Source organism: Amblyomma americanum, chromosome 3 (assembly GCF_052857255.1).
Source record: "Amblyomma americanum isolate KBUSLIRL-KWMA chromosome 3, ASM5285725v1, whole genome shotgun sequence".
NCBI classification, from domain to species: Eukaryota; Metazoa; Arthropoda; class Arachnida; order Ixodida; family Ixodidae; genus Amblyomma; species Amblyomma americanum.
In genome coordinates, this window is record NC_135499.1 from 194758838 (window position 1) to 194829778 (window position 70941).

A 70941-nucleotide genomic window follows, 5' to 3' on the forward strand; every position below is an offset into this window, starting at 1 on the left:
TAAACAACATATTAAACTCACAGTCTTGCCCCCCTCCCCCAACTCTTGAGAGTCGCCCTGATGTTTTTTGCAAGGGGGAGGGGGCTGATGTTTTCGCTTATATTAGAATATATTTCGTCATTCCTGCGATCGAGACTCTTATTGAAAAGAAATCTGTTGACAAACCGTGTCTTAATGACAATGAAAATTTGTTTTGGGGGAAACGAAATGGCACAGTATCTGTCTTGCATACCGGCCGACACCTGAACCGTGCCGTAAAGGAAGGGATAAAGGAGGGAGTGAAGGAAGAAAGGAAGAAAGAGGTGCCTTAGTGGTGGGCTCCGGAATAATTTCGACCACCTGGGGATCTTTAACGTGCACTCACATCGCACAGCACATGGGCGCTTTAGCGTTTTGCCTCCATTGAAACAAGAAAGCATTTCTAGGCTATGTCGACGGGGTCATGTCACCAAAGTGTGTCACCAAAACGTGTCCGCAGCGATTGTGACGTTCTCAGAAAGGGTAGCATCAAACGAATGGTTGTGATTGATTGAGGACGATGTGAGGATGATGCGCTAAATATTTGATGCCAATAGGATGATTAGTTAACTAATTAGAGTCAATAATGTAAAAAACGTGAAATAGTGCAGACGTCGATATAGTGAGTAGATGGGAAAACAGACGTGAACGGGGAAAATAGTGGAAAAATAGGCAAATTGAAAATAAAGTTCGAAATGGATTGAAATGTCTTTGATGACAGATCAATAATCGAACAAAATGTATGATTTACAAAGAGAAACTAGTTAATTAATTAAAAGCAAACGTCAATGAACTCAGTGAGGGGCAAAAAGAGGCGACGAGTGTCGAGGAGGTGTCAATGCTTTCGCATTCCTCCAAAGCGAGTAGCCGCAGTGATCTGTAACGTTTTTTTTTTTTTTGCTTTCGAGTTGGCACAGAGCCTGTGCATCAGCTGTAATGCCACTCTGGCGCTGTAAATAAATAAATAAATAAATAAATAAATAAATAAATAAATAAATAAATAAATAAATAAATGAAAACAAATCTTGGTCGTACTCGAAAACGCGCCAGCCAGCCGTGGCATGAAGTGGCGTCGAACGCCTCTGCGTCGATGTCCACGCACGTCACGAACACGAGCGGACAGCTCACGCGCTCGGATTGCAACGTGCTTGGCCCCGTAAGCTGAGTAGCGGCCGGCGGGAGAGAGATCAGATGTACGCGACGCGGAGTCTGGGACGCAAGCATTGCGCAACGCGCGGTCGCTGCAAACAGCTGAGGTCACAATGTAGCGAAGAAAGACGCCAGCTGTCGTGCCCGAAGCGCGGGCAGCCGTGAGCTGGGAAACATGTTCGCATCTCCTGGAGACGTTCGGACGATTTGGGGGGCTCGAAAACTAAGGACGGCAGTTATGGTTTCAAGTCAACGTTGCGTTGCGACATAACGCGCCTAGGTTCACATGGATTGTAGTTCCTACTTTAAATCGATGCGGTTACAATGGTAATCTTGGTAATAATTACAAACTTGTCATGAGATGGTGAATTAATTCATTTCCCTCTCTACCACCCTCGTTTTCCTGGCACAGTTTCAGTTTCTGAGGAACAACTACACCCTGACTGTTTTTAAATTCCAGAACATTCCGGATACGTGAACTCGTGTATTGGAGAAGCGCAGGGTGTTCATATACAGGGAGGGGGAGTGCAGTGCTCTATGCCATGTTACAGTATGCACCATCGTTTCCTTGTGTTTCATAAAAGAACAGGCTAATTATTCCGGAGCCCTCCACTACGGAACCTCATTCTTCCTTTCTTCTTTCACTCCCTCCTTTATCCCTTCCCTTACGGCGCGGTTCAGGTGTCCAACGATATATGAGACAGATACTGCGTCATTTCCTTTCCCCAAAAACCAATTAATATTATTATTATTATTAAAAGAACAGCAAATACCGCCTTGAGACGCTTCAGTGACCGCAGTCACGTATTGTCCTCCTCTCTCTCTTTCTCTCTCTCATTGCTAGGAGAAGGGGGAACGAATGAAAGCTTCGGAACCAGTAGCGAGGAGCGGATGTTGTGGGGAGTAACATTAGTTCAGAAGTACGGTTGCTGCGGCCAATCTTCCGCCGGGATCGCCGGATTGTGAGGTGGGATCCGTCCTTTTACATTCTTTTCTGTTTTGAAGCTATCTCATGCAAACCTCCTTCCCTGAACGCAGTGCGAATGCCTCCATTTGTCTCCAACAGAGTTTACGATATTGGCTGGTTGGTTTTCAAGAAGGCAAGCAGGCGAGCGCACTAACCACTGAGCCACCGCGGCGAATTCTCCTCGTTGGGGTTGAAGAAGGGGGGAGGGGGACACTGTAAGCTCTATTCCCTTTCTCTGGCAAGGGCTGGCGCACATAACCGCAGCGATGGTTAGGAGCACACAGTATGTTATTCTTACACAGTGCTTAGGAGCACCCGACTCTTGTGAGAGGGAAATTGTGTGCCAATTTTTATACCACTATAGTGGTTAATCGATTCTGTAGCAGGTTCGAGCATATCTCCCGGCCAGGGGCTCAGCTTTCATGTCGGCCGGGCAAACATCTGGCGGAGGTGGCACCCGGGGTACAGCAACTGTCGTTCCCTCCGTTATTCCTGCACTTTGCACTTTTTCATGCATCGGCGCCACCGCACTGACCACAGTCTGATCGGTCACGTATGCCTGCACTGAACGGACATTTTTTTCTTGGCATCGGTGCAACACCTCGTAGGGCCGCACCTCGTATGCAGACGTCGTGTATATAGGTGTATATGACACGAAGCCAACAGCCACAGACACAAAGGAGCAAAGGGAATTTTTTATTTTTTTAATTTGTGGTGTTCATCAACCGAGATTATTAGCGAATATTTTATCACTTAAGGATAATTGATTAGAAAAGCAGAAGAAAAAACAACCACATGCCGCCGGTGGGAACCGAACCAACGACCTCCGAATTACGCGTCCGGTGCTCTCTCTCGCTCTCTGTCTCTCTCTCTCTCTCTCTCTCTCTCTCTCTCTCTCTCTATATATATATATATATATATATATATATATATATATATATATATGAGAATCAGAACATAAGTGTTGTAAGAGTTCGTTGGGAGAGAGGGAGAGAAAATTTTACTTTGCACCTCATGTGCGAGTCGGATCTCGAGAGGGTTGAGGCTGCAGCTCGACGCGTTAGGGGGGGGGGGGGGGGGGGTGTTAGGTGGGCCACCAGAAGCACCTATTGTGTTGGGCGAAGTGCAGCAGGATGAGCGACTCAGCTCTATAGCTCCCAGCAGTATACGAACTCGAGGCGGCGGGAGAATTCGCCAGGGTTTCACGATCATTCACGATCATGCCTTTGCGCGCCGGAACCCGACCGCGGCGGCTGCGTTTTTATGGAGGAAAAAAAAGGCGCCCGTGTGCTGTGCGATGTCAGTGCACGTTAAAGATCCCCAGGTGGTCGAAATTATGCCGGAGCCCTCCACTACGGCACCTCATTCTTCCTTTCTTCTTTCACTCCCTCTCTTATCCCTTCCCTTGCGGCGCGGTTCAGGTGTCCGACGATATATGAGACAGATACTGCGCCATTTCCTTTCCCCAAAAAACCAATTATTATTATTATTGCGCGCCGCTTCGAAATTCCCACTGGTGCCCCTGGTTTACCTTGTACCGCAATATGTGGGCGTGCCCTTTGCAGCAGGGGATTCAATGAAGGAGCCGTCGCAGCTTTTACCTGCTGATAAAAACCATCGTCATCATCATCAGACGCCTATAGGGTTCACCGCAGAACAAAGGCCGCTCATGATATCGCTCCATGCGGGCACATCAATCAAGCAAATTTCCCATGCTCTTCCCTCGGCACGGCTCTCGGCCATCCCCGATTGTCTCTCTGGCTATTTCCTTTGGCACACCGCTTGTCAGTGATGCGTATCAGAGATAACAATGAAAAGACGTACCGGAAATTGCAACTGCGGAGGGCCCGATGCGGATTGTTCCCTTAATGAACATATGTAGGGCGCAATCTTTTTCTGCAATATCTGCTTCCACCCAAGAGGCATTTTGATTTTTGTTTCCTCGAGTTCTATAGTATCATGCGCGTACGAACGAATCGTGTAATTTCTATGCGGGGTGATGACATTTCGGAATACTTCTGTGAAGAAAAGACGCATGCGCGGTACTTTGTTGGGGGCATTTGACCGTAGTTTTTTACTCAAGCATACATCGCCGCTATAAATTTTTACAAGTATGAACAAACGGGTTGCTTTTCTCGATGCATTTAAGGAAACCTCCGAAGGAGGAGAAGATTTCTATAAATGCAGCAAACAGTCACTAGTAATTATTGCCTTAATTAAAATTGCATTGGCCCGGACCAGGACGAAGTTTTCTTCAACTACGAAGTTTCTGAGAAAGCTGCACAGCTTTCCTCTGTAGCCGTGTTGCAAGTAAGGCATGTTGCTCGGCTAGTTGGTTTAGCATTTTTTTGAAGCTTGGAAAAAAAAAAAAAAACACCCGTCCGCTCCTTGTCTGTTTTGTTTTGTCTGTGTGAATTTATTGGCGCCAAGGTAGTTTTTTTTTCAAGCTTCAAAAATGCCGTATATTAACTCTCAGGTGAATCCTAATGAATAAATGGGTCATTATTTGTGTTTCTTTTTTTTTTATTGCTTATGTTTCCCTCCGGTATAGCATTACGTAGTTATCGCGTACACAATGCACAGTTCCACACATGAAGGTCGCATACTCGGAACGCTTCAGATATAACTGATAAAATTGCTACCGCGATAGCTACGAGTAAGCGGACAAATCTGCCACCTAAGCTTGCGTCACAGTAAAAGCAGATAAGATATTGAGCGCAATACAAGCGCCAAAGCAAGCGAATGGCCTGTGCGGAAAATAAAGGCGATAGAACAATGGAGAGGACAGACGAAAACAATGAGTTAACAGCGATCGTTTACAATGGCGTACAATCAAACGAACGGCGTCGGCGTGGGTACTTCATTAATGCACTGAGTGGGAACTTCATTAATGAACTGAGGCAAAAAGTGCAGTCATTATACACTGGCCACATTTTAAACTCTTATACTCCATGCATGCACGTGTGAAAGGAGGATATTTTTGCCGTTTTTGGAGTTTCTGTTCGACGGTCAGGGGTCAAGCGGGTTTCAGGGTCGTGGAATCGCGGTAAGGCTGCGTCAGCCTCATCTGATGCGTTTTTCTCCAAATTTTCATCAGAATGCGTGGCGTTAACAGAAAGTGTTAATAGAAAGCGTGGACACTTGCCCGAGGCTACCCGAGTTACTCGGTAGTAACTCGGGTGAACTAGGGTAGGTTCTTAGGAGCGTCGCGCCAGCTGCGCGAGTTGTTGTTCGGGTAGGGCAACATGGGCCGCACAATGGGTGGCTGTGACAGGAACAGCCACCTGCCAGTGCAATGACTGCGCTGGTAGTGGCATGAGGACTGGCCGCCATCTGTGAATGTTAAGTAGAGAATGTCCAATTCTGTATATATGGGCATTAACCGGCGGAGCTCCGAATTGTGTGCGGTTTGGTGGCCAACGTGAACTGAGTTACACAAAGCACAAACGCACCAACGGAAACAGCAGTAGCGCAAAATGCTTTCGCATTCATAGCACGTAAGCAGACGTAAGTGTCCCTGGCAGTTTTTTTTTTTATTGTGCTGACCTGCGTCGTCTTCTGATAATGGTGAACGTTTACATATAGGCAGCCTATTACAAATGACATGGCCCACTGCATTTGATCAGAGATAGTGACCCCCCAAAAAAGCGGCTTTGATATTTGTAGTTGCTATATTTTACCGCTTCTGTAACAGCCCACTCCGAAGAGAAAAAAAAGGTCACAGTTCGTACAGTGCATAAAGACACAGAACAAACAGTACCGCTGTGGAGAAGAACAGGCTGCGGTTTCCTTTACCGTTGGAGATAAGGTTCACCTCTTGCAGAGCTACATTCTCTACGAAGACCGCCAAGAAGCAGCCTGCCATCAAGGAAGAAATCATGGCCAGAGTCATAAAAGACATCCACTCGGCGCTCTCCTCCGTGGCCAGGCCGCACATGATGCCCAGCGGTGTCGTAGAAGCGTACAAGAGCGCGACTTTCAATGTCTTCCAAATGCCACACCCCGTCCGAAGACCCATAGTGCCCATTACCACGGCGACGACAGTCTGGCTGGTCACAGTCGAGAGGTACAAACTCGCAGCACCGTACATGGTGCCGCCGATATTGAAACCCTCGACAAAGAAATGAATGCTGGCCAGAAGTGCAAGCTTAATATAAATAACACTCGCCAGAGGTCTCACGTCGTACGTATACGCCCTGTTTCCCAAGACGTACCGTTCCACAGTCCGTCTGCACGCTACCTGCACTTGCACGTCCTTGCTGATGGAAAGGAAGACAGTGTTCATGACATGCGCGAACAGAACTCCCGCTGCAGTCATGTAGTCGGCGACGGGTATGTGAACGGTGACAGCGGATTTTTCGACCATTGCGTTTGCCAATGGTGCCATCCTGATGAACCAGTGGGCGAGGCCAGCTCCTGCGGCTGCGCTAATACAGTTGTTCAAGATGTCCGAAAGCCCACACTTGCTCACTCGAGGAGCGAGAGCTTTCATGAGTAACATCGGGCACAGATACGCAGCTAGGACGACGGCAAAGGCTACAGGCACTGCGAAAGGGCTTGCCAACATAATATACATTCTTGCTAAGTGCCAAGTATTTTTAACTTTTGCTTCTTCCTGGCTTCGAAGTACTCACGATACTCCGTCAAGCGCGCTCATCTGGTTCATCCAAGAGCAGCTTCTGAAAATCCCGCCAAAACAAGAAGACAGCTGATGTCATTGAACCTGTCATTTTCGTGCCCTCTAACGTGCCAATACTACAAATTAAAAGCCTAGTTTAAGGATTCAAAATACCTCATGGAAAAATAAAGCTGACTGGCGATGAATACTAGCATCCGTATGAGCGAAAACAACCGCTACTGGCGTGGCCATCGCTGGCGCGCAGAAACTTCCGGCTGGCGATTCAAAATGGCCGCCAGAAAGAGAACGCAAGAGGAGAAAAATTTAAAAACTCTTCGAGAACTCGCTGCATTACCCGCAAATAAGCAATGTTTCGACTGTCATCAGCGGGGGCCAACTTATATAAACATGACTATCGGATCATTTGTCTGTACGTCATGCAGCGGAATCCTGTAAGTGCTTTTTTCTTCTCGCCAACATCGCTCTCGAAGTATGCGTAGTTAGGGCTACACGTTCTGTCTGCCACTGTGTGCCCTTCATTCATTTTCTTTTGGAGTGAGTGTCCGCGTGCTCGGGAGGCGGCTGTAACGGGCCCTTAACCTGCACTAATTAGGGGTGTCGGTACCATGGGCGAGTCTGCCTTGTAGCAATGTAGGTGTGTCGTCCATTTGGCAAGCTATCCTCGCCGGATGATGTATTTGTGGTTGACTAATCACCCGGGATGTTACTGGGGTTTTAGTGTAGCTGTTAATGACATTTGTACATGTGACCTTCGGTCGTTTGGCGTAGGATCGGGCGGGCTCTTGAGCTTAGAAAGAGACCGGTCACGACGCGGGATGGGTGGTGTTCCGTGCTCAAAATTATCGGTTGGTATTGGCGCTGTCAGCGACCGGGAGGTCGAACCGATAATTTGTGAATTCCTAACCATGCGCTTCCCGTCGTGGTCACTGCTTTCCTCCGGGTTGTGTTTTTCATGTGCGTTCGGTTTTTGATGGCAGTGCTTTTTCTTCGTTATGGTATTGCCCCTGGAAAATGTTTTGAGATTGAGATTGTTACTTGGCCACGAAAGTGACTGATGTGAACAGAAAGCTGCGTCTGGAGTTTTTTTTTTTTTTTCGTATTCTCGCGAAATCCCTCAGCGAAACTGCTGCAAATGGGAAGCGTTTATGACTAAGACTTTCTTAGGTAAAATTGTCTGGCTGTGACCAACATGTCGAGGCTGTTGAGGTAAAATTCCTAGTTCGCTGAACAAAAGTATGAGACCAGCAGGAACTAACATTAGCCAAATGCCTTCACTTCGAATTTTTTTTGTGAGCCATCCCAGGTGATTAAAATTTTCACCTGGAATCATGCATCGCCATGAGTTACTGACTGATATCTTGAGAGCTGCTGGTGTAATTATATTGTCATGACGTTCACTAGGAAAATAGTTGCCCTGTAAAATTGCTTTGTTAATTTGCAATATAAAGAAAAAAATTGAAAAATCGTTGTTTCACTCGCATGTATTGTACAGCAAGCAAAATAGCAGCTCTGCTGCATTGTTCCTTTTGATTGCTGATTCTTCAAACTCATGAAAGTCCACACAGCGGAGACAGGCCATCTGTAAAGAGAGGGCCTTGCCCTGCTGTTTGAAGGTGACATTTCAGCTTGCCTCCAAACTGCTTGTGCTATCTTTAGATTCTATTAGTAATGCCAGAACCTTTTTGAAGGACCACCTTAGCTTTTCTTTCCTTTTTTTTTTGTAGAACATGTTCCCTTTTTTTAACTTTTCAAGCTTTTGGTTCACAACGCTTTCTTCTTGTGATTTATAAATTTATTATAAGACCTGTGACGTGTTTAAACAGAGAATGAATGCAAAGGAAATGAAGAAAGTGTCTCTGTGACTGTTGAACTGGCTGCCCATGCACGGGCACTGTGAGCTCTAGGGGAAGTAACTTTACTGCAAGTACTGCCAAAATAAATCATTGTGGCAGTTAAAAAAAACACTGCTTGTGCAGGAAAATGGCATGAATGTACTAAGCAATTGTGAGACAGTGTTGTGTTCAGAAGGTGTCTACAGAATGTGAACTTGCCTGGATTTAGCATAAACTGAAACGGGGCATCAGCCTGTACATGAGTTATCAATGCTTGCCACACTACTGAGTGACAGCACATGGATAGTTTATTTAAAAGCAGTGGTGAGGCATTTATGTTGAGAGGTTCTTCTGAAGTATTGTACTGTCCAATTAACTTTTTTGAGTCCCGTAGTGTGTAATAAGTAATAATGTGGATACTTGGGCTAGTTGGTATGTGGCTGTGTTGCAGAATGGCGTAGTAAATGTGGGTAAGGTAGACGGTACTGGCTTTCAGCTGTCTATCCACTTACTCATGAAGGACGTGTACTGGCCATGTTGAGCTATGCTGGTATAGCAACAGTCATTCCCCACCTGTTCTTCTGGCTTGCAAACAGTGAAAGAAAAGTAAAGTAAAAAAGGACCTTAAAAAGCGCTATGGAGTTGCTTGTTAAAGTGGTAATTGCAATTATAGGCCGTCACCTTTTCTGAACGCACACTACACAGTTCTGGTCCGACAGGCGTTTTGTATGTTTCTCAATTATGTGAGTGAATACGTACAGTTGAAATTCGGCGCTGTGTGGTGTCTGTTGTGTCTTTGGCCCTTGTTTATCGGGCTGTTCGTTCGGAATCTTGGCCTAATGCTGTATGCTGTCCAACTTGTGTGGCGTGCTGTGAATGCTTGTGAAGCGTAGGGCACCCTTCTTACCATTGGCTTCTGACCGCCACCATAGTGCTGTAGCAGGCGCATTGCAGCAAACTTCAACGCAGTTGTGCTATTGTAGTCCACACCTGTGAAGTAATAATGACCTTAACACCCCTTTTATGATGGTGCATGTGCATACCATGTTTCTTGGGCATAGACACAAAGTTCTCGCATGACTGTGTTTTTGTCTCGCATGACATTGGCACTGTAAGCTCGAAAATAAATTAGAGCGCAGTGTGACAACCATTTGCAAACCAATTGTATGCTATCAGCTTTGGTTTTGATCGGGAGAAGTTTGGCTGCACATCATCCATCACATATGAGGGCAAGCAGCCGCTTAGGTTCTGCATCATCAGTTTTTCACAGGCAGATGCAGAGATGTCTTGGTTTCTTGCTTTCTCAGTTACATGTTGCTTGATGTCCATTGCCATGCGAGTGGAAATGTCAAAGGTTGTCACCATCCAATATTGAAAATCATGTTAAATGACATTCCTCTCAAAGCTTTCGATTGAAACTTGCTGGATAGCATTTCTATATGCTGTGGAAATTGACCGCACCCTTTCTCGAGCACTGAAATTTGAAGTCTGAACCCTGTTTTAAAAAGAAAATAAAAGACAAAGTTGTTCTAGCAGCACAACTATCTGAGAGCACATAGTGTGGTAGAGAGGATTATTTTTGCTCTTCTGTCGTTCTCTTGACCGAAAAGGTCAACATTGAGGTTGACATCTGTGCTGTGCTTCACCGGGCTGCACCGCACAGCTGTTGGTGTTCAGTTTTTCTGCACTTATTTTTCCTTCTTCAGATGTCACAGTGCTCATTTCCTCTTTTCATTTCAGGCGAGGTTTAAACCCTCCACACCGAGTAAAATCCATCACCATGACAACTTTCACGCCTGAAGAAATAGAGCAAATAAAAAACAAAGGGAACGAGGTGAGCAAACCTATAGTAACTACCTGTGAAATAGTGTACATACTCAGTCATGTTTGTGTTTAGCCAAAAATGTTGTAATATTTTATGATAGCAAAGGAATGAATGACAGTGGTGGGGAATGAGTGGCAGTGGTGGGGAGTTGGGGAGGGGTGCACAGAAAGAAAGAATCTCGCATGCTCTTTCAAGAGACGAAATGATTGTATTGCTGGATCTGCCAAAGTGTTAGCTGAGGAGCCCATTTTTCTTTGGGTTCAGCCCGTAGCACGTTATTCTAACGTTGTCGTCCAGCGAAATTCCCCACTTCACAAACAACCACAGCACTTCATTGTCCTGCGATATCCCGCACTTTGCAAACAGCCGCACCACGACACCGCATGGAACAGTTGAAAATTTTTCCTCGCTGCAGCTGCCGCACCTGTATCTCCCACTCCAAAGTGTCGAACTTGCAGCTCAGTGCACAGTTGTTCGTTTCTTCAGCATACAGAATGACAGCCATCTTGAGTGTAGTTGTGAACAAGCGTTGAATGCTTACCGGCCCAGAGTACAAATGGCGATTGATGAGGCACTACATTTAAAACTGGTAAAACATGACCGGCAGTCAAGTGAAGTGCGTCCATAAGAGGCGTCGTCTCTCCCATCAGCTACCGACATCCCCGAAAGTGCTGCCGTTCCAAGTGACGGTTCTGGCGCAATTGGAACAGCAGCCCTTCCATCAACTTTCGACACTCCTATGAGCACAGAGTGTACAGTTAAAAAGTAAAAAAACAAAAAACTTCCAAACAAGTGTGCAAAATAGCGGAATGCTACTGGGCAGAGCCATAGAGCAAACATAAAATTTCAACCATGCTGTAGCATCACTGGTATCTGGTTGGTTTTTCTCACCTTTATTTATGGTGCGATGCTTTGATTTCGATTGCAAGTTGACCCTCCCCCCCCCTTGCACACACTTTGGGTTTTCAGATTAAAAAAAAAAATATGTTGGCTTACAATCGTGTATATACAGTAATGAGTATATATGGGCTGTGTAAATAAATGTTACTGGGCTACTAGTGTGTCGTTATCTGCTGCTTGTTTCTCTGGATTTTGCAGGGCTTTGTTGCTCTTGTGATTGTTTTGCACAGAATGCCCTGCGATGGTACTCTATCTACTTGAGCACCTCTTGGTGAGGAGAGAATACACAGAGATTGGGCTAAATTGCAGCACACATCAGCTTCTGCACTGTTCTTACGTTGACTGCATAAATTCTACATAATCCTCATCTCTTGGATTCTGGAAACTGAGCCTGTTCAGTTGCAGTGGACAAGCAAAAATGAGGACAACAGAAACAAAATCCCTGGAGCCAGTCCACGCAAGCATATCTCGTACAGCATTGCTTGCGCGCCAGATCTTGTAGCATAGTTTTGTTTTTGAGCCCTCATTTGCTTGCGCTCACGCTGCAGCGGCAGTGGAACAGCACCAGCAGCAACAAAATTCACGTCCTGTAAGCATGCAGCTGCCTACACTGGTGCAGTCAAGTGCTGATGGACTGTAGAGCAGTGTAGGGGCCCCTATTTTGGCCAGTGTACCGTCTCCATGACATGAGCTAAACGTAGCCCTGACATGAGCTAAACGTATGGTGTCAGAAATTCCTGCACAGAGTAAAGCACTGAGGCGCGATGCGACATATGCGATGTGCCAAGCTGGAATGCTGCCACAATTTCGATGGAATGGCCAAGTTGGTGCTGCATGGGCTCCTATAAGAGTTACAGCGAGACTTGCTCACAGCTTGGCAGCTGGGAAGACGCAGCACTTGGGAATGTAACAGTGGGGTTTTGCTGTGCAAACTAAGGTTCTTGCCTGTCTGACCTGAAGGTGCAGGCAAACGCCCTTGCATCAGCGACTGATTTTTCTCATCTGCATCTATGTATTGTGCAGTACTGCAAGTATGTGTGGCTGGGCTTGTACGACTCGCGCTGCCCAATGGAGCCGGACTCCAGGGATGAGCAGCGGACGCGGGACCTGATGATCGAGAAGTATGAACGCAAGCGCTGGTACGTGGACCCTGAAATAGCCCTGCAGAGAATGCACGCTGACCAGCAGCAGCAGGGAAGAGCAGCCGCACAACAACCACAGCCAGCGCCACCACCGCAGCAGCAGACCAACCATGTGCCGCATTCCAACTCTGCCGTCATGCCCGACACCAAGCCGCTGTCCAGTCTGCTTGGGAAGAACAGCCTCCCTCTAGTCATTCACAAGTCCCAGGTGGGTGAGCCTCTTGATTTCAGCGAGCAGTTTTTACTGTACTACGAGTGCAATTGAGAAAAACCATTCTATATTTGCCATTGACTGGGAGTTCTAGAACTGGATTCTGGAGTGCTTATTGGGTTCCCTGAGGCACATGTACCAGGTGTTTCAGAGGAGCCTGCCACTAATGTTTAAAAACAGGGTTTTTTATGTAAAGAGAAGCTTTTTGCGTCCTACTAATACCAGTGTCTGAAAACGTCAAGAAACGGGTAAATCATGTTAACAAGTTAAATGGTCGACCTAATTAAAAAAAAGTTTACTTTTTAACGATTACCGATAGAGCGCCTGATTGCAATTAGAAATTTGTAGCCGGCTTTTAGTAATAGCCATAACAGTTCTTAGAATTTTGAAAATGCAGTTACTGTTGCTGCTGTGGCTCAACAAATTTGGACCATATCTTGCGTTGTTTGAAAGCCGCGCGCCTGCAGAGAGCGCAAAGTGACATCCATCAAATCGCGACTCTCCCTGGCAATGTACCACGCGACAATCACTGCTCTGCCCGTGCTGTAACAGCGATTGTCACGCAGTGCGTTGCTATGGAGGGTCGCGAATTGATGGATGTCACTTTGCGCTCCTTGTAGGCACACAGTTTTATATTGGCATGAAAAAGGGCCCACGTTCGTTGAGCCACAGCGGTGAGGGTAACCACGTTTCCGAAATTCTAAAAAATGATATGGCTGTTACTAATTGATGGCTGAAAATCTATTGAAATCAGACACCTATCGGTAATAGTTAAATGTTAAATATTAGAATGTAGGCAATTATTTTGCTATTTGACATGATTAGCTGATTTTTTTTTTTTTTGTCTGCCAACGCTGGTATTACAATGTCTTGACTTGGAATGCTTCTATTTCCTCAAAAGCCTTATCTTTAAAACTTAATCTGGGCTTCTCTGAAACACCTTGTATATCCCCACATGTATCAGCCCTTCACCTTCTCTTTAACCACTTTATTCTGGGACTAATTGTAGTGTAGTTACTTATAACGCTGTTTCACGTAGCCAGTCATTATTAACAGCATTCAGACATCTTTTGAGGTGTTGTGCATCTGCATGCTCTTTTTTGCATGCATGTTATCTATGCAGGAAGGGACGGACGCCAAGACAGACTAGGTTCCTCAGCACCTTTTAAAGACCATTGGGGTTCCCAGGGACTGAAGAGATCGAGAACCCATGACTTAGACTTAACACTACATTCCCAAACATTTCATACTTGTAATTTTGCATATGTGAGGTATTTGCTGGAAGGCAGTTATCAAAGTAAACTTTGCTGTTCAGCCTCAGACAATGGGAACGCATGCTTCTTGCTATGGAGATTAACTTGTGGCCATTTCGATCATTTAGTAACATTGCCTCATTTTCTTTTTTTTGCAGCATATTAACCCTTAGTCTTCTGTGTATGTCGTGTTGTCACCTAATGCTCCATTTATAATGAGCTTGCTCAGTTTATTTCTCAATTTACAATTTTTATCTGAAAATTGGGACTTTGCTTTTCTACAAGGTATATAAACGGGAGTACAGGTTCCTTTGCACTGGGATAGGCCAAGAGAGAAAGGACCACTTCTGTGTGAAGCCTGGGGAATGGTATTGAAGCCTGTCATATCTCACTGTGTTTGGTATTGTTGTATCACTATGCAGTGGTGTGAGTTTAGCCTTACTCACGTCAAACTTTTTTTTTTTTTTCATCATCTCCTGTTTTTCAGCCCACAACACCTAGTTCTGCAACTTGGCCAACACCCATTTCATCAGCTGTTGCCACGACAACAAGCAGCCAACCCATGTTCAAGTCAAATGTCGACATCTTTGGTGCTTTCAATAGTGACCCATTCAGCCCGGCCTCGGTCAACTCTACACCCACAGGTTAGCTAAGCTGGCCGCTTCCTCATGTTATTTTCATTCTTGGTTGTCGTGGTCACAATTTGTTGCTGCTAGGCTGACGACATATGTGTGATCCGTGCCAAATGACCACAGCATTAACCCTGGATCTATGTTCTTTTTTTTTCCCTCCCTCTTTCTTGGTTCTATATAGCTCCAGCGAAACCTTCAGCATTTTCTGCAAATGGGAACTTTGCCAATTTTGACACAGTTTTTTCATCACCTGGTGAGTGCAGCATCTCCCATCCCTCTCTCGACTCTGTTCCCTTGTTGAGTCTGCATGCGCAAGTCATGGTTCACAGAAGAGATTGTTGGGTCTATGAGCTTTTTTTTTTGTATTATGATAAAGGTAAAGCACCATATTTGTCAGAATTTCTTGCAGCTACTACTTTACGAGAAGCTTTCTTCAGAGTTTATGACATGGCTGTTGTCCACTGCAGGCATTGTTTGTTGACGTACTGTATCTTAACTGACTAATACCGTAAAAGCCTACAGTGACCTTATGGAGCTTTTGAGTACAATACAGTAGAATCTCGTTACAACGAACTTTACGGGACCGCCAAATTTAAATCGTTATTTTGAAATACCGTAGTACTGAAAAACCATTATTTTCATGTCAGTAATGCATCACAAGAACTAAAATTACGTACCTTTGCAGCAGATTTACGTGTTGGTAAGTAAATAATAACCGATAACGCTGGGCACAGTTTAACTACAATTTATTGCTTGAAGAAGTCTGTTATCTTCTTTTGGCGAGTAGAGGACAAGCGCTGCAGGACGAACGCCTCCACATCCTCGACCTTCCTGTGCACGTCATCGGGGACATCTTTGCAGCGTCCGAGGAATGATCGTGTCTTCTCTAGAAAGACTAGGACATCCGAGCCGGAAACAATCTCTTCCTCTTCGTGCGCTGATCCAGTGTCGGCATCGTCTTCGTCGCTACTACAGTATTGTGCGCTTTTTTTCGCTGACACATTCAAAAATTTCCCCGCCTCAACCGCTGGCTCATTTGCGGTGAAACTGCACACAGAGCTTGCGTATTATGGTAACTTTTGTATCGTAGCAAGTTTGACAATGGTACTTACTTAGTTCAGGCGCACATGATGCGAAAACGTAAGCGTCTACGAGAGATCGGCGAGCCAAAACCCGCAGACGACGCTTTTTCGGTGAGAACCGGCAGTGGCGCCATCTGTTTTCGGCAGCGGAAAGCGTCACGACAAGGCCGCCGAGCCAAGCGTTGCAAACAATATTCTTTGAAAGGTAAAGCCTCGTTAATCAGTTGTTCTGATATTTTTTTTCCGCTCAATTAGCCGAAAATGTTGTAAGCGCTTCAGTTGAAGCAGACGCAAATGCCGAACGGCATATTCAAAGGGCCCGCGCTCCTTGCAACGCTTGCCTCGGCGGCCTAGTCGTGACGCTTTCCACTGCCGAAAACAGATGGCGCCACTACCGGTTCTCAGCGAAAAAGCGTCGTCTGCGGGTTTTGGCTCGCCGCTCTCTCGTAGATGCTTACGTTTTCGCATCATGTGCGCCTGAACTAAGTAAGTACCATTGTCAAACTTGCTACGATACAAAAGTTACCATAATACGCAAGCTCTGTGTGCAGTTTCACCGCAAACGAGCCAGCGGTTGAGGCGGGGAAATTTTTGAAAGTGTCAGCGATAAAAACGCACAATACTGTACATTCTTCTTGCTCACGCACTTGATTCACGATGTCTTCGGTGGTGAGCTCCGCGGATGTAGCCGCCACGCTGTCGCTATCCACATAATTCGAAAGTCGCTGTCCACGGTAGTTGCCCAGCCGCAGACGTTTTCTTGAGGGATCCAGCTGCGACTCTCGATGTAGTTTTATGATCTTGTCCCGATCTTTGAGCATCGTTGCCATTGTTGACGGTGTAATGTCAAGCTCCCTGCACAAGTCCGCTTGCTTTTTTCCAGCAGCTGCGACAGAATGTCCGCTTTTTCTTTAAGTGAAAACTGGCGTCGCTTCTTTTTAACGCAGGGGCCAGGAGAACTCATTGTCAGCAAAGCTAATGCACAACACAATCACAGCGCCGATAACTTTGCAGATCCTAACGTTCGCTGTCGACGTGGTGAGACTGCACTGAATAGGCTTAAGACTACTGCGCAGTATGTGGCCCAGTGCCTCCTTTACTTTGAGATGCCTGGCGTGTCAGCACCGAGCCCCCCCTTCATGCCCTCTCCGGTTTACGCGCGCCGCCGCCACAGAGCGGCGCTCTGTTCTGACACTATCCGGCCGGCGCCCTCGCACCCGCGCAGTCTTCACGGTAGCCCGTTCGGAAGGAGCACTGCTGTTTTGATCGTTGTTTTTCTCGGCGCCCCACGTGCTACTTTTATTGTATGTGTTTTGCCGCTTTAGTGCTCGATTTTATAACCGCAGAGGAAGCGTTAATCAACTAGTCATGCGGTACTGTTGCGTGCCGTTTTGCACGTCAAGCGAGAGAAAGAAGCAACCTGGGGTGTCATTCCACGAGATACCTGTGGACCTAACGCTGAGGGAACAATGGCTGAAAGTAATTTCGAGGAAGAACTGGCAGCCAAATGATACATCGAATTACTCAGCTGTCTGCAGCCTTCATTTTCTTGACGGAGAGTTTCGCGAAGATACCAAGAGGCGCATGCTGAAGCCAGGTACTGTGCCCAGCGTGTTTCCCCAATACCCCTCTTACCTCAGGCCAGCACCGTTGAAGCCGTGAAATGAGAGAAGCATTGCGAAAAGGAAACGAGAGTCTTCACCAGCAAAATCGGCGTCAAATTGCACGTCTGAAAATCGTGTTCATTCAGCGCAGAAAAATGTGCCGGAGACAACGTTGACTGTTGACTGTGATATTTCCGCGTCTGACACCGGCAGTGTCGCCTCTCAAGACTTCACGCAGCAATGCAGCACGTCCCTTGCCAATGAAAATTCTGCTGCGGGGCCCAATACAGCTAGTCCGGAGAGACTGCCATATCTCGTCCGCACTGCACGTTCCATGAGGTCATTTGGCACGCAGACCGACGAACGTGTTTCTTCAGCGGCTTTTTTGCAGCGCAAAAAATGGCGCGAGAAGGAAAAGGCATTGAAGGCTCAAAATGAGAGGCTGCTTTCAACGGTTGATACATACAAGAAAGAGCTTCAACAGTTGAAGAAGCATTGCCACGTTAGCAAGTTTCTTCACGTGGTGAAAGACTCGGAACTTGCGTGCACGAAGGCCAAAATCATTTTGGATCAAGTTATTAATTACAAGGCCAAAAAGCCTACATGGTCAGAAACGACTATTAGGCAGTGCACTATTTTGCGCCACCTCTCAGCAAAATCCTACGAGCATATGAGAACCAAAAAGCTGCTCTCTTTCCCATGCCGAAATACAGTGAGGAAATACCTGGGAAATTCCTCTGGGGAAGTTGGATTTAGTGATTTTGTCAAAAGAAGGCTGTGTGCTGAGGTGGAGTGTCTCCCAACACCCCAGTCAAAATTCTGCAGTCTCGTTGTGGATGAGATGCGCATCCGACAGAAACTTGAATACCACAAGCAACGCGATGTATTTCTTGGAGACATTGATCTGAGTTCCGACCTCAATCATGTTCTGCCAGCATCAGGAACGTGTCAGCTTGCAAATTCTCTTTTGTGCTTTTTGCTGTGTGGACTGCATGCAAGCTTCAAGATACCGGTAGGGTACTTTTTTACAAAGGGGTGTTCCGGAGAAATGCTTGCAAAAACAGTGCAGCATGTAATCAGAAAAACAGAAGAGGTTGGATTCAAAATTGTGCGCCTAGTAGCTGACAATCATAAAGTAAATGCCGCTGCAATGGAGCTGATGTCACTAGGTCAACTTCAAACCCAGATACGCCACCCAGCTGATCCTTCAAGACGCCTGTTTCTTGCCTTTGATCAGAGCCATATTATCAAGAATGTTCGCTCCCAGTTCCTGTCAAAACAAATGGGAGGTCAGCAAGAAATATCCTCTGTCTATCTAAAGGACCTGTATAGAATGCAGCAAGGCTCCTCGGTCTAGCCAGTTCGCTTTCTCACAAGAAAGCATGTGTACCCATCAAACATCGAGAAAATGGGAGTAAGGGCCGCAATTCAAATTTTTTCACCTCCTGTCACCGCTGGCCTGAGTTTCTTGAAAGACCAAGCAGGACACACTTGTGATGCCAAGTTTTCAAGTGTGGGACCTACGGTGGAGTTTATGACCAACATGTACAGGTGGTTCACTTTAATGGATGTCAGCAACTGCCAGCAGCATATTCACCAAAACAACCCCGACACTAGGCAGTTTTCGGATGCTGAAGATTCTCGACTTCACTGGCTACAGCTCGTCTTCCTTGAGTACATCGAAATCCTGAAGAAATCGAGCGCACCAGAGAACTTCCTGACCAAGGAGACTTATCATGCACTAGTTTTCACCACCGTCTCCAACGTGCAATGCATTCAGTTTCTTTTGAATGAATGTAACTTCATGTTTGTGCTGACAAGGAAGTTCTCAAGTGATCCCATAGAATCTCTGTTTGGTTTTCTCCGGCGGAGTGCGGGCTGCAACAATGTCATGGATGTCAGAAGTGTTGTTTGTGGACTGGAGAAGATCCTAAAGACTGGAATCGTTGCATCATCCGACACAAGCAATGTCAGCAGCTCCGCATCATTTTGCTCTGCACAGAGTGTAACTGAAAGTGAAGGAAGGGGCAACACAACAGCTTTCTGTGTGAACGCCAATCGGGCGCAACAAACACTGAAAGAAGTTTGCTTATCGTCGATGTCGTTTTTGCCGACACCAGATATGGCAGCCCTTGCACTTGTTGGAGGATACATATCTCGGGTAGTGAGCGAAAAAATTGCGTGTGAGAACTGTGTGGCTCTAGTTCGAAAAGCAAAAGGAAATGCTCCTATGGATGGGTTGATTTCCCACCAAGATAGAGGTGGCCTCCACTACCCGACACAAGAACTCATCAAAGTTCTTTATGGCCTCAAGAAATACGTGGAGATAATGTTAGCAGATAGAAAAGCTCTCTTGAGACCTCTGGAGCAATGCTTGCATCAAAGCGTGAATGTGATCACAGGCTTGCCTGTATTGAAATGTGAGAGCTGCAGTGATGAACTCAGGAAGGCTTTTGTACACCTCATATGTAAAAAATTCATCAAGCCACTCTTTTGCAACCATGCGTTAGATGTCACCGACAAAAATGCAGTTTCAAAACTCTACAAAAACAAGCCGTTGTCACGCAAAGTATTGAAGCTTTGAGGCGCGCTTGCATTACTGACTAAATAAAGAGTGTGATTTTTGCTTTACTTCATGTATTTTCTCATTTTATCTTCAAAACTTGGCTTAGCGCAGTGCTTTTCTATGAGAAACTCGGCAGACCATAGTGTCAGAAGCCAGCGCCATCTAGACAAAAGCCGGAAAAGCGCAGTGGCCCAGGGAGTACAATAGAGGCGCGGTCGACGTGCCAGGCATCTCAAAGTAAAGGAGGCGTTGATGTGACCACACGCTGGATGGATGATTATGGCCTTACCCTGTGTATCGGGCGGCAGCTTGCGCCGCCTAGCCTATATTCATTCAACGCGACACTCGCGTGATGGCGATACCGCTGGGGCTGTATCCGTTGCAACGAGTTCCCCAGCGCATAGCTGATGCTTTGGATGATGATGACAGGTGTCAGCTTCAGGGATTTGGTATGGAACTTCGACGTAACTTCGTAATAACGAAGCGTCTTGCGACGAATGCGAGATTAAATTACATACGTTATTCTGAAATATTCGGTAATTTGAAATTCGTAGTACTGAAAGTTTTTTACATTGAAAGTATAGGCATTTTGGCGGGGATTTAAAAAAAATTCGTAAATCTGAAAATTTCGTTAATCTGATGTTCGTAGTAACGAGATTTTACTGTATCCTGTAAAAAACAAAATGCATGCATCCAGCAGCATTTGGCACGTAACTTTGAGACATACAACTGTTTCAAGTGCTGCAGCAAAAGTTGATATTCTTGTCTGACAAAGGCCACAGCACCCAAAGCATGTGTACAGTCTGTAGCAAACAACTCGAGCAGTACACATGTCGAGATGGAGGCTAATGGACATCCTCAGGCTTTATTGTCTTTACCTTTCATTGGAGTGACTCCGACCAGTCGGCTGATTAGGCCTAGTGTGAGTCAAGTGATCGAAGGTCGCATTTAATTGCGATGCAGATATAATTGGGTGGTATAATTCACACACCCAGACATGGTGATTTCTGCGTAGGCGGTGCATCACATCTACCAGAATGTCTTCTTTGGACAAGAAACGTTGCCAGCACATTAAGTGTCGATTCACTCCGCAGTCACCCTGTTAAACTCGCACCTAACTCAGTAGTCTTGCAGTGTCCTGCAAGACGGCAGTGCTAGGCTCGCGTGGAGGATTTTTTCCTGCTTTCTGTCGCATACGTGTAATGCTCATCGTTCTTGTGTTGTGTGAGGAATATTTTTAACGCTCATGTACATTCGTGATGAAATCACGGCTGTGCGCATTTCCGCTCGTGTGCTTCTGGCGCCTGCATCTTCATTACAGCTGAGCACCCTGGCATGAGATGGAACCAGAGTCGGGTCCTTTGTGTGAACTGGCAGCAGCGGAAAAACGCGCCGCGGCTGCTGAGCTGAAGTGGCGGTCTCGCCAGAATACAGGCATTCATAAGCACAAAGCAGTGGCGCGTCTGGAGAGGTAGCATCATGATCCGACACTGAATGAGAAGAACTCTGAGTACTAGTGGCGGAAGCGCAAGGTGGAATCTGAACTGCCGTGACGTCAAGCAGAGGCGAAGCATGAAAGGCATGAGGCTGAAAAAGCAGAGCGTAAGGCACAGTTCTAGGCAGTGGCTAACATCATAGCAGCAAACCACACGAAACGGCGAGAGATTTAAGCCAACAAATTAAACTATCATTAATTTGCATTCTATGCTATCGCTGTCTGTGGTGGGCCGGTTGCTCAGTGGCACTCAAAATTTTTGATTTTGACATTTTTTAGTGTGAATCAAGTTTCTTGTCTTGAAATTTACAGGTAGTCTAGCATTTTCATTGGTAAATATCAATAAACGAGAACACTATTTATATCTTAATTTCTATAACGAAAACCTTGTCTTGAGGTGGTTCATTTTGGTTTTGCCAGAGCATGCAGCTGATGGACTGAAATATTAAAGGGGCTCTGAAAGGGGCTCTTAATAAAGTTGTGGTATTCCTGGGATGTTAAAGCACGCTGCTTCACGAATATTGTGCAGCAAGAATTTGTTAAAATTTGCTGTGTAGAACCTGAGTTATGTGTAGTCAGAATTTGAATTTCAGCTTCTTCGGGTCTTTCCCTCTCCTCGTCACTTTATCCCACATACTCTGGGCTCCCCTCCTCGAGGTTTGCAGCTCTCAAATCCAGACCAGTGGGAGGCCTCATTGTTCAGTTCTGACTAGGACACACAGATCCGGGTTGTGACAAGAGCCCTAGAACTCGCCGAAAGCCACGGGCTTATGGCCACTTGATGGGGCTATAACCCCACACCATCTCCTACTTTTGTTGACGAAAATAAAGTTTATCCTCCTCCTCCTGCACACTGGAAGGTTGGCGCTCCTCCGCTGGTTCCACCTCCAGCAGCAGAGCTTCCTGACCCGCCGAAGTTACGCGGCTTATTGGCCGCATGGTAGCTGCCTAACATCTGAAATAATCGAGCCAATAGCCACCTCTCAACTTGTATATGCAAGTGCGAGCGACGGAGGAAGGTGCGAGCATGAAAAATTCGCCGGAAAGGGCTCGCCAACTTTTGATTATGGGCCCTCTGCTGCGTGTAGAAGTTTATTATTTGGCTCAGGTTTTCATGACAGCACAGTGTAGTGATTGAGCGAGTCGATGTGCTCTCCTCGGAAGGTGTTTCAGAGCCCCTTTAACGTAGTCAGTAAGAGGAGCTTCACTCGGTTTCATACATCAGGTACAACACTGTCAAGGCTAGCGCGCTATTGTTTGCGTTGCCTACAACCACTATAGAAAGTAGTGCGTTTCTTGTGGTAGGCGAGAAACAGTAAATGCTTTGCCTGCAGGCTTTTTACATTATACATTTGTAACAAGCTGGAATAAACGTGCTCTTGTTGCTGAGGATGTGCTGTCCCTTTCTCGTGCCTTATTAGACCACTTGGCCAGAAAACAAGCGCGGAGCAACATGCCCCCTTTATTTTTTATACAGACTACTTCTGTACCTTCCACAGTGTTGCACCTCATGTGTGAAACTGAGTATAGTTGTGTTGCAATGCTTATGGTGTGGCACATTGTGATCTTTCAGGAAACCGAGAGCCAACATCTGCAGTGGCACCAACGGTAGTGACGAACAGCATCAACAGCAACCATGTTGGAGACACGAGTGGCGGCGGCTTTGTGGCCTCCTTCCCACCAATGTCCAGTTCGTTGGCTGTAACGAGCACGCCGTCAACTGTGACCCTGGCTGCGGCAGCCGGCGGAGGGGAGCCACAGACCAAGGTGCCTCCGGCAGATCGGTACGCAGCCCTGGCTGACCTGGACAACCTGTTCCATCAGGAGAGCCCACAGCCGCCGCCATCACTGCAGCAACCACAGCCACTGCCTGCCTTTGCTGCACAGGCCCCAGCATTTGCAGTGCCTCAAGGTGGGTTCACGCATCATGAAAAGAGGGCCATCGAACACAAAAATGCGTGTTCTGATATGTTAGCATTAGAAGCCCCATTTTGAGCACCTGCCGGTGTCGGCATTTTTAAGAAGAGCCATCTGCCATGGCTGGCAGGTTTGCGGAAAAGTGGAGATAGGGGAATGCCCTTCTCCACTTCTAGGGGAGTGGAGAGAGAAGCCACCTTTGCCATGGGAAGAACCCCCCACAAAAATTGTGATTAAACTAATAGTTTTGTAGAATTCCGACAAATGGGCAGTGTTGAATAAAAAACCTTGTAGCTACACAAATCGCTACATAGTGCACAAAGGCTTCTATTGCTAATGGATTGTAAACGTGTAATGCAATTAGCGCCCACCGAACATGAAAATTCAGTGTGCTCAAGCTGCCTCTATAGGCATGAAACAGTGGTATAGGTGTCGTGTGAGCAATCTCGGCAGTTCTCGAGCAGTCCTGATTCGATGCTTCTGACAGCACGTGAATGGCTTGGATCGAAATTAGAAAAAGGCTCGTTGCACTGTTCTCATCTCAAGAGCAGGCGACCCTAGGCCAATCATTTGCCAAATTTGCCACGATGTAAGTGGATCTTGTCAGCTTTTTCAAAGTCATTCGATAATTCGAACATTCTTCCTGGTCCCTTGAAATTCAAATTAACGAGCTTTTACTGTACTTCCCCTTTGTTGTCATGAAATTTCTACTTCTGGACTCCTCAGTCACATTCACTTGTGTTAAAGGGGTCCCTGGCACATTCATGGCTAGGGACAGGCAATTTGTAGAATATGTTGCTTGATAGAAGGCTTGCAAGTTGCATCAGTGTCATCATGGAAAAGATGTGCAGACAGCCAAACTGCTGAGCCACTTGGGTAATTGCCTCTCCCCTCTTGCTCACCTTATGCAGCAGCTGCTGCCACTCCCTCAAACCCGTTTGCGGCTGCTGCTCCAGTGTGGAACATGGCAGCCCCCGCACAGCCCAACAGCACAGCATCAGCCTTTGTGACACCAAACCCCTTTGAGGCTGTGGCCCCTACCGCGGGAGGCATCTTTGGAGGCCTGGACGGAATGGCTGGCGGCATGGGTGTGGCAGCGAGTGCATCCATGTTTGGGGGCTCCCCCAATGGATTTGCCCTGGCCGGCACTCCGCCACTGCTCCAGCAGAAAGGTGGCTACCTGGTGTGGGGCAGTGGTGGTCTGGCAGCAGCACCTGGGGGCATGGTTGCACCAGCAGCGGCTCCTACGCCTTGGCCTGCCGTGGGCAAGGCAGCAGGGCCCATGGCCGCAGATTGGTCGCAGATGGGATCTGCAGCGACGGCCAATCCTTTTCTGGTGAGAACAAGGTGCCTCAGCTCTGAGTGCCATAGTCAGCCTCAACAGCAGCCTGGAGCAATATTTTGCTACAGTTCTTTTCCCATATGGTAGAAGAGCAATTCTACCTCTTTGTAGTTGTGGCCTGTGATGTCATGAGTGACAGTGAAATGAGCAGCCAGTTGCCAGCTCCAGTATCAAATGCAGGGCTGCTGAACAAAGAAGCCAAAAGAATTGTGATAGTAATCATTACGAAATTTGACCTCTGGTTCCTGAACTTTTCTGTGCAGGTGCTTTACTCGTATTGTCGCAATGTCAAATTAGTTTAAAACAGTTCTGAATTGGCATGTACGTCTTGGTTGCGTATACAAAGTAATAGCCATGCTAGCTGCTGCTGTCTTTATTTTGCACAGCATGGGCTACTGCACATGTTGCTGCTAGTGAATGCTTCTCTTTGCTGTCTTACTCTCTTTTTGTATGTTCTTTGTTACCGTTGAGTGGTGCAATATCCTAAATTACAGAAGTGCTTGCAGTGCAGCAATGGCCTTATTGCTAAATGCTTTTCATTTCTACATTGCTCCTGCATTGCCCCTCATTCCTCTTCTCTCAGTGCTGGCTAGTCAGCTGCAATCTTTCCTTTGATTCTTAGTGTGTAATGCCAGTGCAGCTAAGAAAGGCATAGAGTCAACGAAGTCCCACATTTTAATGGCGATTGAGGAAACATTAAAATCTGGATCATATAAATCTCAGGGGGTCACGAAAAATAATCGTATGATCTGAAATGAATAAAATTCGTATGCAGAATTAGCGCAGATCTCTTTTTGGCTGATGGGGCTTACCTACGGTTGCTCACTGCCACTCGCTGCTCGTGGTGCAGACTGCACGACTGGCGATAACAGCGTCTGCGATGTACAGGCTCTGCTCTGCCGATCGCAACATCAGTGGTGTATGGGCAGCGAGTACTTGGTGCTCAAGGGTGGAGCCACTGCCCACACATTTTTATATCTGAAATTCTGCCCATTCACATAATGTACTCTGGCCAAAGCATTTTACAAATTTGTATCAACCGAAATTGTATCATCAAGATTCTACTGTAGCTTTGGCAGGGGCCTTAATGTCACGTGTTAGATGGAACACTCACTCAACAGCTGATGACAGGTCTGTTGAAGTGTATGACTTGGGGGGATTCTAGACTGCTCTATTGCAAGAGCAACAGTGCTTAATTTAACTTTTTTTTTCTTTTGGGCATTGAAACACTGTACGCATTTAAATTTAATTACCCAAAGAGAAGCCCACTTGTCGAAACGTTAGCTAAGCACCTTGAGGCTTCCCCTTTCCTTGTTCACTTTGTGTTCTCGAGCCACAATGGTATTGCATTATGCCAAGATTAAGTGTTTTCTCTTTTGTTTTTTGCTTTTCTAGACTTTTGAAGTGTGCATTTTGTCTTGCATGATTTTCGTTGTAATTCCTGAGCAGTCTCTTTGAGCAATGTGTGTTCATGTGTTGTGGAGAGGGGCAAGAAATGGACTGCCTTTAAATTTACCCTGCATGCTTCCACACTGTCCATTACAGAGTGGTCCCATGCCAAGGGCCAATTCCAGCAACCCGTTCCTCTGATAGCAGGCTTGTAACCTGAGCTGGAACCATCCATCTTGAAGAGGGACACTGACCAGGAACAACAAGCTACTAGGAAGAAGGAAAAGCGGCGCCGTCTCTCCTACTTTTTTTTTTTACACATAGTGCCCCCTTCTGTTGCCTAGGTTGCACATAGCTGTGTATCTTCTCGCTGGACAAAGTGGACTTGTTTCCGCGTTGGCGAGTAAGGATTATGCCTTCTCCAGCTGCTCTGCCTTGTGTTTATTCTACTTTTTGCTTTTTTTTAACAGAGTGCCACGCAGCAACTTCTTCTAGTCTAATTTTTTTGCCACACTGAGAGAGAAAGAGAGAAGCGCAGTCAGTGCACAAGATGCAGGTAGGAAGAGAGAGAGGAAAGTAAAGAAAGAAAAAAAAAAACGTCCAGAGCATTCTTCTTCCTCCCCTTTTTTTATCATTGTGGGCATCGAACATTGGAGAGAAGCATTATATAGTTGTGTCTAACCATAATTTTTTTTTTTGCCGCCTTATTGCTGTGTTATGTGTATGTTTGTTACACGTCTCCCTCTCCTGTTTCCTAGGACTTTACATAGTTGAAAGCTACTTGCTGCTGCTTTACGAGCATTTTGTTATGGAAGTTGTGAGGGAGTGGGGAGAGAAAGAGTGAATGGATTGTGCGAAGAAAAAAAGTCAAGTTGGTTGTGAACTGCAGTAGAAACTATTTTTCTTATGTTCACAGCCATGTGTAACTTCTGGAAGGCGTGACTTTACATGGGTGGGCAGTTTTCTTCATCGTGCTTCCTATATAGGCTGTCCATCTTGCCAAAGGCACAGAAATTGGATGGGTATATTAAATTACAGAAGCTCTCTTCAGCGACCACTGAAGTCATTCTCTTGCGTTCTTTTCTTCGTTTAGTACCTTGTGTGATATATTTCATATTGAATGTGGCATGCATGTCGCTGTTTACAGCCAGCCAAGCCAAAGTTTCATCAAAAGGCCTTTGCAGAAAGAGATTAGTTAACATTGGAATGCAAAGTTCTCAGAGGGGGATAGCCTGGCCCACCGACCTTTATTGCACGTCTTATGAGGGGCCTCGTGCAAGTGTGGTGCAAAACTGTACATTTTGCACGTCCAGACGCTTAGCCACCTTGAAGGATGCAAATGAACCCAGTGATCTAAGCTGTAGTAGCAGATGCCAGGCTTGTTGAAAGCTATTCAGAGCATCCGGTTTCTTCGTGTACATATTGGAGATTTGTTTTAAAAGATTCTGTATCATATCTGTTGAAGTACTGGAATCATGAGAATGCTTTATTGCAATTTTTTGTCTGCAATAAATAGCATAGCATGCTTTCATAGAAATGGACTCATGCTTGTTTTTCTTCTGCAAGAAGGAATGTGATGCTAATGTGTGCTTCATTTTGTCAGTCTTGTTTAGAGCTACAGCGCAGTCAGTATTGAATTACGTGCACAGATATTTTGGACACTAGTTTCGCAAAAGAATCTGGTGAATTGGGCATTCTGGAGAACCAAATTTCACCAGAAAAAAGTCACTTCTACTCCTAAATGCCAAAATGGCGGAGGAAAAGGTCATTAGTTCTATGAACATTCTGAAGCTTCACTTGACTCGTGTTTTCAGACTAGTGGCGATGAGTGATGATCGGCAGTCGATGGCTGCACTGCTGTCACCACGTCTGGGACGAACTCGCGGTATGGGACAGTGAGCGAGTTCACACTGATTGAAAAGGATGGTGGCTGGAGCACATGGGGCAGAGTCGAAAGCGAACCCTCTGCTGTGGGGACTGTGCTCCACCCGCCGTACGAAGGGCCCGAAGCAAGAGTGTGAAGAGTTAGTAGATAAAGGTGAGAAAGCAGCACTGCCCAACGCCAAGGGAAAACACTCCATCAGCCTTCGTATAGTCAAAAGTCAACCTCGGAACCTGTGATACGTTATTGCATACATTGTGGTGGCTAGCATGTAACATAGGTGTTTTGCCTAGACAAATATCTTGCCATCGAAACGCCAATTAATACCTGCACCGTGACAGAATAGTAAGGGCTGTGATGCATTTTCTGGCGGGTATGTGCTCCGTCTTCAATTTCTTCCGCTTGAAATCCCTGTGTAACCATATGCCTCCCACAAACATCCAGGCCGCGGAGAGACTGCACAGATGTGTTCCATGAACTTCGATTGCTATTTAATCCTTTCGCACGCCATTTTTTGGTTGCATTGAAGTGGAAAATTCTTCCACTTAATTACACATCGAAGTGGAAAATTTTCCCTCTTAATTACTTGTATATTCAGGCCTTAAAAGCAATTTGTTAGTTTTCCAGCGCAAAATATTGGCAATCGATTTTTTGCAGGAATGTGCAAAATTTCGTATAAAGTGCCTTAATTGTTGAAAATGGCAACATCTGAATTCCAATTATTAAGTGAACATCTGTAGGATTGTAGAAATGCCTCCATGGTGAATGACGTGCTACCCAGGCCACTGTTTCATGAAATATTAGGGAGTTCGCTACATTTATTTCTTTATACAAAATACCCCTAAAGGCCCTCAATTTTAGGGTATTACATAGGGGGGGGGGGGGAGGGGGGGGGTACAGGCAAGAATCAAAGGGAAAAAAAAGCCAAAAAATTCAAGAAACTACAAACAAAAAACAGGTAAAAGCATATGGATCGTTGGAATAAAAATACAAAACCGACATAATTAAACATTGAAGCATAAATGGCAAGAAACAAACATTAACAGAGTAAAGTTAATACAAGTTATACAATGTCTATCCACAACGGCATGAAAATAAAAACGAGAATCATCAATAACAGAAATGACAAAAATCTAATGCACTGGTAAGTTAATGTACTAAAAGATGTTACACAGAAGTAGTGGTAGATATTAATTTATAAAATTTCTCCGGATTAGTGATGGTAGCAACATCTGAAGGGAGAGCGTTCCAGTTGGTTATAGTGTGTGGAATGAATGAATGTGCATAGTTAGATGTACGGCATGACAAGCGCTTAACTTTAAACGGATGGCCGCGGCGGTCAAAAATGGAGGAAGGCAAAGAAAAAAAGTCATTATGAAGCGTTGAGAGATGATACAGTTTATGAAAAAGTGACAAGCCTGCCACTTTATGACGGAGATATAGATCTTGCAGATCAGCGCGTTTCTTCAAGGCTGTGATGCTGAAATGACATGAATAATCGGAGTACATGAAGCGAGCTGCGCAATTCTGCAATGATTCAATGTTATTTATTAAATATGCTTGATGAGGGTCCCAAATAGCCGAAGCATATTCAATTTTAGGTCGAATAAGAGTGGTGTAAGCACGTTATTGGAGGTGAGAGGGAGCATGATTTAAGTTATGTTTTAAGAGGCCTAACGACCGATTAGCAGATGCAAGAATAAGGTTAATGCGGTGGTTCCATGTTAGGTCTGAATGAACGTGAAGACCGAGGTATTTATACGTGGTTACCAACTTGACTGGAGTGTTATTTAAAGAATACGCTGTTTGAAATGGTGCCAAAAAATCAGCTTATTTGCAAAATAAGGGCTGCAAAATTCACCTGCAATAAAAATCACTGCTATGTGCAGCCCACTTTCAGAAAAAGAGAGTTTGCTTTGTACACAATTAACTTTTTCACAAGGCCGCTCTGCACATGTACGCCCCTTCTTTTCCAGCTCCATTGGTTGAAAGTGAAACCGCCTCGTCCTACTGCGCATGTGCACAGTTCATGTTAGTGATAGGCGTGTGCAACAGATGGCAGCAGCTGTCAAGCACACACTTGCCACTTTGCAGGCTCCTCGTGGAACCAGGTCGCACCTGCGTGTCCCACGTGCGTTTATTTCAGTCACAAATTTTTCTGCACTAAGCATCCCTCACCTCAGCGACTGAATCCCTCGAGGTGAGGGTGAGGTTGCCCTCATGAGGGTGCCCATGTTTGAAACCAAAAACTCCAAATATACCTAAATGTGTTCGAAACAAACAGGCCAAAGCCAAGTAGCTAAATATGCTCGAAAAGAGAGGCGAAGCCAAGTAGAGAAACATGCGAAACAGAAAATGCCAAGTTGCTATTTGTGCGTCGGCTACATTGGCTCGTCGTGTGCATAAAATGTATGTAAATATATGCTTGTGCCAGTGCTGGGGCGACTCGTTGCATGCGCCAGACAGGCATTACCTGCCGGAAATGCCACAAATTTCAACTAGCCTTCCTAATTTTTAATGTTTTACTATCCAACAAGACGGGCATCAAAATTCTTGGGCTTACAATTTCGTCTCGCGATTAACTTCTTGTTAAGGGAACAAGAGCTTCAACAACGGTAATTCTGTTTCGGCAGTCCAGCTTGTGGGTGCAGCTTCACTGCAGACATTGTGATAACCGTGCGCTCAAGGCAGTAATGAGATCATTTGCTATGGTTACCGGCGCACCGCCGCTCGCTGCGAAACCTTGGCAAGCTGCTGTGCTGTCGTGCTTTATGCTCACTGGACAGGAGTAAGTTAAAGAGACACCTAGGACAGTTTTGCCTGTATCGATGAAGTATAGCGTTCTAACCTTTGGTTCCAACTTATATGCGGTATACACTACGATATTTGTATGTCCACTCCTTGGTCTGGCGTGCCAATACAAAATAAAAGTGGGTAGCACTTGAAAAAAAAAAAATGATCTTGAGGAAAGAACAATGCAGTAACTGTCTCACTTGCCCTTCGACACCCCAGTGGCACCTTGACGGAAGTGATGAGAAGGGAGTGAAAGAAGAGGGAAAGAGGTGCCGTAGTGGTGGGTTCCAGAATTATTTTGACCACCTGGAGATCTTTAATGAGCATTGACATTGCACAGCAAACACGCGGCTTTTGTGTTTCATCTCCATTGAAAAGCGGCCAGGTACAAAGCCGCATACTCCTGCGCAGTAGCCTGCAGTAACTGTTCCATTTCTCAGTGGGCACCTCAACCACCCTGTGAGGGATGAGAACAAAATTAAAGAAAGAGGTGCTGTGATGGAGGGCGCAGAATAATTTAGACCACCTGGAATCAAAGTGCACTGACATATCACACAGCACACTGACGCTGTTTGCAGTAAGGTTGGTGGTTGATGGGGATCTAATGTCCCAAAGCAACTCGGGCTGTGAGGGACGCCGTAGTGAAGGGCTTAGGAAATTTTGACCACCTGGGGTTCTTTAACGTGCACCGACATCACACAGTACTCAGGCCTCTAGAATTTAGCCTTCACCGAAATTCGACCGCCGCGGCAGGGATTGAACCCGCATCTTTCAGGTCAGCAGCTGAGCGCCATAACCACTGAGCCACCGCAGCGGACTCCTGCAATAAGGGAGCCATTACTCAATGACATCTATGCACAGCTTTCCTTTGTAGCTGCATGGCTGCGCTTGGGTGGACGACTGAGTAATTACCCCCTTATTACAAATCACTCTACCTTGGAGGATTCCCCAAAACACTGGCCAACAATGGCACCTTTTGCATTTCGCCTACATCGAAATGTGACTGGGACTGAACCCGGGTCCCTCCGCCTCTCCTGGCTGGCCACTACCGAGTAGAGGAGGCAGCAGTTATGAGGAAAGGATGCGCTTGTCTGCCCTTTGGCTCAGCTGGCAGCTCTTTAATTTTTGTGAAAGTGGACTTCAGAGCGTCGCAGTGAGCAATGGCTGACACTACGCAAACAACTGCCAGCTGCCACACACTATCGGCCGAGCGTGTTCCAGAGATTAGATTTCCAGTGCAACACGCTACTGCCTACATGCTTCAAAGTCTGAATGACCTCACTCGACGGCACTGGCTTGGGCATGCATGCACTCAAGGCGGCACGCATTGCTCGACGTCCTAAGCTGCTTGTCAGTTCTTTCACCAACAAGCAAAAGGTCTTTTGAATAATTTCTATGGAATATCCTACTAAGTTGTGTGCTAAATTCGTTCCATGTTAACACAATAAACACTGCCACAACTCTGTGCACAGAGGTAGCTTAAATACACAATACTACACAATAAATTTATACTGCTCTCCGATTTTTGCCACCATTTAATGCAGTGGATGACATGGGTATCTTCGTTCAAAGTGCCACAGCAGCCATTTCACAAACCTCTGCTGAGTAAGAAGTATACAAGCAAAATGAGGTTTTATTCACACAATTTGTAGTCTTCTAAACAGGTCTGAGCTAGTGTACTACATAACCTAGACGACAATAGGCTCAGCTGGCAGGTACTCCCTCTTGGATATGTAGATCCTCTGGTTAGACAGTGCCACAACGTAGTAGTATTTTCCAAGGTAAACTGAAAAAGAAAAAAAGTCCATTGTAAGTGTTCACCAATGGTTTGACTGGCATAAAATTACGGGCAACTGACAATGTACAAGCACTCTCTTGTCAAATTTCAAAGCAAGTTATTTGTTACCAAAGCCCTAATGCCCTTCCATGCACTTGCTTTAGGCGTTCTTGCAGCAACATAATGTGGCTTTCATTTCATTGCCTCAAATACCTCCAATGGGGGTATTACATGAGAGAGGCATAATATAAAGTGAAAAAAAAAAAGCTGATTTCTATGTAGGATTAGCAGTAACACTCATGTGGAATGCAGGTTTGCAGGTTCACAGGCAAAAATATTATATACACCATATATTACATTGATAACGTCATATATTTACACAGTGCAGTAATTTTCATGCAAATAAAAGTGATAACTCCCCTGTACATTTGCTTTTTAGCTTTTTTAGTAAGACAGAATTCAAGAACGAAATTGAAGATGCCCCTTAAAGGAGGCCCACCAGCCAATGGCATTGCATGATTGTCATGATGTCCCAGTTAATCCCCTTAGCTACTAGTGTGACACTGCGGATGGCTGGCAGGTGCAGGGGATCAACCACAATGTCATGACAACCAGTCTATGCCATTGGATGGAGGGCGTCCTTTGAGCAGAAGTATCAGACTACAGACATGCAGTTATGGACAAAGCTTTACAAAGCGACGTCTGCTTTGCTGCACTCCCTTGCAATTAAATGGCAAATTCATTAATTGATAATGGTCCGAGTTTGCCTGGTTAATGAATAGCTGTTTGTGTACGTTGTCTCTTGTTCCATATCTGTGTGTTGTTTTCTGAAATGCTCATTTACTAAACCCGTTTTCTTTTAATGCTGGCTTAGTTGCACTTAAATCTTGCACAGATGTAGCATCTCAGTCTATTTTGCCTAACACAGCATATGATAATGCATGCATCGCTTGGATGTCACTGGTATTAAATGATGGGAGCCTGGTAGCAAGGCTACAACCGGAGCTAATCGGCGAGATATCAAAACAGGAGAAAATGTAGGCACCAAAATTGAAAGCCACCATGCAAGACGTTATCGAAAATGCTACATGATATGACAATAGGATGAATACTTGGAACGGAGCCTGATGAAAACCAGTCAGCGGTTACATAAAGACCGCTTAAAGATATCTCGCTTAATTATGCATGAGTTTAAAAACCAACCACCATATCCACCACTTCCAGTTCAATTGGCAGAATGTTAGCATTGGATCAGCTTGCCCTTTCATATTACATTTCAGCCTTAGCTGAAAGCCTAGACATACGCTGGCACTACAAACACCACCGATAACTGGCGGAGTTCTGCCACATGCCACTCATGTGGTCACTTGAGGCAAATGCTAGCTTGGTGTCTGAGAGGTTGACAATACATTTGCTACAAGTCAATATTGGCCTAGACATGTGGAGGTATGACAGACGCGAGTATAGCAAATCTCCTATTCTTTCCTTCGTTCGTCACAAATGATATAAGCATAATGCTATCCTAGCCAGTGTGCCCAGAATTGGATTAGGAATCCGTGCCCGAATGGACCTCAAGCACCTATTAGTACTTGAATGGGGAGTTCCCCAGGGTTCCATCTTGGGGCCCATGCTGTTTAATCTGGCCATGAGTAGTGCAGCAAGGAACCTCCAACGTGACACGGCAGCATGATTAACTACATAAGCTGATGACATCAGTACCTGGACTGAAGCAGCAGAAAACACTGATAAAGAAAGCATGCAGGTCGAATTACAGGCAGCTCTCCTCAGTCTGGAGACTACCCTTACCAAAATAGGCCTGCGATTTTCCCTTCAAAAAACGAAACTTATTAGCATAGATGGTAAGCATAAGACCGATCCCGACATACGCATCTCGCTCCATACTGGGCCACACACCACACAATCCCAGAACGGATAGATTAGTACTTGGTTTGCCTATCGCCAGCTGTAAGAGTCCCCAAAAGTGGGTGTGCAAATTACAACAGGCATGGCCGACCATGCTACACACAGCATGTTGCCTCTCTAACAAGTTCGGAAGAGCAAGACAACATGCTTGTCGCACCCTAGCTGTGGCTGTTGGCATGGGAAAGATGTCATATGGCACACCCATATATACACCCTCTCTCACCAACATTAAGAATCTCAAGCACCTTCACAAGTCTACACAACGAACCATCACTGGGCTCCCTAAGCACACCAACATGCTGCTGCCTTGTCACCACTGCAGGGCATCATCTGCGAGGCCAACATCCAACATCACATTCGCCTGGAAAATACCTTACAAGGTCAGCTCCTTCTGGCTTGGGACTTTCCTTACACGTTCCTTCCAGCACCTGCCTCCACAGTGAGCTGCTCATAATCTGGAGAGCCATTGCTGCCCACCCACACACTGGTATCAAGCCAGTCAAGAGTCTTCACTGATTCATACATGGCTTACTCCAAAATTCTTCGCCCTGCCTTGGAGGATGCCACGGCCATCCAACGCATCCTCCGCATCCGTGCACAGGCATGTGATCAGATCGAAATCATTTGGACACTTGAACATATGGGTGTGCCCAGGGGCAATACGGCGGCACATGCTGCTGCTGCTACCACAGGTGGGACGATCAATTTTTCATTACCCCACCTCTTAGGGCAAACCCGTACGACCTCCTAAGCTACACAACCTCCTCACTAGCTATCATGCACTATGCCTGTGCGTCTCTTTGTACTTCCAAGTCGTGTCCACAACAAAGAACTTAATCTGCTGGTCCTCTTTTTTTGTGCAAGACCTGCCTTACACATTCCCAAAAGGTCTTCATCAATAAGATTTATGCTGACTTATATACCCCCTATACTCTGGCGAAATAGCGACGGTCTGACATCACCGCGGTGACGTGCTCACACTGTGGGTTCTACTGCAGTGTGGAGCTTACCCATTTACTGTGGCAATGTACTGTGTCAAAACCAGAATGGCCATACGGTCCCTCCAGCATGCAGATTACCGTAATATAGCTCCTATTTGCTGCATATGGGAGCCAAAGCAGTCTGATCAAGGCAGTGTAGGGGTGCTACTAAAGTCCTTCTGATCGGGTCCAGCCATAGAAAAATGGACATTACACTGACTCTGACCTCGACATGTGAATAACATTCTATTCCCATTTCCCGCCAAAGTGGCCTTGTGCCTTCCTCTCAAATTAAAGCGCTTTTAATCAATCAATTATAAGACGAGACAAAAGTGGCAAGTCGCACATGGCGCTGCCAACTGGTAACCACCTCAAAGGCCAGTGCCAGCGACTTCTGTTCTTGTATCAAGTGTTCCTTACCTCCATACATGAGTGAGAATTGCATAAGCTCAACGCTTGCTTAGAAGATAAACACACTAGCAAACAACATCTGTCACTTTTCGCTCCTATTAAACAACGGAAAGGTCGCTTAATTATGTCCATGCCACGGCTGTGCCCATGCCACGGAAAATAAGATTGATAAGTTTGTTTGAACCGAAGCAAAGAGCTCACTTGACATGCGGTTAATGGAGTCACTGTTGTCTGCAGGCAGCAGGTCACGCTTGTCTGCACAGTATACCATTTTGCGGATGATCTCGCCAATGCGTTCTTCGTTCTCAAGCTCACCTCCCGACTGCATTCGAGAAAGCGAAAAATACGAATGTATATACAAAAAACGGTGGATAACATTCAACTCAAGGTAGATGCGTTTTAGTAACTAGACTACTAGACTTCCTGTACTTGGAAGAGTGGCATGCCTTACTATGAACCAATTAACTACGCTAGAACGACCATGTAACGAAACTTAATATTACGACCGGCTCGTGTTTAAATGTCACTGTTAAATAAAAAGGGAAGGAGTTTTGTATATCAATATAACGCCGAAAGCTGGATGGAAGCTTGTTTGATTTTGGTTGATTGATGCACGCCTGCCGATTAGAAACGCAGAACAGCAGAACTATCAACGAAAAGGCAGAAAAGGGGTGTGGAAGAGTAAACAACCGGCACACTCACGCTGACAACACCACCATCCACATTTAGCACCAAGAAGCCAACTTGGTCCGGAACCTTTTCCATCCACGACAACATCATTTCAATCTTATGCCGGGATGATGCGAAAACAAGACCTTAATTATTCAGCGACCTCAACAGAAAGGCTGTTGCGTAAATCGCCAAACCCGCACAAATCGCATTGACAACAACCGGAACCAGCATGACAGGAAGTGCTCCGTATCACCTCAAACAAAAAACAAACCGAAGCGATACAAGTTCTTAAATGTCCAAAGCAGAGAACTGACACTGCAAGTTTTAGTGCAATTTATTGCTTAAGTTGTGGTTATTGAAGCTGTTTGCCTGTTGCAGGGTTACAGTCATGGCTTCCGGTTCCGGTGTTCATGGAGGTGTGCTCTGTTTGGCATCGTTGGTGTGCGAGGAACCCGATGGCACAGTCAGGAAAGTGTTTCAGAAAGTTGAGTGATACTCCTTCTATCACGCAGAAGCCAGGGCGCACTGCGTGAAAGCGGGAGTGAACTTGTGGTTTGAACTGCGGGCGCTGGCCTGGGACGCGTGGCCCAACGAGAGGCCAAGTGATCTTCGCGCAACGGAAAGTGGCCGTGTACGCCCGCTGTTTACATCTCCCTGCGATGTGTGGAGATGCGTAAGTGGAGAACCACAAACGAAGCAGGATGGAACTGACTGACTACACGTTCGACACACGTATACGGAGGAGGCACATTCCTTTGCTAAGCCACCAGGTAAAACGATGTTCACATGTTTCCGTGTCTGTTTCGTGCTGCAGTTTACGTTTCTACTGGCTGTCGGGTGGCCTCTAGCGCGCCTCCAGCGCTTTCAAAATGTTGCTTCTTTTTTTTTGATCGTAGCTTTACCTCACTGGCCACTTGTAAGCGGGATATTTATGATTCCATGATGTCGGTTTTTGTGTGCGTGCGTTTTTTGTAAGTAACCATCTGTGTTTTTCTTTTCAGAGGCGACTAAGGCACTTGACCGCAGTATTTGCGCGTAACGTTGTCGCGCCTGAAATATCAGAGACGGAATATTTCGGCCTTTTTTACACTATTCACCTTACCAGAGATGATGCAGGTGAGTGGAGCAGCCCGCTTTCTAAGCTTCGTGCTCTTGTTTTTGTCATCGTTATTGCGAAACCTGATTCTTGTCGGTTGACCTGACAAATGTCGCGATGTTGTTTCTCCAGCAATTTACACAAGTGAAGTGTCCGAAAACAATTTGGTAAGCATTCGCAATTATACGTACGTGTATTATAATTTAAATAAAAAATGCTTCAGGTATTTGATCGCTGCAAGACAATGCTTTCTCTTTTTTTTTCCCTCTCTCTCACTCCTCTCTTGCAGAATCCGATGTGGCAGCAGCTGCAGATGTCGAAGTTCAATAGTCTCAGGAACAATTCTTCCAAATGTATCCTTCTGACAGGTCGATTCTATTCTGATGACTGTTTAATGGTATACTGACATTGCGCAAGCCACTGCTTATTGATTCTAAAGCATTATTCTTGGCACCCACTGCTTTTTTTGTGGTGCAGTAACATTTTGATGGCTGCTAGTTGGTAACGGTGGAACGGTGGAAGCACTCTGTGAATGTTCAATACTAAATTGAATTAATTATTTTAATGATAAAATTAATCATAAAATGTCCTGTTCTTCAGCAGCACTGCTTTTGATATACTTCACACTCTGCATTTCAATGCATGTTGCCCATGTTGCCCATGGCACATATTGCCTTTTGGCTGATTTAAGCTTTTAACATATTTGTATCTTATTAATTGCTCCTTACTATTGGTCAATTGCTGTCTTCTGCTCTGTCACATGTTCCCTAGTTGATGTAAATCTGTGTGCTAGTCTTTTGGCTTTTAATGCAATCTGAATTCAAGTGAACATTGAATGAATTTCTTGGAGCTGACTGTTGGATTAAGTTGATCACAAAAACACAAAGGATGCATGGTGTCAAATATTTCATTGAACCTCATTTTAGGCTGGTGGTTATCGAGGCACAAAATTCCGATTTTGTGTTCTCATCATGAAAATTTTGCTGATGTCTCATCAAGAGTGCTTTTTGTTCATGAACACTTTATATATTGCTGGAATTTAGTTGCTGCCAGCCTGGCACAGAAAGGAAGCTTCTGACCTATTGCTACATTTATGTGTTTGTAAACTCAGGCAAATGGCAGAAAGAAAATAACCGAAAATGGAGAAGCCAATTGCAGCTAGTAGGATACAACTCGTGAACGCAGTGGCGAATTCGGCTCATAGGAGGCTGTCTAACCAATGTCATCGACCTAGCGTCAAAACGTTGCGGTTGGCTACCTTGGACCTGCTAGTTAGACTTTGCAGGCGGTTAACAGTGGTAAAACAACTGAAAGCGATGTTTTTGGAGGAGCATTTGCTGCTTTGTTCTTGGGCTTCAGCTGACTATAGAATTGTACAAGTGAAATTTTATGGCTAGTAAATAGAAGTAACAAGTATGTGAAGGCAGTTTAGCCTTGTAGCTTTGAAAAGTCATCTTTCTTTTTTATTGAAACCCTCAATCTCAGATTTTGTTGATGTTTGTCTGTCTGATGCCTCTGGCAGGTGGCCCATCTGCCATAGTGGGCAGGTACAACCTGCCCATCAGGTTATGGACAACCTGACTACATGCTTTATACCCAACTATGCAAAACACTTTATGGCAAAACACTCTATGGCCGCCAGTGGGTTTTGAACCTGCAGCAACGTGAACAGATCAGCTTTGCTGGCCACTGCTTTAGACCATTACGTCACTGCTGCAGCCGAACATCCCACGTGTTTAAGTAACTGCCAATCTCTCGCGCTTTGCTTTGGATGCCATCGTCTTCATCAGCTTCCATCGTGCGCAATAGATCCAGAACGCACTGCTATCGCCTTGTCCTTTTAAAGAGTATGGACACCTAATTTTGGTGGCATGTTTTCTTCTTTGCAGTGATGTGTAATGCATTACTATACATGTATCATCAACATCAGCCTGACTACGCCCACTGCAGGGCAAAGGCCTCTCCCATGTCGCTCCAATTAACCCTGTCCTTTGCCAGCTGAGGCCGCCCTGTCCCCGCAAACTTCTTAATTGTGTCTGCCCATCTAACTTTCTGCCGCTGCCTGCTACACTTGCCTTCTCTTATAATGCACTCCATTACCCTTAAGGACCAGTGATTATCGTGTCCTGACAACCAGTGGTCCTTAAGGGTATCACCATGTGGTATCTGCCTATGACCGCTTAATAATTTGAAATCGAATTTGTGTGTCATGCTATTTCGGTTTCGGTTTCAACTGCTCTCTGATGTCATAGTTAAGTTCAGTCACGTGAGTCATGCAAAAATTGCTGCTTCTTCATTTGTTGTCATTCCAGCTATTGCAGCAGGCTGGATTTAGTGTTGTAATGAACTAAAACAATGAGGTGACAGGAGTGAGACAACCTGTCTGAACCTAGGTTTAAAGAACGCTATAAAATTAATGAAGCAGTGATTTTATCACAGTATTTTCATGCCTCGTGTGACCAAAATAGAACTTTTATGTCACAGCCACCGTCCAGCTGTTGAAACCGAAACAGCATGAGAGAGAAATTCGTTTATAAATTATTTAGCGGCCTTAGGGGAATACCACATGGTAATCTATGTATACTAATGCCTTACGCATCATTACAAAGAAGAAAACATGCATAAAAAAATTGGTGTCTGTACTCTAAGTCGATCTTCAAACTGAGACCGAAGTGAAAACCGAAGTGCAAGTACATCTAATTTGCATTTGGCCTAACCACGCTAAATTGTCCATTTTTTTTTGCCTTTTGCTTTGCATACTGTTCTACAAGTGTGTGCTTGGCATGTGTGCATTGCACCAAATTAACGCCCTGCTTTGATAAAATGAAAGAAAAAGCAATCTCTTTAATTGCATATAGTGTGGTCATAAAGGCTTTTGGGGTTACCTGGCAAGTTTTCATTACATTTACGATTGCAGGCAAGGGTGTAAAAAACATTTACATCTCCCCTAGTAAACCTCAGTTTACTGAAAATTCTTTCTGCCCTAATGAACTAATCACTTTTTTATGTGAATAGATGGATGTGTAGGCTCTACAAGCATTGTCCCTTTTCTTTTTCGGCGAGCGGTGTTTCTAGTCCATTTTATCAGTGGATAGCAGTGCCCCACCCGGTTTAGTCACATGATGCATGGCATCACATGACACCTAACGTCATGTATGCTCTCCCATTTGGAGGGAGAATATCTACACAGGGTGAGAAGGCACAGTCACAAGACACGACAGTTACGCCATTGCCTCTTGTTTGGCCTCTTGTTTGACAGTTTCCTCTTGTGTTGGACAAAGAAAACAGACACCAACAACAACAGTGAGAAACTGCTTTCATTGAGTTGTGTCTTATCCAGAAAAAGCAAGCGCTGGCAAATTATTTTTGATTCAGCTCTTTCAGGTTACAGCTTCCTTATTCACATACAGTTCACACTAGAAGGTGCAATGCATCACAGTGTTTGGACAGGCGGAAATCTTGTATTGAGCTGTCAGGGAAACTTCAGTGCCTTGGCAATTGACTGCTGTGAGTGAGGGAGCACAGAGGTAAGGAGCAATGTTGGTTTTATCAATGCCAGTTCATAGAAGAAGAGCTGGTTAAAAGGCATTTGGACTGGACATAATACAAATAAGATAACAGGATGTATGCATCATGTTATGTCTCATCCTGATGCATTAAACCAACATTACTTTCAATTAGCTAGCCAAACAGTAAGCCCTCTTAGTCAGAGAAGGCATTCTGTACTTTTGTTGGTTGAGGAGTGATCAAGTTCTTTGTGAAGGCAATGCCTAAAACCTTTGTCTGCTTTGGGTCTACTTTGCACATTGTGCTGCATTGCATAGTTTGCTTATGTGCCACTGATAGAAGTTTGTGGAAATCAGCTCACATGGTGCGACAGGTGCTTGCTATTTTGATTTCAGCATTAGCTTGTATAACCTTCTTTTTTGTGACTGCATAATCTGGGCTCCCTGTGCACATTGCTTCTTTGACTGGCTTTCACGCAACCCAGCATTGGTGGTGAGAGTCTGGCTGACAAAGAAGAATGACCCTTGCGCCACCTGTGTGATAGAATGGGACGTCAATCTTCATGGGCTGTCTTTTCTTGGAGAGCAGGTAGTTTTTGTGTTTTTAGCTATAGAGATTGCTTTAGTTCGAGGCCTTCTTAACTGTACTTTATGTGTATACTGCCAATCACATGATTGTCTCATTGGTTGAATGTGAGTAGGGTAAGATGCATTAGTCACAATGTGCTTGGTGCGGTAAGTGTAGTGACCAGAGGCGGTTTGAAGAAAGCTGCCAGGACTCACTGTGGCCTGGATAATGAGTGAAGATGCTTAATTAACAGCGGGGCTTCTATTTATGGGTTGAGGGTCACAGGATATGCACAGGTGATTAGAATGAGAAAATACCAATGAAGCACAGACATAATGGAGACAGTCCAAATTCACATCACGGTTCGAAACTGAAACCAGGCAACATAACAGTCAGCACTTGCACTGATACGACTTTTACCATGCAGATGACACTGCTTTTATATCAAGTAAAGGGCAATTAAGGCACATAGAGTACTTCCAATTATGCTGTAATGAGCCAGTAAAATATACAAGGAATGAGAGTTCCAGTTTTCTGAACGAATGAAAGAGGTCAACAGTCATTGACACCTCATAAAGCATATCTCAATGGACTCTTTGCAAAACTCTGAAAGTCAGCTTTTCTACATAGTGCAAACCTGTTCACCATGGCAGCCAAACCAATTTGGGGGCAGAAATAGGGTGCCACGCTAGAGACCTTGCAGTCACTAGAAGCTTTCTCCAGTATTGTCCAATTAATGCTGCACCCTTTTCTGCATGCTTCTTCTGCCCTTTGTTGCCACTGGGATAAAGGGATTAAGCTCCTCAGCCATTGCTTTGCAGGTACAATTCACCTTCCCTGCTGCAGGACGGCTGTGTCAAAGTACTGCTTGTTAGTGCCTGCACAGCGTAGTAAGGAATGCATTAGAAGTTTTTAGAGCTGCACTCAACTTCTCCCTCTAGGATATTGTATGATAAAGGGGTCTTTTCTGTGCAGGAAAACTGACTTACAGAGTTTTGCAAAGGGTCTATTACAGAGCTTTGTAGGTGATACAAGGTAGAAGGAAGATCGTCATGTAAATGTAGGTTGAAAAAGAATTCTACAGAATAGTACTGCAGCCTAGTCTATGTCACTGTCTGGATTCCAGCTCATACCCTTTGCATGCTGCAAGTGCTGTGTTGTACCATTGGGGACAAAAGAGCTGGATGTGAGTTCTTGGAAAAATGTTTATAATAGCTCCACCTCACTGCCCAGTCATGTGATATTGTTACCAGAGGAAGGAGCATTTAGGCCTTTAATACCTTTACACAATATCACGTGACTGGGTAGTGAGGTGGAACTACAATAAACGTTTTTCCAAGAACTCGCGTCCCGCAAACTTTTCCCCCCGATAGTACCTGTTAAGCTAATGTAACATGCGCATGCATCACTGCTGATGCTAACATGACTGAGCAGGCTTACTGATGAAGGATAACTAATTTGTACACAATCATTAGTCAGAGAAAGACTGAAAGGGAAAGAGCAAAGATTTTAATCAACTTGTTTAGAAATTCTGATGAACTGCTTATATGATGACAAGTGGTTAGGGATGGAGAGAGGTGTGCACTGAGAAAGAGGTGTACGAGATGAAAAATAATGGATGAAATAAAAAAAAATTCTACAGGCGTTATAAACTTTGAAAGTAAAGTATTCATGTTCTGATATACAAGTTTTAGTCTCAAGAAGGAAGATGTATTCAGATCTGGATTTGTACATAGGTATTGTCTGTAGTTTTGTAAATTGCTTTTGTGGTTTACCTCCATCTCGTGACTAAGGCAGTAGTTCCCAGTCCTCTATAAAACACTATGATAGTCAAGTTGACAATTTGCTATAAAAGTCAGCACAAAAAATTGAACATGGAGAGGAACAATGAACGACCTCTGGACTATCAACTAGCATTATATTAAAGAGCACATAAATGTATACCACTAGTAAATGGCTAAAAAATAAAGGAATAAAAATAAATAGCACCTTATCACCCGTACTCTCAAGGGCGAGTGAACGCCCACTCTCAAGAGGTGCCACCTTTTTCTGATGCTACATAACCAGAGCTTGCTGCACACACATGCTACCCTGATTCAGAATATCATATGGATCTGGTATCTCTCCAACAGTTTGTTTCTTACGTGCAAACAATACAGCTTTGGCACCCAGGACAGTTAGTGCCTACACTTCTGACAGTGGGCGGCTAAATGTGAAGTCTGATGTTTGTTTAAAGAAAGGAAGTGTTCTCTTAACTGCACATTCACGTAGTCACCAGTCTGTCCCATGTACACGCTACAGCAGGAAGGAAGGATGCTGCACGTTGCCTTTTCTGTGTTTTTCACATACTGGTCGGTGTGCTGAACCGAGCAGCCTTTCTTGCCTTTCATGTGTCCTTCAATAAAATGCCAGTTGATATTCCAGCAGTCGTTTTTTGTTTTCCTCTGTGTTCCATCCTTTCTGCTGGTTTTTAGTAACCCCATAGAAGCACTCAGTTTCGTTATAGTGTAACAGTTATTGCATTTTATTGTATCACCAAAAAGGAAAGTAAACTTAGAGCCCTATTCTAAAGCTTGCAAGAATATTCCACAGATTCTGCCATCTCTGATCAGCTGAGCAGTGACAGAAACTGTGACAAGGGTGTGAAATTGTAATAGCCAGCCTGGAGTAATAGCACTTTTGGGCCAGTTGGTGCATGGTCAGAATTTTAAAAGGTGCCAGCTGGGGAATTACCGTATGGTGCCTCTTGCTGTGCTAGCTTGAGTGGGCATATTTAATGGGGAGCTGCCATTCCCTCACCTGTACTGATAATTCTATCTCGACATTCTCTCTACTCTAGCCATGTTGTACTTTGGTGTACCAGTTCCTTTCGGGAGGATTGTGGATGGATAATGAATGAGGGGCATATCGATGCACACACGTACTGGTTCACACTCCCTCACTTACCATTTTTCCACTTGCGAAATGTGTGCTTAGTAGCAATCTTCTCTTCTATGATTTGATTGTCGGTTTGCGAGAATAGCAAGTATAATGTACTTGCATAAAACTCTAGGTCAGAGTGAGCTAAAAATACTTGTGTGGTTAATAAGGCAATAATTCTATTATTTTTAACTGTCGTAGAATCCCTCCTGAGTGGCTGTTCTATTTCTAGATCACTACAGTGGTGTACTTGTATTTTTCTTTGGTTTTGGACAGTTATGTTTTATACCAACTTCTTTTCCTTGACAGGTACCGAAGGATGGACGAAAGTTCCTCCCCAACACACTTCTTTTTGCTATGTCAGAAGGCATTTATGGAGCTGCTGACAGCATTGTGCAGGTATGGGACATGCTTCGCCCCCCCCCCCACCTATAAAAATTGAAACGAAGACATATTAAAGGCTTGCAATTGGTTGACTTTAAAGAGCTTTATTGTGTCGGAGTGCTGTTACATATTTAGATGTACTTGCAGTGTCCTTTGTCTGGTAGGGCGATGGGCCTAAACGAGTCATGCAAACTTCTCCTCCTGGACAAAGTCGGGGCAGGAGTGAAGGATACAAAGGCTTTATTCCTTTATTTCTTACTTTGAAGTTGTGTCATCACCAAGAGCACTTTATTGAGGCGATCTTATGTCGCCTACATAACTACTCGTGAACCAAGAAAATCCTTTGTGACTTTTGCAAAGTGATCACAGTAGACCATATTTTATTTTCATACAGAAAACTAGAAAAAACTAAGGAAAAAGCATTTCACACTATTTTACCACAAGCGCGTCCGTTTCCACCCCAGCTTCTTAGGAGAGAATGCAATAGTAGCCTTATCACGAGTAGTTACATTCCTTAAAGAAGAAAATCTCATCAGAAAAATGTAAATTTCTTTCAAGAACTAGTGCACAACTGTGAGGTCTCGTCAACCTTGTGTTTGGCGCATGCTAGCCTTAGCTGCTTATGCACCATAATACCCGGATAACGCACACGCACTTTTTGCCATGTTGGGTCGGGACATTGAGGCAATAACTATGTGAGCAAATTGTTTTAGTCCTGCTCTGTCCCTTTTAGTTCTGCAGTGCATTAAGGGCTGAACTCCCTATCTCAGTGGCTTTTCGCGTTCACGCATGGATTGCGAGTGATTTTTTTTTAAAATTTACTTTGGAGTGAGTTTCCCCCTTGTGGTTCAGTGATTATGCTGCTAGGCTACTGCCTAAAAGACATGAGTTCGATCCCAGCTGCAGCATCACATTTCGATGGAGGCAAAATGCTAGAGGGGCACATACTGCGCGATGTCAGTGCATGTTAAGAAACCTCAAGTGGTCGAAATTATCTGGAGTCCTCCACTGCGGTGTCCCTCACAGCCTGAGTTGCTTTGGGATGTTAAGCCCCATAAGCCCAAAAACTAAACTTTGGAGTGTAAAAAATTCAAGTTTTCTTTACCTATGCTTTTCAGCAAAAAAAAATATTCACTCTCACTGATTAATGTTGGAAAATACAAGTATACTTCATTGGTACTGGGTAGCATGGAATGGTTGGAATGGTGTTTTGGGACCATAGCTGGTTTGAATCATCATCATCATTCCGACTGCACCCACTGCAGGACAAACGCCTCTTCCATATCTCTCCAATTAACCTTGTCCTGTGCCAGCTGTGGCCACCCTACCCCACAAACTTCTTAGTCTTAATCTCATCCGCCCACCTAACCTTCTGCCACCCCCTGCTGCGCTTGCCTTCTCTTGGAACCCTGTCTGTTACCCTTAACGACCATCGGCAATCCTGCCTTCACATTACATGCCCTGCCCATGCCCATTTCTTCTTCTTGATTTCAATTAGCATGTCATTAACCTGCCTTTGTTCCCTGACCCACTCTGCACTTACAAGATGGTCATACTCGCAGTCATTAACATTAGATTCAGGTATGTTGTGAGCTAGCTATATTTACTATTATTACGTTGTAGAAAATGTATATGTGTACCCAGAAATTGTACAATGCAGATGTGTTGACTGCATGATCTTGTGGCATTGCTTCTTTATAGAGTATATCTTGTGCTCTTGATTGCTTTGAGCATCTCTTTTGGTGCAAGCTTTCTTACCAGGAGCAGGAATGGTACTTTATGATTGTGTGATGAATGGAATTTAGGTGCACATATTAGTCGCTGCCTCTCAATGCTGCTCATTTTGGCTGCTGCCATGTTATTTTCCTGGTCTTGCGAGGCGGTTGATGGATGATTTTGTTGTTTTGAAGGGCAGTTCTTTTGGGAAGTTAATTTTTCTTGTGTGATGAGGATGTTGTCTTATGCAGAGAAAGCACCATTAGTGCTGCTGGAGCTACTAGCATTGGTTTTGTTGACTACATATAGTGATAGAGCACACATTCACATTGTTATTGGAGGCACTAATGGCTGTGGTCACTCACTGCCATTTCCTATTTCATATTTCAGCAGGGACCAAAGGCTGATCATTCCGGACACAGTGTGTATGAAGTTCTTTATTCAGACCCAACAGTGATAAGGAATTCCTGTTCTGTGAACAGCTTAAAGCGGTGAGTAGCTCATGTGTGCAGCCATTCTTAAGTACAATTTCACTGAGAGCAGGGTTGGCAGTACTGAGCGTACCATCATAAACAAACGTTTGCAGGGCACATGACCTAGATTTGAGATGCCTAAGATGCAAGATCTGCCATATCTGCAGCATATTTTTCTGCTTTCTTCTTTAACCTTATTAAAATGTGCACATGTAAGTGGGCTCTCCCAATGAAACTTGCAGAGCTTTCTTGTGCTCATTTTTTGTTTCTTTTCTTTGGGCTTTAAATGCTCAGCGTTCATAGGGCCAACCTGTGGGGTTTTGATGTAGCCTCGAAAGTATAGAATGTTGTCCGGGCGGTGCAAAAGATGAAGAGGAAATACATACAGAAAACAGTGTTATCCAAGTTGCCCTGATAGCAGAAGAGAAATAATATCAGGGTGGTTGCTCAATGCTTTGTAGCTATGTTGCCATCTTACAAGACTCCAGACCGCTACACCAGTAGTGGTGCTAGCCGGAGTGGTTGCACTAGCTCTACCAGCCATTTAAATCATACCATTGCCATCATTCATATATCAGAGTATGCAATATAAAAAGCCTTTGCATGCACGCATATATGTGCACTGCTAATGTCATGCTGCCAAGAAAGAGGCCTTGATATGGAAGAGACGGCACAAAAGGAGAAGAGGAAGAAATATAATAAATTGGGATGACTAGTCTGAAAGTAACATTACAAGGCATAAAAATGATTACACAGGTCGTGTGCGCCGAAGGCAACGCTAGAATAAATGCATGACCCTTATATATGCTCAGATTTTTTGTCTTTTGCACATTAATGTGTACCCTACAGTTTCATCTTGGGTGCAACCCCTTAGAAACCCTCAGAATGCTGACGATTTGAGCCTCTTTGGGACGCACCAAAGAGACAACCACTTTTTTTGTAGTGCGAGGTTATGTATGCCACTACAGCAGACTTCTTAGTAGTCTCAGGTGTAGGGTGTCTCCTGCATCACTGGTTAAGTGCCTATATTTTGTTGCACTTCCTAACACTGGTTCAGTTGCACATTTGGATTTTTAATTTGTTTTCCACAAAGTATAGCAGCATGTTTACCAAACACAAAAAAAAACTCTAGATAAGATGAAGATAATGATATGTAACACTTCCGTAGATCAAGTTTGTGTGAGAAAGTGATGAGCAGTAATAACACGCAGAGAGGACAACTGTGTTTGTGAAAGGAAAGGAAAAATGAAGCATGTGGAAAATAAATGGAGAGAAAACATCAAGATTGCATGAACTTTCATGTGTTGTGCAAGGAAAGGAAAAAAGAAGAATGTGGAAAATAAATGGAGGGAAAACATCAAGATGGCACGAAATTTCATATGCACTGATCAGAGCAGGCTCAAAAATTATTTCGAAATAACGTTTGGTCTCTTTTTTTTTTTATGCCCGTGCTTATCATTTGCATGTTTGCCATATTTTTATGATTCATGTCCGGGGCAGATGAACTCACTTACTGGGTAGCAGTCTATTAAAGTGCACTGAGTGGTTATAAATTCTCTGTTGCCAACCAGAATGGTCTAGGGCATGGCAGAATAAAAGAGTGCAGCATCCATTAGCATTCAGAACTAAATATTTCCTGTGCTCGTTAATTGCAGGATGATGATGACTGAGCGAGCCATCAAGCAGACACAGGCATCAGTATCGCGTGTCCGCAGAGCCATTGAGAAGCGGCTTCAGCAGCGGCTGCAGCTTCACGAGTGTCTTGCCGAGCAGGAGAAGGTGCGGCTGCGCATCGGTCTTCTGAAGGAAGTCATTGAAGAGAGAACAAGGCACCTTGACAAAGAGCGGCTAGCCTGCCAGGCCAATGCTCAGCAGCTAGCCGACAAAGGTATCCTTACTTTATCTTTGTTTGTTTTTTTCTTTTTGCTAGTATGACGCCATGGGGCAGAACTTGAGTAATGGCATATATTTATGAAGCTTATACTTCTTTAATTTTCTCACTACATATTTTATATTCCTGTCTGTTGCCTGCAGTAAGGCAGTCCTGTTGGTGACGTTTTTTTTTATTTTACCCCCGCATCTGATTTACCATGTAAGCGCTATACTTGATATCCTTTCTGTTGTAAGTTTGCAGTTAAGGAACCTACAAGCAAAACGCAAGCTTATAATAAAATCATTTGGCAGCTACTTTTGCTCTCTCACTTCTGTTCAGAAGCCGTTCTGACTTATGAAGCAGTGATGTAGTTCATATACAAGCAGCATTAGTTCTGCTTGTGCTACACATAGCTAAATGCTTGTATAGCGACCTAGCACGGGATTGCTGGGGATGGCACTCTCTTGCAGTGCACAGCCTGCAACCTTGAAATAATTGAGGAATAAGGCAGTTTCACTGCAGTAAGCACTATATATATTGGTATAAATGCTTTCACTTGCACAGAGGCCATGCTCCTTTTTTTGTATAGCGTGCATGCCGATTGCTCTTCTTTGCTGTCTGATTACATCCACCTAATCACAGCATTGCTAAGCCCTAAATTGAACTCCACTAGTGTGATATGCAAGCCAAGCACATGATGCTTATGCAGCCAGCAGTATGCTTTGAGAAGAGGACATCACCTTGCCTTATGAACAGTGACTGTGGAAGGACCGTCAGCGAGATTTCTGCATGCAAAAGAACTCTCATTACACTTATGCATTCCCCTTTTGACATTGAACTCGTGTTGTTTGCTGTAGGTCTGAAAGTTTGGGAAAAACCACGCAGGGTGTTTACACGATCCCCTTTTATTTTACTTCCTGCCTCGTTTTGTACCTTGCTGATTTATTTAGACCTGAAGCATTTGTTTGCCTTACTATATTTTTGTTAGCTTTTTACTACATCACTTGTATCCTGCATTGTTAGTTCTTAAATTTTGTTTGTTGCTGTTCTTTTCACAGCATAAGTTTTTTTGGGAACTTGCTTCCATTTATCGCATATTTTTATACAGCTATTTTTGTGCTTGTTCTTCTCCCCAATGTAATACGCTTGCGCTGAGGGCCTTCACGGGTACTCTGAATAAATATGTCAGTAAAAATAAAGCAATGCCTTAGACTAAGAGAGCGCTTTTAAATTACTCATCACTTGTGAGAAGATTCTAAATAGCGATTCATAATTGGAGAGTTCCTGTGCTTTACTAACAAGGAGACAATGACGTCAACATTTTTGTGTATTCCTCTTTGAGTAAAGCCAAAATATGCCTGATTTTCCACGTAGAGCAACAGCTGGCAAGCATGGCAGCTGAACTTGTGGAGAAGCGGAATATGCTTGTGGAACGGCGCAGGCACTACTTCGAAGTTCGGGAGAGCCTCCTAAAGACTTCTTCACGACTGCTGTTCAGGCAGAAGGAGCTTATTACAGAGTTGGCCTTTATCTACCCTGTGGTGCCTGTAAGTGCTGCTTTCTCTCTCAAGGTACTAGGAGTGAACAAATGTGAATTGGGAAGTAAGTAGGGTAGCTTGCAAGGGTATGTCCAATGGAAATGAACAGGTTTTGAAACCAAGGAAAGTGTAGGGAATCTTTTTTTTTTTTTTGAGGACTAAAGTAATTGAGTAATCATAATGTTTTCTTTTCTTAAATTAATTGCTCAATTAGTTGCCACAAGAAAGCAAGCAATCATAGCAGTATACTTCTTTGTCCTCAAACTAGTCACAGGAATCATGTCATGCCTGTGGCTGTTCATCTTTGGCTTCAGTCTGGGGTTTGAAGTAAGTTGCAGGAAACTGAATCTGATGAGTAAGGTGTACAGGAAATGACTGTGGCTCTGTTTTTGATTGCTGTTGTGCGGGGGTGGTGTTTGTTGAGGGGGTTTGCCGTCAGAGGCGCTCACTTCCTGTGACCTTCGGTCTTCACGACTGTCATTGTCTAGGGAAATGGACTCTGTTTTCATCTCATGTGGCAACGTTGCACTGTGTGCACTGAGGCTGGCTAGCACAGAATTGCATCGTGGCATGGTTTGGGCATCTTCTGTGGCCATGGCACACATTTTGGTATTGCTAACATGACGTGTGGTGTGAACAATAGTATTTTGGACATAACAAAAGCATAACTAGGCTCACATACAACCTAATAGTATTATCTCTTGCAAGTGGTACGTCAGAAATGGTGAAAGTCTCATTTGTTTAAGCCGGTTTCTTTATGTTCATGGGTATTTTGCACTTTTTGATTATTCAAGCAATTTTTCATGTCCTGCTGAGTCTGAACAGCGATTTGGTGACGGCAGTAATAAGAGAAATGGTGCTGGTGGCCACCACTGCCAATCCGACCAGTATTGTACTACCTTGCAGAGTGCCAGAAATTGACTGTCTGGAGCAGACAATGTGGTTTGCATTTTCATGATGTTCTTAAGTGCGCAGTGCGAAGCATTGCATTGCAGATGAACTTTGGCATTAACACGCGAGGTGAATGAAACCAAACTGAATGTTAATCTCATAGCATAGTAGTTAGCTAGATTTGCTTTTTAATGTTCGCAGTTTTATTGAATGCCCCGTTTTTTAGCTTCCAGAGAAAAAAGGCTACACTATCTGCCTTGTTCATCTTCCAAACAGCGAGGACTTCAATGGTAAGCGTGCTTATTCAGTAACTTGTTCTTCTTACTGAAAAAAATAAATAAATAATAAACTTGCAGGTTTTGCCAAACCTATTGTGCTTCTTTGTAGAGATTGTCTGCATAAAATTACTTTTGGTATATTGAACTCTTACTAGCCCTAACGCACTACTGACAACAGCTGTGTTCCCAAATGAAGTTGACCTGGAGGTTGATTGAGCCAACAAAAGGCATCCTGGAACACCGGGCAACGTGGCTGAATATGCGTACCAGGGCTGAGACAGCAGCCATTTGGTTCTGCAACTTTTTTATTGTACACTGCAACACTACAACACTGCTGACAAAACAGGAAAACAGGGTTGTGCAATCGAAGTGTGAACCCGCAATTTTTTATTAGACTTGTATATCATGAGTGGTATGCATTTCTCAAGGCATGCTTTATCCAGTTTTATGATTATTTTTCCAATGAACTAGGTGCGACATCGTCCACAGAAAGAAATATTTAGAATGCAACACCTCATGGATAAGTTAAATAGTGTGATCTCATGCGGCAAATATTACATTGGCCAATTAGGAAGGTGTATAAAAAAAAGCAAAAAGCAAACATTCTAGGAATGATGGAGAGACTGCACACCCAGGAAATTCGGCAACACATCATGCTCCACACTAGTGTCATCCAATGTATTATGATACATACATATACCGGTATAATAGGATGTGACAGTGAAACGACAGAGAGAGAGATTGCAGAGGGATGCGCAATTTTCAAAGCAGGCTCTGAAAAGTGCTAGTGACTCTTCTATTGCATTAACAGAAACTGAATTAGAACTATTCAGAAGTGGAATAAAGTGATAAAGAGAGGTGCGGCTGCATGTGCTTTATCGGAAAAATACTAATAAAACTCGACAGAGCATGCTTTGAAAAATATATATCATGCATGAAACACGTGTCTAATAAACAGGTGTGAGTTTGCGCTTTATGCTCATCCGTCTTCTTTTTTCGTCAGTAGTGTTGTTACGCTCAGTAACCAGGAAGTGTACCAGTAGATTTTTTTTTTATAAATGGCTTGATGTGCTCTTTTTTTGGTGAAATGAACGGATTTATAGATTTAATGAAGTGCCATTGAATAATTGCCCTTCTCTTCTCTTTTAATATTAGTTCGATATGCTTGTTGGAGCCTCCTGATATGAAGTAAGCTTCTAAAAACGGACTGTTTTTGCAAGGAAACTTTTCTACATTAAGGAATTCTCTAAATACCTAAGAGTCTTTGATAAATTAAACTCTATCCTGCCATCTATTAGCAGCACTGGTTAACTGAGTTGGTAGTGACAGTCCTAGTCTGGCAAGTTGAGTCCCTAGGTCTGGGCAATTTTTCTTCAACCACAACGGTTTCAAAAAGCTGTGCAGCTTTTGTTCTAGCTGTACGGCAATGCTCAGGTGTACGCTAGTTAAAATTATTTTCTGTTTTTATCACATTATTGAGACCCTATACTTATCCAGTGTATGCTTAACTGAACAAAAGAATGAATGAAGGCAGCTTGTTGTGGTTTTTCACACACCTGTGGCTTTTTCTGTTTCCTAGATCGAGAAGACCAGATGATATCTGTTGCCCTTGGCTACATCACGCACACACTGCTGATGATGTCCCACTTCCTGGATGTGCCACTGCGTTATCCCCTTATTCACCTCGGGTCAATGTCCTCTGTGCGAGACAACCTCATAGAACACTTTTCGGACAAAGAGCGCGAGTGAGCTTCTTGTGTTATTCATTCCCGGTTGTATCGCATCCTTTCATATTGACTGCTAACTCTAGGATTTTGTAAATGTCGGGGCTTTGTTGCATTTTTAGTGAAATGCAGCTGGGCTCTCATAACTGTGCTTACCAAAGTAGAGAGAGGGGGGGAGACCATATTTGCACAATAAGTGCGCTTTATTTTTTCCTAACATTTTGCTATCATTTGGGGTGCATTTTATACATGGGGTAATGAATGTCATCAGAAAAGTTTGCATGTTTGCATGAAGGGAAGACAAGTTGGCCTGAGCCAATGTGGCATGGCTGATGAGTCCGGTTCTTTGAAGTTCTTGTCATAGTCCACACTGAACTTGGAAGTTTTTGATTAATGTGTGCTTTGCTTTGTCTCTTTTGTGAAAATTGCAGATTTCCACTATATATGAAAGGAAAGGAACGCATGATGTTCAACTACAGTGTCTACCTCCTCAATCGCAACATTGCCCAGGTATTGGATGTTGGTCGATGCCTGCTGTTAGCATTTAGCCGTGTGCAAAACTACATGATGCGGCTCATATAGTGGTGCCAAACGTTTAACAGTATTTGTTAATAGCAGTGAATTAAGCATGTGTGAAAGAACATTTGCTTAAAAATTTAAGATAGCGTAACAGGTGGCAATGGATGAAAGCATTGATCCTGCATTGAGCATATTTTAAACACCTCCTAGGTTGCAAAAGGCTGCTTCTTTAAGGTGTTTCTGGTGCATTGTTGACAAATGTAAAATTGGTCATGCAGTGCTGAGTTCACGCTTGGAGTAGCATTTCTCCAGAGCACAAGGTTGCGGCATATGTTCTGCAAAGAGAAACTTTGCTAGTGTCCTGAAGAGGACAGGGTTGTAAAGAATTGAGGTTTCTGTTCTGCTTACGTTTTGCCGAAGACCTCTTGTGTCTTGTTTGACATAACTTGTTATGGCTTTGCTTAGAATGGTGTTGTGGTAAATATTGATCTTTGCCTACGAACCAATCCTGGTAATGCAAGTCTGTCACATCACATTGCAGGTCGTCCATCAATCCTTTTTTTTGCTTTCTTTTGTTTTTGTTGGGCCCCCAGCAAGTGATGCTTTTTTGTTCTTGAACTTAGATTATTGAAATTGGACCACTTGAGAGCTGGTCTGCCATTTTAACAAGAGTTCCAAGCATGCAGTGTATATGTGAATTAGATTGGCTGCCCTTCTTGTTACACACGTGGTGCTGACCAAGTGTGTAACTTTTCTATCCAGCATTTTGTTCTCTGGTCAGCAATGTATCAACTTGCCAGTTGTAAAATTGCTTGCTGTAATCTATGTCCTCATGTTTGCCTAAATGTGTTGTTTTCTCCTTTACCTTTTTTGCTGAAGCTGAGGTGCCATTGCAACATGGCCACCAAAGACCTTCGGACTACCCTGCACAATCTTTATGGGCTCTATGAGTATTACAGCATAAAGCAGTGAGTAATGCCTTGTGTTGCGGTATTCTTTGTTTCACTTTTCATTTTGTTTTGAGAGACAGTCTAGTCATTTGTTGCTTACTGTCTTCCACCTGTTCTTGCTTCTGCTGTCTGTCTTAACTTTATCACTTTGTCAAGCGCCAGCTAATTGCTGGGTAAAGTTGCGTGGTCAAGGAAATTTGGTTCACATTCAGTTTGTTCATCATAGTTGAAGGTTTGCTTAGCTTTACGTTACCTTCTTCCAAATCTAAACGAAAATCTGAAGGCTTGCACTTGAATGCTGTTTTGGGCCCTTTTTTATGCAGTAAACATATGCAGTAAATTCTAGCAACATGCATGCTGCATTGAGTATAAAGGGACACTAAGGACAAATTCAAGTTGACCTGTATCAATAGACTGCAGCATTATAACAATAAAGAGACTACTCTCACCAGAAACGGAGCTTTTATAAGTTAGAAAATACCGAAAAATTAAGTGCTGGTGTCGCCATCTCTGGCCAGTTCTGCAAGTAAACTGAGTGCATCAACGATGAATTTGGGGGGTAGATCCCGGAGGCTGTGCTACACAGGCATTCATTTCAAAACAGTGGAAACTAGCTAGGTATATTTGGTGTAGACGCCACGAGTTTGAATGGAATAGTAAGAAAATTTTCTCAGACATAAATGTGTCTTTTGCTGTCGGAAAAACATTAACATACCCAGAAAAAGCCTGGGAATCAATTTTCGACTGGTAAAAATAACTCAATGGTCTTGTCCTCAATGTGCCTTTAAGCCCTACTGCAGCCAACAAAAATGTTGGTGCTGTTTGTGGCGGACATCGGTAGTTGCTACACTTAAACCTAGTAGAGCTATGTTTCTTTCTAAATCTTTGCTAGTCACTGTGCATGGCAAAGCTTCTAGCTCCGTACAGTGAGTTGATTTGCAGCCGCTTATTGCTTGTTTGCTTTCTTGTCCTTATTCAAAGGAACAACCAGCCCAGCAGTGCGCCAGTACCTGTGCCGGCTTCCTCTTTGCCTATGCCCATCAAAAACAACAACAACAATATTGGTTCTGGACTGGAACACCCATCATCAGAAGAGGTGCTCTCACCACCCACAATGAAAGGCCCTGACATGGAACAAATTTTCAAGTGCGAGGAAGAGCCAACGGTTGAGGAAGAGCTGAACACAGCTGCTGCCCCGCAGAAGCTGAGCAGCTCCCTGGACAAAGGGCTAGACAGCCTTCAGAGTGCAGGTGCTGAGTGTGAGGACAAGAGGAACGCTGTGCTTCCCATCAAATTCCCAAGCCTTCAGAGCAGCTACCGCCTCAGTGAGCCAAACCTGAGAGCGTTCGAGGCGCGCTCAACACTCAAGGAGAGGCAGGTGGTGGCCGACGATCTGCTACCAGTGCCGCCCATCGTGTATGATGCAACAGAAGAGAGTGGGTCACTTAACAGTGGTGACGGCATCGTGGAAGTGGCTGTGGACACGTTGTTCGATGCTGACCTCACAGCAAGGACGGAGCAGCTGGCTAGTGTAGTGCGCAGTTTTCGGACATACTCATCTGTGTCATCATCCAATGGACCAAGCCCCAAGCCTTAGGGTATCATTGCTGATTTAAAAATTAACTTGTTATAGTTTGAGTTGTGAAAGCCACTACTCCATAGAACTCGCATTTCATTTGGAGCAGTGCATTGTTTTTTTCTGTGCTGGTACAAAAGGAATACCAGACGCTGCTGTGGGCAGCTTTTTTTTTCTCTGTCTTCGTTTCCAGTTGAGTGCTTAGGCTATATGCAAATATTATGAGTGCACATAGCTACTTGTTATATATGCCTGCTCTATGACTTCTTTGTCAAGGAACTTTGAGGTGTAATCTGCCTTGCTTGCCTGCCTTCACATGAGCATAGATGCTGTAGCGGTTGCAAATGCAGGCACCCATTTCTTTTGATAATGAAAGGTCTCCCGTGCCCTGAGTCATACCAGTAGTGACACCAAATGTGCCTGTTATTTGCAGATATCAAGAGTATGGCCTGTTCACACTCATTGTAAATTCACATATAAAAATGCACTAGTTATAGTAAGTTTGAGGATTTGTGATATAAGCTTTCACTAGTATATTCTGAAGATGTTGTGTTATTTAGTTATGACTATGGACCCTTCTGCAAGATGTTTATTGGATCAGCGCTTGTTAATTTTGCACTAATTAGTGGGACATGTGCGGACACACTAGATTCAACTGTGATTCCATTGATGAAGTGTTTCTTGTGGACTGCCATGTTGTTGCTAGGTGTCGTGACAGTGCATGATGCAGTAACATTTGTTCGCTAATTACGGGCATTTGCCCCCATACGAGGTAGAGTTATTGTGATATTATATTTTTTCTTTAATTAGTGCTTCGGCACAGGAACATTGCAGGTGAACTGAAACAAAGTAATCGCTCATACTAGTCATAAAAATGAACATACTTGCATTCACTTTGGTTGCTTGTGAAGTTGAAATTAAAAGTGGACAAACTATGCAGCCTGTCTTTTTTTTTTACCCATGCCAGCAAAGGTGTGGCATTCAGCTGCCTCGAAATTTGCTATTATGGTACTTTACAACATTAATGTTTTGCAGCATGATAAAACCAAAGAACTGCCTTCTGTGACTGATCATCTTGGAATCATGGAAGCATAGAGGCAACAGACGCAAAAGAAAAAGAGCGATCCTACAGTCACAGAGCCTACAACAGGAGTTCTCATACTTTTTGGTCTCAAGGAACCCCAACAACCTTGAACATGTGCCAAGGACCTCCCGCTCCCCCACCCCGTTCCCCGGTCACAATTGGTCGGTGTTGCTTGTGAACGGACCTGTTGTGTTTTTTGTTTTATTCGCGTCTGTAAGATTTATTTGCTTTCTTGCTTTCCAGCGAGGGGTGCGAAATTTTTGCATAATTTGTGCACCCCCTTTTTAAAGGCCTATAGACACCAAATTTTTGCTTGCGTGTTTTCTTCTTTCTAATGATGCGATAGACATTCGTATACATGAGGCACCCTGTATATGTAGCACCATGGAGCACTCGCTAAATAATTTGTAATCAAATTTCTTCTTGGCGCTGTTTCAGTTTCGGTTTCATCGACCGAACAACAACTGTGACAGGCCATTTTTTTGTCATTCCAGATCTTGGAAGAGGCTGGATTAAATGTCGTGGTGAATTAAACTACATATCAGCGATTATACAGTTTTCTAGTCACGTGAGCAAGACGTCAACTTGATGTCGCAGTCGTCGTCCAGTCGACGAAACCGGAATAGCATGAGAGAGGAGAAATTCAGTAATAAATGATGTAGTGGTTATAGGCAAATACCACCCGGTAATCCATGTATTCTAATGTCTAACACATCGTTTGGCACAAGAAAATACGCAATAAAATTAGGTGTCTGTAGCCCTTTAATGAAAAAACGTGCGCGAATTACGCGAGTAAATACGGTAGTTTTTTTTTATTCAATGTCCATTTCTCACTAATGCTCAGACCTCTAACCCCAAGACAAGAAAGCAGAAAACGAGCCACAAGACAAATGTTGCCGCGCACTCTACTGACTGGGCTGCGCACAGAATCATGTGGCGCCTTAACGGCTTTCATTGGCTGTTTTCTTCTCCAGCGCTGTCATCAGCGCGGGGTCGCTGCTTCTTTTTTTTTCTAATTTCCACAGATACTGGCTTTGCGGCGCAAATGAGCTCGCCGGCCGCAAAACTTCGCCCTAGCGCCGCTGACGCCATCGAATCGGCAGGAAATATGCCCGATCAGACGCGCATGTTTTTTTTTTCTTCTCGGCGGTGCGGCCCAAAAAAGCCCCAGGTGGTCGAAATTTCCGGAGCCCTTCACTACGGCGTCCCTCATAGCCTGAGTCGCTTTGGGACGTTAACAACCAAACCAAACTTTCAGTCACCACGCGCACCAGTGCACGTAACATGCGCCGCCTTGTGCGCCATGCCCCTTCCTCACTTCCTTGCCGGCGTTCCAACATGCGTGCCTTGGTGCAGGTGTGTTTTGGCACACTACCAAGTTGGCCGGGCGAGCCACCGCCGCCCGCGCTCCCGTCAAAACAAGTGTGGCACCGTTACACCTGTGCAGCATCTTGACACGCTGCCAAGGTCTGTGCTGTGGACGACACCGACGTTGACAGCACGAAACTGAGGAACACGCGAAGGGGAGCTAACGCTCTTAAATGAATTTTAACAAACGGGGTCACTGCCGCGATGGCTCAGTGGTTAATTAGGGCGCTCGGCTACTGAGCCTGAGAGTACCCCCAGGTTCGAACCCGGCCGCGTTTCGATGGAGTCGAAACGCACAAAGCGTCCGTGTGCTGTGCGATGTCGGTGCACGTTGAAGATAGCCAGGTGGTCGAAATTATTCTGGAGCCCTCCACTACGACACCTCTTCCTTTCTTCTTTCGCTCCCTCCGTTTAGGGCGAGATGGTACTTCACCCGTTTAGAAATATTTGCGCGCACACGACACGACATAAAGATTTTATTGTGACTGCAAGAAACCAGCCGCGGGGGCTCAGTGGCTATAGGGCGCTCGGCTACTGATCCGGAGTTCCCGGGTTCGAACCCGACCGCGGCTGCTGCGTTTTTATGGAGGAAAAACGTGCGATGTCAGTGCACGTTAAAGATCCCGAAGCCCTCCACTACGGCACCTCTTTCTTCCCTTTCTTCTTTCACTCCCTCCTTTATCCCTTCCCTTACGGCGCGGTTCAGGTGGCCAACGATATATGAGACAGATACTGCGCCATTCCCTTTCTCCAAAAATCAATATTGTTATTGTGACTGCAAGAAATATATATTCTTTCGTAATCAGAATTATTATTCAGACATGACAAATACAAAAACTTCCGTCCACACGTGACACGTGAAAATCGAACGCGCTATATTGCCGTGAGTCTAGGTCAGGGCGCTGTGGGGCTCTCGCTCAAGCGGGGTGTCAGCTAGAGCAACCGAGCACTCTCGATCACGCGCGTGCTTCTGACTTGTCGCGCGTTTATAACAAACTATAACGAGACTTCAAAAGAGTACGAGCGCGGGGGTGAGCTGTAAACTCTTGGCAGAGACTGTAACGTACAGAAACGTCTCCAACGCGGAAGTTAGGGGTTCTAGTTGCCACGATTTATTCGACCTCGCACGGAGCGGGATCATGAGACGGAATCTGTGTTATATAAAATCACACATAAGTAGCAACGCAATAAAACCCAGCCGCCCAAGGAACCGTTGTACGGGAACACAACGGTGCTTCTTGTCGGGGAACGCGGCCGCGCCTTTCAAGTGTTCTTTCTCTCCTTCAACGTCCTCCTCTTTTTCGCCTCCGGCATTTGCTTTGTTACCGTGGAGGAAATGCAGTTAAAAAACCACTAAAGCCGCTTTGCCTCGTTGTCGAATCCAACAATATAATCTGAACGAAGGCCACAACGAAATGAACAGTTAGAGGCTTGAAGTGGCAGGGATATTTTTATCCATTTAATTCGTTTGTTCTTGGCCTTTCAAGCGGAAGCAAGTGGCGGTCGTCAAATTCGAGCTAAATTTTGTTGTTTTTGTGAGTACGACGTGAGGCAATAAAATGCTAATCGGTTTACAGCGAGCTTCCTCCCCACCTTTCCTTCTGCGGCAGGGCATTATTATTATTATTTATTTTTCTCTTGCCAACTCTACTCAATGTCCCCCCGTTTCCTCCGCCATTTCCAATTCATACAAAGGGTGCCTTGTTTACGGCGAACGCTTGGTAGAAAATAAATTGTGAGAAAAGAAAGAATGAAATCTGATTGCGACACTTCTTGCGCAGTAAGAGTAGCGAAGTGTCTCCAAGGTCTTTGCCTTTGTCGCCAAAGACAAAGATAGAAGAGAAAACTGAAATTAAAAAAAATAGCGGAGTTTACTGCAGAAACCCAGTAGTATGCTATATAAATCTCAGAAAGGAAATCTGGGTAGAATTCTGTAACTCCCTAAAATGTATCCGAACAAGGCCAAAACATGATCGACCTTAAGGTGCGCTCCAAAGCGAAATCGGCCACAAAAAAAAAAAAGACCTCTTCTTTCCATAGGTCACAAATACCCGGGCACGGACTTAGACTTTTTCACAACCACGCCCAAAAATACATAGCGCACCCCTCCCCGGCATGCCAAACCCCAAATGAGGGCCAACCAGGCTTCTTCCTGGACTCCCCCATAACACTTGCAGATGTTTATGCTGCAGCCCGTATGTCTACAAGAAACACTGGCCCGGAAGGAGACAAGATTACCATCGCCATAATCAGGATCCTAAGCACCGACCACCTGCAGGACCTAATCAAGTTACATCAAGGAAGAATTGTGGGAGAAGGGCCAGGTCCTGTCAGCTTGGAAACGTGCCGACATCATACCGAAGGCTGCAAAACCACCAGCCATAGAGAATTTCCGTCCCATATTCCTCACTTCTTGCCTGGGAAAGCTTATGAAAAATTAATCCACCTCAGGTTCCAAAATTACGTTTACCAAAATAACCTATTTTCTTCCTGCATGCTGGGCTTCCGCAAGGGACACTGCACGCAAGGTGCCTTTCTTCGAATTAGAGAAGAAGTCATGAACACCATCCCCAAACACGGCAAAAGCCTTCTCCTGGCACTAGACCTGAGAGGAGCATCCGACAGTATCGGCCACCAAACCATATGACGAGAATTCAACTATCTCAGATGCGGGGAGAAAATCTTAAGTAACAGTAAAGGCTTTCTCTTGGATCGCACAGGCACCGTAGGCACCGCACGCCCAACAAAGGCCCACCGCAGGACTCTGTATACTCTCTCCAGTGCTATTCAACACAGCAACGCTAAACAGCCAAAAAGCTCTCATATCGGCTTCACCTTCTACGCAGACGGCACCATCATAAGGACTACGCGGGAATCCTTGGCGCAGAAGGAAGAAGGTCTTCGTACAGCTATAGACGTGGTCGAGGAATTCGCCGAAGAGAGTGGTCTTCAACGCTCCCCAGAGAAATCCGAAGTTATCATATACACAACAATTCTGGACTAAACCATTTTTGAACGAGAAAAAGTTTATGAACGCAATTGTTTGCATATATTGTAAGATGTCTATACAACAATGAATATATCCGTAGATCTCCCGCCGACAAGATTGCATTTTTTTTTTGCTGTTAACGTTTTTGCTATCGTCAAAAGTGTCGCCCATTGGTTTTCTAGGGCAGACTTAACTGCTCTATGCGAGTGGTGGAAAAATTTTAAAGAAAAATTTTGTTGCAGATTGCAAGAATGGACCGTTGACTTCAATATTTCCACAACTGTAGATTACAATTTCCAATATTCAAAATTTTTATCCAGCAATGTTTGACATGGGCTAACAGGAAAAATTACAAGTCGCTGGGTGAAATTGAACTCTACCTGGGACACCAAAAAAATCTAGAAAAAAGTCTATAGTTTTGGGGCTGAGGTTAAAAAGCGACTTGAGAGCGGATTATACGATCAAGACCCTCAAAGCTACAGTCAACCAAACAGATTGACAAAAAACTTTAATTCGCAAGAGAATTTGAGGCACGCAGGCCTTCTGGGGCTCCACACGACCTCATGAACTCATGGTCTAAACGTTCATGTGATACTGGGCAGCCGCGATGGCTCGGTGGTTATACGGCGCTCGACTATACCGACTCGAAAAACGCGGGCTCGATCCCGGCCGCGGCGGTCGAATTTCGATGGAGGCGAAATTCTAGAGGCCCGTGTACTGTGCGATGACAGTGTACGTTAAAGAACTCCAGGTGGTCTAAATTTCCGGAGCCCTTCACTACGGCGCCCCTCATAGCCTGAGTCGCTTTGGGACGTTAAACCCTCATAAACCATAAACCATACTGGTCCATGATGTCGGCCCGGCTGATGGCGATCTTTAGCCTGGCCAGGTCCGTTGACCGCAGTGAGGCATCCCACTCCTCCCATGATTGAATAGAAGGGTAACCTGGCTTCGAAAGGCGATGGGGGAGAAAGACACCCTCCACGTAGTCCAAGCCCTAGTGGTAAGTAGGATTACCTACGTTCACCCCTATCAAGAGATTGGAATCGTTGATAGGAGGGCCATTGGCGCGGGTGCCACACCGCTGTCAGAATAAGGCACTCACTCGTCCTACTTTTCCATGTCTCGCTAAGTACTGTGTAACGCTTTCCTCTGGCTTCCCGACCTACCCGATCCTCAATCTTCGATGAGCTTACCTTGCGCTCACCCAAGCCGTGCACAACTGGTCAAGCCTGCACTGCAGCAGAACCTTCACCTGGAAACACCGGCATCTTACGTCAGCAGCCACTGTCAGCCTACCCGGCGCGGCATATATCGCCCGCCCGCAACGGCCTCTTTTGGGTACGACGCCGCCGCTGCCAGAATGGGGCACTCACCGTCCTACTTATCAAGGTCAGTCACTTGAATCGCTGTACGTGTATAAAAAACAGCAACTACTGCTTTGTAGCGTTGTCGTGTCCAGTGGAATTGTGCAATGCGACGAAAACTTACTTATTGTTGCTGTCTCACTTTCGCGCTTTTGTGTGGTGACACTGAAGAGAACCCGGGCCCTGATGATAATATTTCTATCTGTTCTTGAAGCTATGAAAAGACTTGATGCAGGACAGGCGGAAATACTGGGCGAATTGAGGGGCGTTGCAGAAAACCAAACAGCCACTGACAATGAAATCAATCTTCTAATGGACAGGGTGTCTACCCTTGAAGCCGCCATTAATTTTCCCAGCAACGACAGAGCCCATGTTCTAATAATAATGTTACGCCTGATGCAGTCCGTTATTTCAAGGTGTAAATACGCCAAGAACAGATCTAGGCGGTCAAAATTACTGCTATTCGGCATCAGTGACTGCCCTAAAAAAAGATTGACCAGACTCCGAACAAAAAAAAAAAAAATCTGCTCAGAACAGCTTGAAATTACATTTATGGGGTCTCAATTTGAGCAAACCCACCGTACACTCAAGTTTGCTTCCGACAAGAAACGTCCAAAAATAATCGCGAAATTTGCTCTTCTTAAAGCAAAGAAAACAATCTTAGCTTCTGCACGCAAACTAAAAGATTAAGGTTTTTCTATCGGCGACGATTTTATGCCGCCACACTGGCACGGAAATAAACTGATACAGTATGCGAAAACAGAGGACAAGAAGTTTAAGTTATCTATAGACAAAATGCGTATCGACGGCAAAACCTACACTTACGACAGTGAAAAAGATTCCGCAATAACAAGGAGCTAGCTAGCACTGGAAATCAGGCTCGCGTAGGCGTACATTTGCTGCAACAAGCGCATCGCTCTTGTGATTATCAGAAATTTATGCCAATATTCGCAGCTTGCTTCCGAAACGTGACCAGATATGTTTTTTTATTGATGATAACAATACTGATATTCTTATATTAACTGAAGCCTGGCTGCACCCAGAAATAAACACTAGTGAAATTCTACCTGACAGAAATACGTATTGCATATATCGTCATGACCGGTCAGAAAGGGGAGCTGGAGGCATTTTGATAGCTACTAAAAAATCCTTAAAATAATTTGTAGTATAGACACACTTTCACCTCTTGAAATTGTCTGGACGGCCTGTGTCTTGTCAACAAAGGTCCTTATAAGTTCCTGTTACTGACCGCCTGACCGTAGTCACTGCTTCGGTGACAATCTCCTCCATAGTATTGATGCTGATATCTTGCAATACCCATTTGACCTCATCTACCTTTTTGGAGATTTAACTTTTCAGATATTGATTGACCTTCTTTATCTACCGCCCACACCACATCCTGAGACTTCCTAAATATGACATTACCGTCCTACAAGTGGCCCGTATACCCTTGATCTAGCTTTCAGCAGCGCTCCTGATACCATCGGCGACATTGCATATTTCGACGACTTTAGCGACCACAAGTTAATGCAGTTAAAAGGCACTCCGGTCACGAAACTAAGATACGTAATTGCAACAAGGCCGGCCATTCTCAAATGAACGATGATCTCGATATCTTCTTTCGTAACATAATCCCGCTAAACTTTCTAGAACGGTTCAAGAGAACTGGGTTCTTTTCAGGGATCAGATCAGCGAATTGGTCGACTTGTAAGTTCCGTTAGTCCATGTGAGAAACAATAAGTCAAATTCTTGGTTTACTAAATCCCTTACAAAATGTGCAAATAAAAAGAAACTTTTATACAACAAAGCCTCATTGAGTTGCAATCAGTCCGATTGTGAGAAGCACAAGGGGTGTGTGAAATCATACTGCGCTGGCATATGCGTAGCTAAGGAAAAGTACTTTTTTAGCGATCTTCCTGCGTTGCTGAAATCAACGCCCAAAAAGCTTTTGGCAGGCGATTGCACCGCAGCGGGATAGTAATTACACTTCTTTACATGGGGACGCACACGTGCCCATCCCTGATAAATTCCCGTCTCACTTCAACAAATTTAAAAGTGTTGACAGAAATTCCCCTGACAGTTACAGGCCCATCTCGCTCACTTGCATATGTTGTAAATTGTTTCGTCTAATATTCGCCGTCATATTCAGTCTAATAACTTTTTCTTTTCTAACCAGCACGGCTTCAGAAAAACTTATTCGCGTGATACACAACCGCTCGAGCTCACAACTGAACTGAATTTTAATAGGGATACAAATGAACAAACTGATTGCACCTTTCTTGATTTTTCAAAGGCGTTTGATCGCGTAGCCCATTGCTTTATCATCTCCAAATTGTCAGCCCTTCGACTTGACTCCTTAAGATTATCATGGCTTCGTAACTTTCTCTCCCTTCGCGAGCAGTATACCTTTGTCAACAATTTCTCCTCGTCATCTGCTACCTCACGTGCTCTTCTAGGCAGTGTTCTTGGCCCTTTGTTATTCCTTATTTGTATTAATGTTCTGTCAACCAATATATAATCCTCTTTGTTCTCGTTCGCTGATGATTGCATAATTTACTGCGCAATAAAAACTTATGACCATGCCGTTCTTCAGCATGATCTTAATAATATTTATAAATGGTGTGAAAATCGGCTCATGACGCTTAACCCCTCCAAATGCAAAATAATGAGCTTCAGCCGTAAACGCGCCAATTCTAAGTTCTCTTACTTTTCAAACAATGTACCTGTGCCTCAAACTTTGTCATGCAGCTGTGCAGTTGCTATAGATATCTTCCAGTATTTTTACATAAGGCTATTCTACACCCTTGACTTCCCAATGCCTGCATTACTGTTGAGGTTTCGACTGAGTCAAATGCTTTCTCGTAATATATGAAGGCTATATATATATAGAGACTGGTTATGTTGTGCACATTTCTCTATTACCTGATTGATAGTGTGAATATGGTCTATTGTCGAGTATCCTTTACGAAAGCCTGCCTGATCATTTGGTTGATTGAAGTCTAAGGTTGTCCAGACTCTATTAGCGTTTACATTAGTAAATACCTTACAGGCGGCGGAAAGTATGCTGATCGGTCTGTAATTTTTAAAGTCCTTGACGTCTCCTTTCTTATGGACTAAGATTATCTTAGCGTTCTTCCAAGCTTCCGGTACGCTCGAGGTCATAAGGCATTGCGTATACGGGCGGCTAGTGTTGCAAGCACAATCGCCCCTCCGTCCTTCGGATCATCTGTTACCTGATCCTCAACAGCTGTTTTCCCTCTTTCCTTTGCTCCTAAGGCTTTCGTTACTTCCTCTTTCGTTACTGGCGGGACGTCCCATTGCTGTGTGATACTGCATATCTCATTTACGCCTTGATTACACTCTCTCCAAGGTCTGCACAGTAGCGTCACGTCACAGACATAAAGGCTAATAATAATAATTGGTTTTTTGGGGAAAGGAAATGGCGCAGTATCTGTCTCATATATCGTTGGACACCTAAACCGCGCCGTAAAGGAAGGGATAAGGGAGGGAGTGAAAGAAGAAAGGAAGAGAGAGGTGCCGTAGTGGAGGGCTCCGGAATAATTTCGACCACCTGGGGATCTTTAACGTGCACTGACATCGCACAGCACACGGGCGCCTTAGCGTTTTGCCTCCATAAAAACGCAGCCGCCGCGGTCGGGTTAGAACCCGGTAACTCCGGATCAGTAGTCGAGCGCCCTAACCACTGGGCCACCGCGGCGGGGTAGACATATAGGCTGCCGTAGCTCATTTGGTAGAGCACCCTACGCGACATACGAGATATCCAAAAGCGGCATGTGGTTGTTTTTCGTCAACTTTCTAACCAGTTATCTTTCATGTAAAAAATGATTACTGTACTAATATACAATTAATCAAAACCATAAGTAGGAAAAGAAAAAGAAACACGTTCCCCTATGCTTCTTTCTTGCTGTCGATGACCTTTGGCTTCCTTCATATGCATGTTTTAAAGAGCTACTCACGTCCCTTCTCTTGTCCCCTCGGGAAAAGTCCGCCGAAGTAGGCTTTGATGGCTGAGCTGGACTTGTCAGGAATTCGCGGTTTCCAGAGCTTGGTTCGACTGCGCTATCTCGCTAACGCAGAACAGGATCAAATTTGTTATTCGCGAGGACTTAATTTCGTGGGAGTACTAGGGCATACCATTGTTTCATCCACATCCCGGAAAATATATGGAGGAATTGCAAAGCAGTTGAAAGGCGGCATTACCATATTTATACACGCAGGTAGATAAAGAAAGCACCACATCGGAGGAAATGCAGAGCAAAGTGCAGCGCTCGTCCCGTTCCCTCATTACGTCCGTGTTGCATTTTTGCGCTCCTGTCTTCACTGAATGTGCATCAACATGACCAGCTACAAATACCTTTTTGTCAAGCAGGTGCCTTGCATGCGACTCTGTGCGACGAGGTCGGTACTTCTATTTTCTAAGTTCTTGCAAACTGGTTGGTTAGTTTACGGGGTTTACGTTCCAAAGCGACTCAGGCTATGAGGGACGCCGTAGTGGAGGGCTCCGGAAATTTCTACCACCAAGGGTTCTTTAACATGCGCTCATCGCAAAGTACACGGGCCTCTAGAATTTCGCCTCCATCGAAATTCCAGGGATCAAACCCGCGTCTTTTGGGTCAACTGTCGAGTGCCATTAACTACTGAGTCACCGCGGCGGCTTGTTCTTGCAAGTTGGTGAAAGGCGACAGGGCAGAAGAAAGTTACCACAAAACTCTTAGGGATAGACCAGCCAACAGGCAGAAAAAATGAACCGAAGATGAAGGACGGACTGCAAATTTGCGTGTGCGACCAGAAAATGTTACTTGACAATGCTGTTGGCATCACAGAAAAGTCTCGGAAAAGCATATATTGCTTCGCCGAAACTTGCACAAAAATTGCCGTGAAATTGCTGCATCCAGCCCACGTGCCCACATGAAATTTCGGCACACAGTGACCCGGCACGTTCACGATTTTTATGCTCTTTTAGATGGTAGCATGAGCTGATGCAATTACACAGCAAAAAAAAAAATTCACGTCGTTAAACAAATCACAGCGAATGAAACCCGCTTGCACCTCACAATATGAGAGTCTCTATTACACGAGAACTTCTCTTCCACACCAAGATTTTATGAGTGTTTGTTAAAGGGCGTACATGGCTCAGGTATTCCTGATGGTGCCTCAAGGTGCATCTGTGTTTTCTCTCCTGTCCTAGACTCAAAATCTTCGTTGCCCATTCATTCTACGACTGTGGCACGTACACATTGACAAACCCCTCTTATAGAGGGTCAGTTGGGCCGCTTTTTGGTGCTTTTGCAAAAATAAAATAAATGTAAAAAGAGGCACTTATATATCTCTTAACTGCGGGAAGGCAAAAGCCATTTGCGACTCATTGCACTCATTTGAATTTGAGCTGTGACGTCACACTGTGCATGCGCAGTTGTTGCTTGGCGGCGGATCACACCACCCGCCACAGTGGGCAGTTTGCTAACAATCCAGTTGGCAGGTTGTGATCACGTGACCTTGTCACGTGACCTTGGATGTAACGGACGGACACCGCGAGGTCACGTGACCGTACGGACGGTCACCGCGAGTATGAGCCATTAAAGGCTTTCGCCTTAAAATAACCGCGAGCTTTAGCGTTCGAGGTCAGGCCATCCATCCAAATTTTGCGGCAGGCGATTTTTAAGAAACGTTGATTGTCTCATCGCCTTTGCAACGATAATGGGCGAAGATATAAGGTGCTCCAGACGTTTTTGCTATCATCTGCATTCAGCAAAATTATCTCTCAATATGCAAAGAAGCTCCCATGCATGGTTATGCTGCGACTCTATATCTACTCGCTTTGACATCCTGAGGACTCGCTCTGCTCTTTACTCCACACGGGACTGGACTGCGCCTACAAAAAAAAAAAAGCCTGCCAGTAGCTGACCGATTTTATCTGCTAGTGACCGTTATCTTCTTACATCTATCGCTACCTCTAATGGCCACTTTTCTCCCGCTTCCGGTGTTTTCTACCTGGCTTTGTTTTCCTCAGTAAAGGAAATTCATCGCCCCGGCATTATTCCTCTCTCCCCCTTTCCACGTATGCCGCTCTACGCTAAAGTCTCTGGCGTCTGCCTTTCATATGTGTGTATAACAGGCAACAAATCTGTTATGCGTTGTCTGTGTCGTGCACTGCGAGACCGAGTATACAAACATTCCCGTGAACGAGCAGACGGAGTCCCACGGCGGACGCATTTGTACGGGAAAAAGTTATCGGCGATCAATGGCCATGGATGCGGCAGAGTATGCGTTAGTATTAGTGTGCCCTCTAGACGGAGTAGCCGCTGCAGGTTACGGGTTCAGACTGTGCGAGCAGGCAGCGTGATCCAGTCAATCATCGTGTGACATGCCGTACCCCTGCTTCACTCTCCCCCACCCGCCTCCTCACACCCTCTCTTCGTCTGCCCTCGACACATTGCCCTCTCCATCCTCCCCTCAAAGTGGAGAGATTTCCTTCTTTCCACTTTATCACCACCCACCCTCTCCCTCTCCATTTTTAAATTTTGCCACCTACCGACGAACTTTCTACCGAGCGAGGCTTATGACGGACAGGTGGAGACAGATTTTTTCCGACGCCCTAAATTCTTCCCCAGCGTGTAAACACGGCGCGTAAGCTCTTACTGTTGACGAGCTGCGAAATGTGGCTGATCCAAGCTCTCAGTGCTCCTTTCGAGTCACCCACTTGAAACACTGCAGTCATACCCATGCCCGCTTGACTCTCCAGCCAGTGCTTTTGCAAGTCCCGTTTATGTCGAGCTGCTGCACCTCCTCCTCCTCCTTCTGTACCCTTACGGTTGCTTCCAGTCGGCAATACGGCGCACGCCTTGACCCAGGCATGAAGCGGCGCCCATGATCTCCGATTGCCTCTTCTCATTTTATCATGGTTCCCGTGTTACTGCTGCCTTTCGGTGGCTTATAGGATTCCTTCTGCTTTACCGTGTCGGATGGCTCAAAACAAGAGATTCTGCTCGACAACAGAAGCATGTTTTTCTTTTTCACGCACTTATCGTTCCCGCTCGCCACGAGACACGCGGTCCAGGCCCTTGTCTCTTGCGTTTTCCCGCTTTATCGGAACTCTCGTAATTGAACCGACGGTGACTGTAAAGAACGTTTACTACAGCCGTAAAAACCAGTTCATATACGCTAACGCAGAGCTCTTAAAAGCTATAGGCGAGTGGGCCAAATGAGCAAACGAAAAGCGAATTACGCGGCTAGTTTGAGATGGAAGTTGTTTTTCTTTTTCTGAATCCCAAGGTTCATCGACCGTGAAGTGCAGGGCTGCGGCGCAGGATGCGAACGAACCCATCGTCTTGTTTTGGGTGCGGGGAGAGTAGCGAGGAAGCAGCAAAGAGTCGTTGAAGCGGAGCGGACGAGGAGAGGCTGTTGGGGTTTAGTTAGCGGAACAACGCCACAAGTCTCCGGAATCTATTCTCCATTTGAACGTCGTTGCCACCAGAACTGCAGTCTCGGCCTGCGGCCCCAAGTCTAGATGGGTGAGGGGACCGCTAGTGTCTTCTCCTGAGGGCCAAGATTAGTGGGCGCTTGCCGGTGAACGACCTGGCGAAGTCGTAACGGCTTGTTTTGCCTGGTTAGTCGAGAGTGCGCGGATATGTCGATAATTGCGCACCTCCGCGCGCAAGCGGTCGGTTGATCCCCGGTCGGTTGCTGGGGAGGGAGAGAGA

The 70941-nt window shown here is 44.9% G+C and overlaps 3 protein-coding genes across 5 annotated transcripts; 2 read left to right on the forward strand and 1 right to left on the reverse strand.

Annotated features, from left to right (window-relative positions):
• The first annotated feature begins 7021 nt into the window (after window positions 1-7021).
• Window positions 7022-27500, forward strand: drongo (Arf GTPase activating protein drongo). 2 transcript variants are annotated; one of them, XM_077659485.1, is made up of 8 exons: window positions 7022-7204; window positions 10346-10439; window positions 12354-12680; window positions 14424-14580; window positions 14750-14821; window positions 22889-23227; window positions 24144-24568; window positions 26120-27500. In XM_077659485.1, exons 1-8 carry the CDS (start codon window positions 7041-7043, stop codon window positions 26162-26164), a joined length of 1623 nt encoding a protein of 540 aa, XP_077515611.1. In that variant the 5' UTR covers window positions 7022-7040; the 3' UTR covers window positions 26165-27500. The 2 variants fall into 2 exon arrangements, with proteins under 2 accessions (XP_077515611.1, XP_077515612.1); XM_077659486.1 differs by having other exon boundaries at window positions 24147-24568.
• Window positions 27501-32244: 4744 nt separating this feature from the next.
• Window positions 32245-36637, reverse strand: Lamtor4 (Late endosomal/lysosomal adaptor, MAPK and MTOR activator 4). The gene is made up of 3 exons (XM_077659489.1): window positions 36432-36637; window positions 35931-36051; window positions 32245-32424 (listed from the first exon to the last, which is right to left on the reverse strand). Exons 1-3 carry the CDS (start codon window positions 36507-36509, stop codon window positions 32327-32329), a joined length of 297 nt encoding a protein of 98 aa, XP_077515615.1. The 5' UTR covers window positions 36510-36637; the 3' UTR covers window positions 32245-32326.
• Window positions 36638-36779: 142 nt separating this feature from the next.
• Uvrag (UV-resistance associated gene) lies at window positions 36780-57351 on the forward strand. Of its 2 annotated transcripts, none has more exons than XM_077659487.1 (14): window positions 36780-37171; window positions 37403-37517; window positions 37630-37664; window positions 37787-37850; window positions 41489-41592; window positions 44800-44889; window positions 46981-47081; window positions 48719-48951; window positions 50311-50483; window positions 51592-51655; window positions 53223-53388; window positions 53799-53877; window positions 54766-54854; window positions 55818-57351. In XM_077659487.1, exons 1-14 carry the CDS (start codon window positions 37103-37105, stop codon window positions 56431-56433), a joined length of 1998 nt encoding a protein of 665 aa, XP_077515613.1. In that variant the 5' UTR covers window positions 36780-37102; the 3' UTR covers window positions 56434-57351. The 2 variants fall into 2 exon arrangements, with proteins under 2 accessions (XP_077515613.1, XP_077515614.1); XM_077659488.1 differs by having other exon boundaries at window positions 36812-37171; window positions 46984-47081.
• Window positions 57352-70941: the final 13590 nt, after the last annotated feature.

Bases quoted from the DNA above. Each gene is read 5' to 3' on its own strand.
- drongo (XM_077659485.1), top strand. From the start codon at position 7,041: ATGGCCGCCAGAAAGAGAACGCAAGAGGAGAAAAATTTAAAAACTCTT. The intron at 14,581-14,749 runs GTTAGCTAAGCT...GGTTCTATATAG, and splicing joins GGTCAACTCTACACCCACAG to CTCCAGCGAAACCTTCAGCA. The intron at 24,569-26,119 runs GTGAGAACAAGG...TGTCCATTACAG, and splicing joins CGACGGCCAATCCTTTTCTG to AGTGGTCCCATGCCAAGGGC.
- Lamtor4 (XM_077659489.1), bottom strand. From the start codon at position 36,509: ATGATGTTGTCGTGGATGGAAAAGGTTCCGGACCAAGTTGGCTTCTTG. The intron at 36,052-36,431 runs GTGAGTGTGCCG...TCTCGAATGCAG, and splicing joins TGGATGGTGGTGTTGTCAGC to TCGGGAGGTGAGCTTGAGAA. The intron at 32,425-35,930 runs GTGAGCTCTTTG...TTTCTTTTTCAG, and splicing joins CTCCATTAACCGCATGTCAA to TTTACCTTGGAAAATACTAC.
- Uvrag (XM_077659487.1), top strand. From the start codon at position 37,103: ATGGAACTGACTGACTACACGTTCGACACACGTATACGGAGGAGGCAC. The intron at 44,890-46,980 runs GTATGGGACATG...TTCATATTTCAG, and splicing joins CTGCTGACAGCATTGTGCAG to CAGGGACCAAAGGCTGATCA. The intron at 54,855-55,817 runs GTGAGTAATGCC...CCTTATTCAAAG, and splicing joins GAGTATTACAGCATAAAGCA to GAACAACCAGCCCAGCAGTG.